Raw genomic sequence first — 72089 nt, forward strand, 5'->3', positions numbered from 1 at the left:
TAATCAAATTTCTTAAGAGTTGCACGTCTTGCAACAATGTGTAATGGTTTATGTGTTTATTGTATGGGTTGCATCACTTCATGGTAATAGCTAACAGAAAAGGCAGTAGCAATAATAAATATAGGATATCTGATATCCGAAAAAAAGTCCCCATTGTGCCCACCCATTGAAAATAAATGCCCCCCTGCTGAGCGCAGTCTGAAGCCGGCTCTGCAGACAGGACAAGTACTCAGTGGACTTATTAAAGGCCGAGACCATCCGTGAAGAAGTAAACGGAGTGCATCGGTACGCTACACCCCTTCTACGAGTCCCAAACATGCCCAAGCTGAAAGTTTCAAAGGAAGTTGTGATGAAGAACCTGCGAAACACAGAGAAGAGGTTAGTACAAGACCCACTGCGTGCATCTACCTACCAGGAGGAGATCAAGAAACTGGAGATTGCTGGGTACGCCACCAAGATTGACTCCTGCGAGGCGGACTCATCCGAGGAGTCGTGGTTTCTGCCCCACCACATGGTCAGACACAATGGCAAGGAACGGATTGTTTTCAACTGCAGCTTCCAGCTTGGCAGACAAAGTCTGAATAACTACCTCCTTCCTGGTCCAGCCTTAGGACCCTCATTCCTTGGAGTCCTCCTGCGCTTCAGGGAGCATTGAGTCGCAGTAAGTGGAGACATTAAAGGGATGTTTCACCAGGTCCGTTTGCTGGACAGAGACAAGCCCTTGCTGAGGTTCCTTTGGAGGGCTCTAAAAACGGACAAACAACCATCAGTGTCCCAGTGGGAGGTTCTGCCGTTCGGGACGACGTGCAGTCCCTGCTGCGCGATCTTTGCTCTTCAGAAACACGTCAATGAGTCAAGTCAACCAGGAGAAAATGTCCGCCACAGTGTAGAACAGTGTTTCTACGTCGACAACTGCCTGCAGAGTCTACCCACCGTAGTAGAAGCCAGTAACCTTGTGTCGAAGCTTAGAACCCTTCTAGCTGCAGGTGGCTTCGATATTCGTCAGTGGGCCAGTAACCAGCCAGAGGTGATTCGCAACTTGCCTAAGGAGGCCAAGTCTGACAGCAGTGAAAGATGGGTTTCTCAGACGCATGGTGAAGCTCAAGAAATGCCGCTTGGCCTCAGCTGGCACTTCATGGAGGACACACTCCATTACAGGCATCACCCGGTTGCTCCAAGTCCGCCTATGGGTCAGTTGCTTACCTACGTGGTGAGGATCCTCATGGCCAAGTCTATGTAGCCTTTGTGCTGGCACGCTCAAAAGTGGCACCGAAGAAACAACAGTCAATGCCACGCCTTGAGCTCTGTGCTGCCCTTACCGGAGCTCAACTTGCCCAGATGATCCAGAGAGAGCTCACCCTTCAGTTTAGGGACACAGTGCTGTGGTCTGACTCCACCACAGTACTTACCTGGATACAGTCAGAGTCCTGCAGATACAAGGTGTTTGTAGGGACTCGTGTATCTGAGATTCAGGAGCTGACGGATCACCGGTCATGGAGGTATGTGGACACACAGAATAACCCCGCGGATGCTATCACCAGAGGGATGACACTATCCAACCTAGCCAAGCCAAACCAATTCAGCCAAGGTCTTGCCTTCCTTTGGCTACCACGTGAGAGTTGGCCAGCCACAACTTCTTTCGTGGAAGTCCCAGACGAGACAGAGATGAAGAGGTCTGCGTTCTGTGGCAGTATGTCTTTATTCCACTATTCATTTCCTTCTCTCTGGGCCTCGAGTTTTTTCACGTAGTGTTTTTGCGCAGCGCGTCTGTGTTGCACGTCACACGTAGGCTCACTATTGGCCGACGCTGGTCATGTGTGTGATGCGTGGTGACGTACAACACAGAAGCGCTGCACAGTTATCCTACGTGAAAAAACTCGAGGCCCAGAGAGAAGGAAATGAATAGTGGAATAAAGTCGTTATTTTTATTTATTTTTTTCGCACAAAAAGTATTCTCGTCGCTTTATAAACTTAAGATTGAGCCACTGTAGTCACTTGGACTATATTAACGATGTCTTTTATGCATTTTCTGGGCCAGCAAGTTATAACGTCTTTAGAAGCCTATGAGGAGTGATCCAGCTCTATAAATATCTTAATTTGTGTTCCGAAGATGAACGAAGGTCTTACGGGGTTGGAACAACATGAGGGTGAGTAATTACTGACAGAATTTTCATTTTTGGGTGAACTAACCCTTTAAGCAAAACGCCAGGGAACACCTTAAAGTCTGCAAAAGCCAGGAGAGAGGGCTGGCAAAAAGTAGCAGACAATTTAATTTAGCAGATGTTTTTATCACTTATTAGCCTATATTTTTGTATTTTAATAATTGCATAATTACTTTGTTCATTGTAATGTCAGAGTCACCACACTAGAACACAAAAGTGAAGTACAAAAATATTCTACATAATGGTAATTTTTTGTTATATTATAGTCTCTTTTATAAAAGGCACCGTTAAATAAATGGTTGCCTGTTTATAAAAGCAACCAAGAAAAAGGCTGAGAAAAAAAAAAGAAAAGATCTTAGTAGCCTACACTGTAAAATAATTTTTGCTGCATTAAATTAAGGCCGTATAGTAATTTCAACTGTTAAATCTTGAGTAATGATGAATGGCTTTGACTTGTGAAAGTGATAACTGATAAACTTATGTTAATGTAAAAAAAAAGTTATTGATCACATTTTTCCCAAGTGTAGTTCATTGTAATGACATTGTGTTTTCGTCTTTTGTGCACTTTTACATAATACACCAACACTTGTATCTGTTCCCAAGAAAGTGGTGGCTGAAATATGTGCAGTAAGTGGACATTTTCTAACTTTCCAAAGGAAAGAAAGTATAAGACTTTCTAATGTCCATTTGTTTCCATTGCACTGGACAGTGAGTAAATCCTCTCAGATAACTGTCATATGGAGGAACTAGCCTACCAGCAAGTGCATAAATAACTTTACTTAATTTATACTTGTATGCTTTATGGTTGCAATATAAGTTGCAGGATTCCACATCTACAGAAAGGCCTACAGAAGAGTCTGCACAGACAGAGGAGACATAGGCCTACAGGTGGGCAGTGTATAGCCAACTTTTACTTTTTATTTGTTCCATGAGGCATGTGTCTAATATCTCTTGTTGCGGGCACTTGACCACTGGCTTTTCTTTACAAACAACAATTGAAATAAAACTCAAGGAACTAAGCATATTTGTCTTTTATTAAACATTTAATGAAAAGTTTCTTTTTTTTGTTTTTTTTTTGGCAATGTTGTGTAATATGGCACATGCAACAATGTCACAGGCCCTGTCAGGTGTGCAACCCTCAGACTTATCAGACACTGAAATCTTCCCTTTAGTTAGCCAAAGTTCATTTCATTGTGTGCCCTTGTCCTGGCTAGAGCTGCATTGTAACTGGTTTGGGTCAGGGAATGGGGTCATAAAACACCTGTCATGTCATAATCACCTATGAAAAAATGCAGTTCTGTTAGGATCAGCATAAGTGTATGTAATACAGTGAGCTTGATATTTAATTGTGGAACTTTCCTTACCACTTTCAAATAATGTGCATAAATGTGAATGTCTGAAAAGTCATGCACAGATCCTGGCCATTTTGCTTTCACATTTGTGATATGGAAGATTTTAGTCATCTGCCTTTTTTTTTATTTGATATAATATTACTAATCTGGAATATTAAGAATCACAATAGTAACTGGGCTGCACATTTACATTGTGAACCCCCTTTCTGTTCACATAATCCCCTTCATTGAGGCCTTGATGGCAGTCTATGGTCTAGCCTATAGTCTATGGTACCAATCACGTTAGTGAAGCCTGAGTGACATATACTGTAATCGGCATGGTCATGATTGCATAATCTTCATAAAAAATTATGATAGCAAAAAAAAAAAAAAAAAAAAAAAGCTTTAAAAAAACTGCTTTACAACATTGGGTCTTAAGTGGCTTGGAATTGCCACTAAAAAACCTAAAACTGTTTTTTAAACCTAAAAGTGCCAGGTAAACTCCGAATGACACGACAGACAGCACTTTCCATCAAGTTCTCCGCATCTCCAATAGTGTAAAGGAAAGAGCCACTCGCAAATAATCTTAGGACAATGCAAACAGTTTGTGCTGTAGTTAAAGCCCGACTCCAACAAGTCGAAAATAAATGTGCGTTTCCAACAAATGAATAATGTAAACGACAATCTCACGAATATATATCTCAGAAAGTGCACTATCGCGCTGCGCTGGACTTCCCGTATCAGCTCCGCTTATGAAGCCGCAGTCTAATCCTGTTAACATGAAATAAGCCTGCTCGTGAGCAGATTTAAGCTTGCACACCTGTTGCTATGACAGCAAGTCCAGGATGAGCGTCGAAGAACCAAACAATCCAAGATCCTGCCAAATCGCCAACAATCAAATCCAGCTAACTGAGTTAGCGACGTACAAAGAACGGGCCCCAGGCCCACATCTGTGTCATGTTTAGACCACAACTGTATTGGTACCTTTTGTTCCATTTCCAATATCAGCTCCTCCATTTTTGACTTCAATTGATGTTTCTTGTCTGTCTCTACTATTAATTTAGGGATCCCTATCGTGGTGGTTGCGCATTAAATTTTAAGATGTGTCATATCTGGTGTTTGAAAAATGAAAGGGTTTTCAGTGGCTTCCCATTGTTTTTCTGTGGCTTTGGGCCTAAGTCTTTCGCTTGACACCCTTCATTCAGGTATAGAGTAACATGTGGGATTGAATCATCTACCCTAAACCATGTTTTAGTAAAGTCACATTCTTCTATTTGCAATGCTGCCCCTGCTGCTCCTACAATTCTATAATTTGAGTAAAAATATACATCCTGTCACTTGTTTTTTTCTAACCAGTCCTTTTCCAATCTTGAGTTTCTAAGGGGGTCATATTGACAACTCAAGCCAGCTAACATACTTAAGCTTGTCTGTCTGCTTCCTGATCTGAGCCCCAGTTAGTCAACTACGAACATTGTGAAGACTTTGAGACAGATTTTGAGAAAAGGAGAGTGGCACCTTTTTCTGAGGGATGGAGACATCTTTCTTTAGCAGGTCAGGTCTACAACAACTTAGGCAACTAGCCATTCATTGACAATAACTTACTTTGATATGAAGAGAAGGGCCAGAGCAGCATCTGACATTGTTTTTGTGAGTTCACACACCATTTTAAAACAATCTTTAGTTGTAGTTATTGATGAAGATTTAAAGTTTATTTTTTTTTGGAAATTACGATTAGTTAATTAAAATGAATGAATGAACGAAAAATGAAATGTCAATTCAAAAGATTCATTTTTGAATTGTTAAGGGCTTGTTTTTATTAAATTGTAATAAAGGGCATTGGATCCAGATGATGTCATAATGGCCTGTATGCTTCAACTGGTCCTTCAGCTTATTTGTCTCTCGTTGCTTTCTTCTTTTTCTGCATTTTTAAAACATACCTAATGTGCCAAACCTTTATTTTTTTTAATTGATTTTACTGTACATCACTGCTACCTTGAATTACTTATGTATGCAAATAGAAAATAGGCTTCACAGCTGTTTATAAAATTATTAAAAAAATGACATGCACCACAATATTATGAGATTTTTAATTCCCACTTTAAGTTGTCGACACATTTATTTAGTTTAGTATGAGGCTATAATATTCAGCACATTACATTAATAGTTGCATACCGAGGATGATGCTATCTTAAATGATATTAGAAAAACCTAAATCTAAAAGAAAAACTAACAGTGGGCTCCAAACCTATATTTCTACAGAAAATATCCATGGCACGAAACTGTTTTACACATTAGTAATGCAAGAAAATGTTGAAGCTGTTCTTCAAATGACTAACAACTGCAGAGCCTCAGATTAGAAGGAAACAGAGTTGAAACATTTTAATTAAAGGGACAGTTCATCCCAACTTATTTACTCACTCTTATGTCTGCTAGTCTTCTTAAGTCTTAGTTTTGTGTGGAAAACAGACTGGAACTTAAAGGGATAGTTCACCCAAAAATGAAAATTTCAGTAAGCTGTTTTCTTCTTTTTTTTTTTAAAGACAATTATTTTTAATAAACCATATGGTTTGGTTTACAAATCAGACTGATCTAGTTCTCAACTGAATGACTGAACAGCTCAGAAGAAGGGGAATATTATCATTGAATAAACAACCTGAATTTCAATTTGTTACTCACAGAAAGGAATCATTTGTTTTAAGACTTGGAACATAATGCATAAACTGTATGGATTATAATGATACTCTCCAGACTTTTCGCCATTTTTAGAGCTTGAAAGATGTGATCAATTATGATCTGTCAATTGGAAAAGAGCTGTAGAGAGATTCTTTAAAAAATTCTGATCCACAGAAAAAAAACACAACAGTGTAAACAGGTTTGGACATGGACATTAGTCATGAGGGTGAGTAAATAATGACAGGATTTTAATTTTTGATTGAACCATTACTTTAAAGATCATAGTTGTTTTCAACCTACACAAGGCACTCAGGATGACAAAATGATTTAAGTCAAACACTGTGGCTCTTCATGTGCCTGTTCAAGTGTGTACGGCACGTATACGCCTTTGGGCACAGAGGACATGGGAACGGCCTCTTCCCAATATGAGTGTACATGTGCTTGCTCAAGTCATAGCGCCGAATGAATCGTTTCCCACACTGTAAGCAGCAGTGTGGACGCTCTCCGGTGTGAAAGCACATGTGAGCCGTCAGGTGACTCGAAACCACAAATTTCTTGCCGCAGATTTTACACTGATACGGCTTCTCTCCCGTGTGAGAACGCAGATGCACCTGCAGGCATCCGGCAGAGACAAAACCCTTTCCGCACTGATGACAAACATATGGCTTCTCCCCAGTGTGAATTCTGATGTGGATTTTCAAATTCCCAGAGAGTGAAAACTGCTTCTCGCAGTACGGACAAATGTGCGGCCGCTCGCCAGAATGACATCTCATGTGGGATTTTAATTGGATTTTGCTGTAAAACCGCTTTCCGCATTGCGAACAAAGGAGAGGTTTCTCGCCCGTGTGGTTTGAGAGGTGGGCGAGTAGGCTGCTGTTTGCCGAAAAGCACTTCCCACACTGGTCGCATATATATGGCCTGAACTCTGCATGTGTCTTCAGGTGGCTTCTTAATTCGCTGTCGACGCTAAATGTCAAATCACAAAAACGACACTTTCCTGGCTGCCGTTCCGGTTTAGATTGGTGGATGTCTTTAACTTTATGAGTCTTCTGGTGGATTAAACTGGCTCGGTACGACCCGAAAGTCTCGTTGCATTGTTTACAGGTATAGTTCCTTTTAACACTGGGAGTTCGGTGAGCTCGCCGGTGACTGACTAATCTTGACAGACTTGTGAACAGCCGTCCACATTCAGGGCATTTGTGTGTGGTTTTCTCTTTGTGCAGCCTGTTGTGTCTGTATAGGGTCCTGAGGGATCTAAAGTGGGCAGTGCATTTGATGCACTTAAAAACTCTGGTATTGCAGCTGGTGCTCTTATGCGCCGCCAGCTGCGTCAAATCGTCAAAAACTTGCCCACACTGATGACACTCATGTGTCCCCGCCTGGGTGTGAATTTCCTGGTGCTTGACAAGATCAGAGCGATAGATGAAGTATTTTGTGCACTGCTGACATTTGTGTACGGTCCTGCCTGCATAGTGGAAGCCTTTAGAAGGTGTGTTAGGGAAGTTGTCGACAGCAGGCCGTTGTGCCACAGCGGTCTGAAAAATTAAATCACCTAAAGGAAAACATGGGACAAACAGAGTGGTTCAGTCTAAAGATGATGAAAAGGTATAATGACAATCTTGACAGATATTCGGAAGGGCTGTACCTCTATGAGCATCATTGGTGGATGACGGTACACTTGGCTCTTCTGAGTTACTCCTACAAAAAGAATAAACAGGATATTTTACAATGAAACATTTTATATCTTAATTCAGGAACACTACAGAGCAAATTTCATAGTAATGTGTTCAGTCCTCAAAAATAGACACTCAGAGATTTTCAATCACAAATAGACTAATAATGGGGAATATTACTCAAAGCAGACATTTTGACAACAGTCTGACAGTAATCATCTTTATTATCGAATTTTGGGAATTTGTTGCACAAGATGCACTCAGAAATTGCATATCAGAAAATGATCACCTACACCATTAGCACCAACACTGAAAAATGACTTCATTTGAGTGTGACAAACAACTTAAATTTCACTGTGTTCATCATACAAAATGGCCATATTGCTGATTTTGGAGCTTGAACCGTGGACCCCATTGACTTTTTATTGTATGGACAAAAACAGCTGAAATATTCTTCAAATATCTTTCTTTGTGTCATACAGAAAAAAATTATTACAAATCTCAAGACATGAGGGTGATAGAAATTATTTTTGCACTATTCCTTCAATAAATAAATAAATAATTCATCTAGTTAACTTCAGTAATAGCTGGTTGTTATATAACTAGCTGACCATTCTGCCCACACCTAGTAATATGGTAACATACCGTTGCAATTCATCAGCATTTGAGTTTAACTTTTCTCCATCACTGTCTCTGGAGAACTCTGATGATTCACAGCTGGAGCTGGATCCCACATCCTGGACATTTGGATCACCTGTCACAGTCTCCTTGTCCATACCATGTTGTTGGTTTGGCAGGTTTTTAGAATCAAGTGACAGTAACTTTCCATCATCATTCTGCTGGTTTATGACTGAGTCGCCAACAGGCGGCAGTGACAATGATGAAACTATTCGATCCTCAACTATTGATGGAAGAACTTTCAAAATACAAATATGAAAACAAAATTAGCCATTGACCAATTGTGCTTAATTACTGTATTTTTCTAGTAATAGAATTGGGTCTTAATCTTTATCTGGGGCTTCCTTGGTTAGCCAGATAAGTTTTGGTATATCTCAACATAAATTTGTGATTTTCCATTTTTATCTAGAAAGCTTTATACAGCTATATTAAAGAAGCAGTGAATTAGAATTCTCAAACCTGCTTGCTGGGCGAAGTAGATATCTCAGGTTTGTGTCAAACAATTCTCTAACATATCTGATTAACCAAGCAAGCCAAGTTCAACCTAAAGCATATGGAATAACACTAATATTCAAGGACTAGATTTTACCATTTTTTTCCAAAGTCCCACAAACATCTGTTTGCAGCAAGGATAGCAAATTGTGTGATTTACAAACAGAGTCCACACATGCATCTAGCTCCCCAGGGAGACAGCTGAGCAACAGTGAAAGCTGAAATGAAAGAAAGTCAAGTTTCACACATTACAAACACAAACAAATTCTGTATAACCAAGTAGCTCATTCAGATATGATAAGCGTGTATCATCAGACCTGTTTGAAGTTTGGTACAGGCAGAAGTTGCTCCAATCTGGAGAGGAAAAAGCCAACAAGGACTTGCAGTGCTTTATCAAAGTCAGGACCATATTCGACTGGAAATACTTCCTGAAATACAAAAACAATTTCACCTGAAGATTTCATGCAAACCTATCTGAAAAACAGCCATTATTTTTTTGCAACTTCCACTGCAGTTCATAGCACATATGCTGCATATCAGCTTAATATTGTCCAATCAATAACATTCATTTTCTTTAGCACGTTCACAAGCCTTTGAAATTAATCGTGCTTGAGAAGACTTAAATTAATCCTATGGAGGTATTCATATTGGGAACGAACATTCATTCATTGACAAAGTTACACATTATACACTTGCAATGACAAGGTCATTTTTTTACTGTATGAATTAAATATACCCAGATTTTTAAAGCTGCAAAAGTTATTCCGTCAAGAACAGTGAGTGATTTTCTGTTTGTCTATTGTTGTTTGATTAACATTAAGCACACAGACGGAAGCAGGTTTATTAGGCTGCTATCAATTTAAGAGCTGCACGGATCCAATATATTAAATCACAAGCACGCTTTCTTTCTAAACTGTTTACTCCACCTAAGACATAGCTGACTGCGTATACATGAATACTCAACAAGACAGGCATTTTGACATAATTTTGTGCATGTATTTGGCCATTTAAGCTGTGGAACAGAACTGAAATCGGGATTACACGCTGTCCGAGAGGCAGTTTCTTGTAGGCCTGAGTAGGCCCTACTTCACTTATTGCGCCTAATAACATTAATCATGTCACTCATATTATACACTTGCAATGCCAAGGTCATGGGTTTGATTCCCAATTTATGTGTGGAGACAGTGAGGTTATTAGTTAAGAAGGGTAGTTACAGTACAGGGTTTCTTTTAATGGCACAAATCGAGCACAAAGGAGCACTAGGACTGCACGATATTGAAGAATATGCGATAACTTGTTAAAACATTTGATATTCGATCAGATATTTTAAGTGTGTAAAATAAATGTAAATTATATTTAAAAACTGAAAATGATACATGTTTCACGTTCTTTTTGTGAGAAGAAAGCAACCCTATACCTCCTGAAAGTGAACACCAGTGTCTTACTGTAGCATTAGCTACATAAAAAGTGTCATTTGAACGCCAAGTTTAAACCAAGTTTAGGGTTTCAGGTTGCCCTACATTAGGTTTATTTCACAACAATTATTTGACTGAAAGAATTCAGTGTTTGTCTATAGATAATTATATTTCTACTCATTTAATAGTGAAGACAGGTGTTCCTCAAGCATCAATTTTAGGACCAATTTTATTTTCTATCTATATAAATAACCTTGGCATAGGATTAGAGACAGTAAATGTACACTTATGCAGATCAGGGCTCGACATTAGAGACGTTATTACAGTTCTTCTGGATTTAGTCGGTCTCAGTCTTTTCTGTTTCTTCGTGTAATCATAGACAGACTCGATGATGGTGAGATCAGATCATACCGGCTATTGTCAGACTACAGAGATTCTAATTATTGGACAAAAAACTTCCTCATGTAATAACCTAGAATACTGTCTAACACTTGATGGCTGCTCTGTCAAGTCTTCGTCGTCGGTTAGGAACCTGGGTGTGCTCTTTGATACCAATCTTTCATTTGAAAGTCACGTGTCTAGTATCTGTAAAACCGCATTTTTCTATCTTAAAAATATATCCAAGTTACGTCATATGCTCTCATTGACAAATGCGGAACAATTAGTCCATGCGTTCATGACATCAAGGCTAGATTATTGTAATGCTATTATGGGTGGTTGCCCTGCACGCTTAATGAACAAATTACAGCTGGTCCAAAATGCAGCAGCTAGAGTTCTTACCAGAACCAGGAAGTATGACCATATTAGTTCTGTCAACACTGCATTGGCTCCCTATTAAACATTGTATACATTTTTAAATATAGCTGATTACTTACAAAGCATAAAATGGTTTAGCTCCACAGTACTTGAGCGAGCTCTTAACGCATTATAGTCCTTCACGTCTATTGCGATCTCAAAATTCCGGCCAGTTGATAATACCTAGAATATCAAAATCTTCCTAACATTGTCCAGGAAGCAGACACACTCAGTTCAAATCTAGACTAAAAACACATATCTTTGGCCTAGTATACACATAACACATTATAGACTTCTATAATTCAATGTTAGGCTGCATAGATTAGGTCAGACGGAACCGGGAACACTTCCCATAAATCCTGATGTACTTGTTACATCATAAGAAGGATGGCGTCTACGTTAATATTAGTCTCTCTGTTTATCCCGAGGTTTACTGCAGTCCGCCGGATTCAGGCCGTATGCAGATCTGATGAAGGACCTGTGCCTGGACACGACAACAATGCAGTCCTGAAATGTCAACTAGTCTCTCCCCTGTGAAGGCCTCCTTCCCTTTACTTCTGTACAGATAAAACGTTGTCGTTTTATCTGTACGGAGTCACCACGTGGCTACGCGGACACAATAAATAATTCTGTATTATGCATTTTTAAGGCCAGACAAGTAGTTTGTTGAGGGTTGATTTGTAAAAAAGGACTACATGCCTGCACACATATATTAAAACGCGCATACCTATGGACTGAACACGTGATGCGCTTGTGCGCGACGTCTGGGTTTGCACAGAGGTTGCGTAGGTTTGCGCAGAGATAACTGATAATCGTTTGCACCTTGGAATCTATTTCCGGGAGTGTGTTCTCGAGCCACCAGGCACTGTTTTGTGTAGATGAGCGTCCAGAGCGCGTTGAGGATTTTCTGTTAGAACGGTGTCGTGTTAGTGGCCCCTACGTTAATAACTAATGATCTTCGCAACGGAAGTGAATCAATCAATCAAAGCTAACTTTAGCTGGACAATAACTTTTTCCTAGAGCTGCTGTAAAGCCAAAACAATCTCTGTTACTGTAATTTCCTATTATCACTGTAAAGCTGCTTTGAAACAATTCATATTGTTAAATATATAAATAAATGAAGGTGACTTGACTTGAATAACTTTTGTAACTATATTTGTAATGTATATTTTATTTATAAAGTGCAGTGTTATTTTACATTTGATTAGTTTGTGTACCTGAATTCCTGAATATCTGAAAACAATTTATTTCAAACGTATCTTTGTTCATTTGTAATTATTTGCTGCAATTGATAATCTTTTATTTGTTCTTTTTTAATTACTAAGTATTAACTTTTTTAGTCTTTAATAATGCTTGAAATTGATATTAGTTAGGCTAGTTGCTTTTGCTGTGGTATTTTTAAACCATAGGTTTATTCTTCTGTTCTTTAGCTTTAGCATGTTGATTTTTGTTCATGGTATTCAGGTTTGTTCATGGTATTCAAATGTTTTGCAATAAGACTGTGAAGTGTGAATATGTAAGTTTTTTTTCCCACCTTGTTGGAATCGAAATTAGGAATCGATAAGAATCGGAATCGATAAGTAGAATCAGAATCGTTAAAATTCAAACGATACCCAGCCCTACACAAGACTAACCCCGGAACATGTTAATATGCTGATCTTTTTGAACAAAACCCAGTGATGTGCACCTCAGGTATGCTGTGCTGTATGTTGTGTGTGCTGTCTCCTGAACTTTGTGTAAACACGAAGTTTGTATCATAATACAATGATACAATGAGTTAGATGAAAGTAAACATTCATATTAATGTTATACATTTCATAAAATTGTTAAAAGAATTCAAATGCAAATATCTTTTAAAATATTTAAAGCTAAAAGTGTTGCACAGTTAACGTGCAAAATTTTTGAAATCAAGAATTTTTTATATATATATATATATATATATATATATATATATATATATATATATATATATATATATATATATATATATATATATTTTAAGCAAAAGTGTTGCAGAGTTGCACAAATGTGTAGGAATTTTAAATGTCAAAGGTCAAAATAGATGTTGCACGTTGAACTTTTTATAAGGATTCATAAGGAACTGCCTCATTCTTGAATGATCAGTCATTTTAACGAATCGTTTGAATGAAGACGGCTCATTAAGACGGTCGCCTGCCGCCTCCTACTGGTGGTTTAGTGTTATTTGTAAAAGTATCATTCTTTCCAACATTTCTTATTTGTATATTCAAAAATATTTAAAACAATCTCATAACATTATTTAATGCAACTGTAATTTTTCCGTGTAAATGATTTAATTTGATCAGCCCTAACAGCCCTAAATTCCTAAATTTGAACAATAAATTCAATTAGAATAATAAGGCACTATTATTATTCTAATTTAATTTATTGATCAAATGTAGGGATTTAAAATGAAAGATGAAGCATACATTTAATAAGATTAGGGGGGAAATGCCCTTTAAAGGTGCAGATATGACAATATGCTGATTTAAATACATCAAAGCTGATTGAACACTGATGAGCATATTGCTTTAGAATAAATTATATTTACAACACAAAAAATTAAAAAAGAAAATCTGGACAAGCAACTTTATTACTTGGAAAAGTGAATGACAGATTTACTTGTCCAAAGGACAAGCATGTGAAAAGGCTTAATGTCGAGCCCTGAGAATGTTATCCATGTGAGGTACGTAAATCTCAACTTAAAGACCGCTGAAGTGGGCTAATAACTATAAATGGCATAGGCCTTTAACACGTAACAGACATTCATGAGTGGCTCTTTCCTCCAGATTTTCCTTAATATGCACAATATCCTAAGCACATTTTGGGGAAAAAAATAGGACGCTTACAGTAAGAAAAACTATTTGCAGACATGGACGCACACATGCACCAGTTGCCAGAGTGTGCATCTGAGACGGCGTTATATTAGTCATCATATTTGATTATTAAATAATTCTATTAAAATGATCAATCATTGATTCATTTTAAAATCCTACTAGCCTTTTATTTACAGTAAAAACCCTTTCTTTTGGTTGAGGATGCTTGCGTTTTGAGTGTCATTGCACATCCTGTCATGCCAGTGACTATATACTGCAGTAGTTCCCGCAGTAGCCTGTTAAGGTTAACGATTAATTGATCATTAATTTAAACTACGATCGATCATGCGAATTTGTGGAAATTGACATCCTGCATCAAATTTAGAGAGAAAGTGCATTAAGTTGGTTAACTATCAATGCATTTCCTTTCACTCTGAATATTACATCATCCTCAGCAAATTCCTATTCTGATAGCAAATATACATCATGTAGACATCTATATGCATGTTTTTTCATCTGGAAAATTACATACTTAAGGTGTTTGTTCATCTGCAGTATGTCTTTTAAAAAATGCAGTATGATTTTTTTTAATGGATCTTGAAGGCACTGACCTGAAAGAAGTATTCTCTTTTCATGGAGTCCTCTAGCAAGCTCAGTACGAGTTGAAGTACGCTGTCTTGTAAGCTCTCCATGTCTGTGTCACTCACCTGTGGACAGGTAAATATATGTAATTATGCTAATATATATAAAGTTTAATGATGGGATGATAAATGATAAATGGGATGTACACCAACTTGTGTAAAACAAGTTTTTAATGCATATACTCAAATCATTAAAAAACATGAAAACAGAAAGTCAACTCAAACCAAATTTGTAACACCAGTACTAACTAGTAAATTATGTGTGAAAAGCTTAGGTGTGTAGTCCAGACATTAGAGCTGTACATATACACATACTGTGCAGAGAGTGAACCAACCTGTGCAGCATCACCCACAAGAGCTTTCTTTGTGAGGGTGGCATTGTTCTTAATGTTATTGAGAGCAAAGAAGGTGCTGAGCTCATCCAGAGGAGAGACAGCAGTGTTCACAGCAAAGTTCACAGTCTATGATGTTGCTGATTCCCTGCTAGAAGCTTCAAGTGTCGGTGGAGTTGACCTGCAATTTCACTTTGTCTCTGTACTAGGGCTGTCCCCTAATAGCCCTAGTATTGCCGCTAGAAGTGGCAAACTGTGTAGGTAAACATTCATCTATAATTTATCGACTCCAAAATTGGCTTTTGAAACATGTAAGTAGTAGACTAACATTAGCCTCTTTACATAGCCACTCACTTTAATATTAACCAAGGTAAATGTGCGCTATCATTCGGTGCATAACCAAGTGTTCATGTGAAAGCTAAATTAGTATAGCACTTACTGCATGACATGTTCAATTTAACATGCATTTCTCTCTATAGGCGCATCCACTGTACTGCGGAGATGACTAGTAGAGAAAAATAGTAGAAAAATCTTTGGTCAGGGGCAACCCTACTCTGTACCGATGCTTGGCTGCTCTGATAAATTTACAGAGGAAGTAACTGGAATGTTTTTGCTCCTCCGTATTCCTCCTGTTACTCCTAGTTTTTCAGTTGGGGAACATCCATATTGTTTTGGCCGGCACTGTCTTCAATCCACTTCCTGATTAAACATGTCACGGTACTGGTATGTGCAAAAAGTTCAATGTCTTCATCAGAGGTGGACCGGAACCAGGACTGGATGTAGGGCTGGTGGTACTGACTCAGATCAAAAATCGATTGGATTCTGATTCACAAGATCTTGATTTAATTTATCATCGATTAATTTGGATATACACTCACCTAAAGGATTATTAGGAACACCTGTTCAATTTCTCATTAACCCTTTAAAACCGGATGTGTCGTCGACGACACAGCCAACCAAGCTGTATTCATGTCACTGTAACTCTTCAACCGTTTGCACTATCAAAATAATTTAAATAGTTCCTGAAAGTAGACATCATGCGCTTTTCGCCAATATACGGATTATTACGGTAATGTCATGCTTTCCGTCTGCAAATGACAGCAGCGCGGGATGGAAGGATTTGAACAGAGAGATTCGACGCGCGGCAGGTTAGAGTGTTTTGGATTGCATAAAATAATAAAAGAAACGAACAAATACATGGCGAAAGAAGTGTTAGACAGCAGAAGAGGGGATTGGGATGATTTTTAATGAAATTTGGGAGGCGGATGGCCGTTACTCTTTCACGTATTTAGTGCGTGCGTGTGCATGCCTATGAATGGGTGCATTTGTATGTGTGTGTATGAAAAAAAGTATCCTAAATGAAAACTGTGCAACTCAATGTCACAAACACTTGTATATATGCATTATAGTTCATTTTTCAACTTTAAAGTGTTAGTTTCTTTCGTAAGAAACTACATGTAAGCATGTAATGAGTGCGTGTGCATGCCTATGAATGCGTGCATTTGTATGTGTGTGAAAAAAAGTGTCCTACATGAAAACAAAAAAATCTAAAAAAGACTTGTATATATGTATTATAGTTCATTTTTCAACTTTAAAGTGCTAGATTCTTTCGTTCATGATTTTTTCTGCTTTTTTTCTAAATAAAAATCAGTAAATTTATTCTAGTTTTTTTTATTTTTGTCTATTTAAATTCTATTTACAAACTCACCACACACAATAATGGTCAATAACTGTAATTTGTTGAAAGCTTATATTTTTCTGAAAAAGATGACACCTTGCACATGAAGATAGCACATTGTTTTAGAATTTTACAGTCAAAAAATCTAATTATGTGAAAAACACCTATTTTAGCTTCAGGTTCTAAAGGGTTAATGCAATTATCTAATCAACCAATCACATGGCAGTTGCTTCAATGCATTTAGGGGTGTGGCCCTGGTCAAGACAATCTCCTGAACTCTAAACTGAATGTCAGAATGGGAAAGAAAGGTGATATAAGCAATTTTGAGCGTGGCATGGTTGTTGGTGCCAGACGGGCCGGTCTGAGTATTTCACAATCTGCCCAGTTACTGGGATTTTCACGCACAACCATTTCTAGGGTTTACAAAGAATGGTGTGAAAAGGGAAAAACATCCAGTCTGCGGCAGTCCTGTGGGCGAAAATGCCTTGTTGATGCTAGAGGTCAGAGGAGAATGGGCCGACTGATTCAAGCTGATAGAAGAGCAACTTTGACTGAAATAACCACTCGTTACAACCGAGGTATGCAGCAAAGCATTTGTGAAGCCACAACACGCACAACCTTGAGGCGGATGGGCTACAACAGCAGAAGACCCCACCGGGTACCACTCATCTCCACTACAAATAGGAAAAAGAGGCTACAATTTGCACGAGCTCACCAAAATTGGACAGTTGTAGTTGAGACGCCTGGGTAATTGAGGTCTGGTTGAGGTAATTGAGGTCTGATTGAGGTAATATGACATACAAATTTACATAGGCTATAGGCATATATGCACAATTAATCATTAAAAGACCGCAATCTCGATTCAAACACACACGTGATTTTATTCCTAAATGACAATGATTCCGCTATGTCTATTAAGTCTTTGAAATTACGATCGCACCAGAATATTTAAACCTGATTTTGCGCAGCCACTTACCCAGAGAGAGAAGTGGTCATGTAAGCCAGAGGTTCTCAAGCCTGTCCTGGAGTACCACCAGCTCTGCACATTTTGTATGTCTCCCTATATTTGACACACCCATTTCAGATCTTGCAATCTCTACTAATGAGCTCATGAGTTGAATCAGGTGTGATAGATGTGCAGGGCTGCAGGGCTCTACCGTGCGACCATTTTACTTCATGCGACTGTGAAAAAGTATTTAGGAGCACCAGTGCAACTGACCCGATCAGGCCCGGTTCTAGTTGAAACTAACACCACCATATTGTCCAAACAAATTTTGCAAACGTGCCAGTGCGTATTTGTGTTTGCACTCTGGAGAGCGTGATGAGAGAACGTGTTTTTGCAGCATTGAGCAATAGAGCCAATCACAGACATATCTGGTGATTTCTTGAGACACAATGGCCAATCAGAGGCGTTTAAGTTAAAACCCACTCACTTCATAAAAACCTGGGCCCGTATTCATAAAGATTCTAAGAATCCTCTAAGAAAACTCTTAATTTAGCTTAAAAACTTTTACGTAGGAGTCTTAGCTTAAAAGCGATTCGGGACCGATCTGAGAGCAACTCTGAGTAAGGAAAAGACAAAAACTTTCATCTTAGTAAGGAGGCGGGGTTGACCCCGTTGCTATGTATGACACAATCTTTTGAAGACTGTGATTGGTTGGTTGTCCAAGAAGGAAAAAAAAGAAAAGTGATTTTAAGTATAGGGTCTATTCTAAGCCTTCACTTTGAAATTACATGCGTCATTTTTCCTATTTGACCGTTCTCACACACACACACACACACACATTATATATGTGTATATACATCCTTTTTTTTTTTTTTTTCATGCTGTTAATTTCCTATAAGGTATTTGATTGGCTTAGAATGATAAAAATTGTTCCACTCTTTCCAATTACACTGATTGCTGGCATGTCTATTTAAGTGGTGGTTTGAATGTTGGTTTTAATGTATCAAACATGGAATTTTCCCAGTTGTCAAATATCGTAATGTAGTGATTACTTTCATTTCTGGCGCTATGGCATTTCTGCGCTGTGTCGGAGATGTTAGCGCGTCTCTAATAAGATCAGTCACAAACATGATCCCTGCACGATCTAATCTATAGCGTCTTATTAACTCACTGTCATCCATTGTCTGCAACACATTTCTTCTCCCTCTTCGTCTTTCTGACATTTTCTCCTCTGCTAAAGAAACTCTTAAGCCTCTTAAAAGTCCTCGTCCGTGCTCCTAACAATTTTGACCTTAAGATCTCTTTTAAGGGTTAAGATGCTTTCTGAATTACTTTTTTCTTTACTAGGATTTTTTCTTTAATTTTAAGAGTAAACGCCCACATTTCTATGAATTTTCTTAGAATTTTGTCACTAGGAGCTACTCTTTGCATTAAGATTCTTTATGAATACGGGCCCTGGAGTTTGTTCAGTGCTTAGTCATGCAAGCTTGTGAATCCTCTCATTATAACTAAGTACAGACACAATGTAAATAAAGAGATTCATTGTGCAGTCTAGACAACTTTATTGATTGTAAGGGAAGTTTGTGAGATTGCAATGAACTGAGACAAGTGACAGCTTTTTAATGATTATTAGGGAGTTTGCAAATGTAATATTGATTTTATACAACAATTCAATAAACATTGACACCAGTGTTAACAAATACAACTTTTGATTTCAATAATGTAGGCTATTAGTATTAGTAGCCTAAATGTTAAAATTAACATTAACAATGCTGTAGAAGTGCAGTTTATTAATAGTAAATGTTAACTAATGTAGTTAACTAGAGTTAATAAATGGAAATTACCGATTTGTTATACACCGATTAAGACGTCTCGTGAGTTCGTTGTTGGACAGATGGACAGTTGTTTTAACCATTCATTAAAGTGAATCGGTTCAAAGGAGTCATTAGTTCGCGAATCGGACGTGTCATTAATGGACGTGTAGCCTACGGCACGCGTTGTGTGATTATCTCATCAGTTTAGGACATGACATCGCACAAGATTTGTGTCAACACAGAAAACATTTCATCACTGGATAGGTTTTTTCATTTATTGAAACTGTGGTTAATGTCAGCTGAATGTGCGGAACACTTCTCAGAGAAGATAAGGGAAAGGTATTTTTTTTTTTTTTTCACAATTCACACCCCGCAGTAATTCAGGAGAAAAAAAATCTCTTAATGCTCCATGTGAAATTTCGGTCTTCCGACCTTTTACTATCGTGTCAATTAATTTTGATTAATATGCGCAAGGGAGAGGGAGCAAGACAGCGCTCGTGTTGTTTGAAGACGGTGAGAGTGTGAAAGCCAGGGCTTTCTCTCTGCTCGTAATTATATGCGGGAAAAAAAGAGATCCCGGCCGGTCTTGGGCCCTGTCCCAAATGGCACACTTCATATGCACTTTCAGTCTTGTGGACTTACAATGTCTGCCGCGTGCGCGTGTCCGTTAAGTCCGTGAGACCGTAGGGTGTCCCATTTGTCATTTTAGGCCTCATAAGGGTGCTCGTGAGCGCCCCCTTTGCGGTCGATATGCGCCCTCGATGCACACTTTTGCCGAGCCCGCACTGATGCAGACTCCGCAGCAGACCTCTTCCCGACAGTCAAAGCGGCATTACGTCACGAAAGTGCAGACTCGTAGGAAGAGCACGAGTGCTTAGGGTGCCATTTGGGACAGGGCCTTGGAGCCCGAAACAGGAAAAGTGTAACATCTTATATCAAATTTTAAAACCTATTTAGTCAGAAACTTCATACCACGTCATTCATTTGATGAATGCTCAAGTCCGATTTTATATATCCTCGAGTCCGAGTCCAAGTACGAGTCATCAGTCCGCGAGTCCAAGGCCCTGTCCCAAATGGCACACTTCATATGCACTTTCGGTCTTGTGGACTTACAATGGCTGCCGTGTGCGCGTGTCCGTTTAGTCCGTGAGACCGTAGGGTGTCCCATTTGTCATTTTAGGCCTCAGAAGGGTGCTCGCGAGCGTCCCCCTTGCAGTCGATATGCGCCCTCGATGCGCACTTTTGCCGAGCCCGCACTGATGCGGACTCCGCAGCAGACTTCTTCCCGACAGTCAAAGCGGCATTACGTCACGAAAGTGCGGACTCGTAGGAAAACTACGAGTGCTTAGGGTGCCATTTGGAACAGGGCCCAAGTCAAATCATGAGTCTAGAGCAGTGGTTCCCAAAGTGGGTGCCGTGACAACTAGCTAGGGGTGCCGCAGAATCTCAGCTTTATTTTCCAATTTAAACAGCCTAAAATAACTATCGTACCATATAATAACCTTTTACAGCCAAGGTTATAATCGTTAACGAAAACGAACGAAAAAACGAAAACTAGGTGGGAAAAAACGCTATTTAAAACACGCAGCGTATTCGTTCAGCTGCATTTCCTTTCCCTGCTCTCTCTGTCACTCATGCGTCTCTCACATGCGCACGCACACACACACACACACACACACACACACACACACACACACACACACACACACACACACACACACACACACACACACACACACACACACACACACACACACACACACACACACACACACACACACACACACACACACACACACACACACACACAGCTCCTCCCCTCCGTGCACACCGCGTCTCCATGAGAACGAGTGTTCGTTCGACGTTGAAAGCAAGTTCGCGAAAGGTTGGTCTCTCTATCTCGTGAACACCTTTACACAATCACACATTAAAAAGTGGTATAAAAATATTTTAAATTCTGAATATAAATTTGTCAGTGTGTTATTGTCGACCCGAGAAGCGATTGCGCCTTCTTTAGAAAGTTAACTAGTCGCAAGTTTGAGGAAAAATGCACTTTTTGGTTGTGGTTGTCGATGTCAAAACACTATATAAGCTGTGATTCAAATATTAAATAATGTTATGTCATTATGTCTTTTTGAATCTTGCCCCTGACAAATAACCCAAAAAAAAAAAAAAAAAAACGAAAACTAACACTAAAACTAATAAAAACTAAACGAAAACTAAGCATTTTCAAAAAATAAAAAATAAACTAAACTAGCAAACCCACTTTAAAAACTAATTAAAACTAAACTGAATTTGAAAACAAAAAGTCAAAACGAAATAAAAATAAAAACTAATGAAAAAATGCTAAACTATAATAGGCTAACCCTGTTTACAGCATATTTTAAAATCATATCAAAACACCAACATATGCAAAAATATTTGGAGTTGTTTATTATTATTTAAAGAGTTAAGTATCTTTAAATCTGTTTTATTCCAATGATTCTCACATACAGTAGCCTTATTGGTTAAAATCAGTCTGTTGACGTGTGTCCAGTTATTAATGGACTGATGATTCATCTGAAGGGGTTGTTTCGCCTCATATTATGTCTGTTGTAATGCATTCATAATAAATTCATGCTGCTGTTTATGCTTCATTGGTTGTTTGCTCATCTGGATATAATTGTATATATGTATGCACATATGTTCGTTTAGTTTAATTGGGTTAGGGTGCCGTGGAAAAAAAAACACTACAAAGGGGTGCCATGCTTTCAAAAAGTTTGGGAACCACTGGTCTAGAGAATAGAGTCTCGAGTCGTACTCCATCACTGGAATCAGCCATTTGAACGAACCGATTGAATGAATGATAGTGACAAGATAGTGACTTGCCGCCCCCTACTGGTGGTTTTAGTTAAAAAAATAAATAAAATGTACAGTATTATTTCAGTTATTTAAATCATTTAATATTTCTATATTCAAAACCTTCTATTTAAAACACTAATCTCATAACATCGTTATTATGATGCGTTTGAATGCATTCAAGCCACTTCTGAGCCTCATTAAAAACAGTCTGTAAATATACCTAAATGCCACTTTTTGTTCTTTTGTTGATACTGATTTAATTTGTTTGGTAACTTCCTGATTGCGTCCTATTATTCTAACTCAATTTATAAATATAAATTTATGAATTTGACATTAAAGATGACATTTAATAAACTTTGAAAAAATGCCCTTACAAAGGTTAAAAACATGCCCCGGTTAAGTCATTTTAAAGAGTCAAATAACGCCTCATAATGGGAAGGTTAATTTCTGTCATTGATCAGAAGCTCCTAAATATTTGACTGTGCTCCTAGATTTTTTAAATTAGGAGCACAAGTGCTCTTAAAAAGAAATGTAAGCGTAGAGCCCTGTTCTGGTGGTACTCCAGGACAGGTTTGAGAACCACTGATGCTTCACAAACAGTTTTTAACCACACAGTATTGCTATTTCTGTGTTGCAAACATCAAATAATAATGGAAGTATTGGGATAAAAATTGTTAAGCAATCAAAATGAATAAATGACCTTTGAAACTAATGTTACACTTCAAATAAACATTGTCTCCATTACATTGTTATGCCAGTTGGTGGCATCCAGTGACTATTAAAATGTATTTGATGCATCATTGAATCATTCATTCAAGAGATTCATTCAAAAACTCTGGAAAAAATACACACAATAGACATAACATTTTAGACATTTATAAATTGACTAATTTATAACATCAAACAGAACCTCAAGTAAATTACATGTTATTTTGTTTAATTGTCTAATGTTTTGTCTTCAGAATTGTGAGAGAGCCATGATCTCTATTTAAAAAAAATAAAAATAATTTTAATGCAGATTATCCAGAATAATAAATTATGCTTTAAAGAATATATAATATATCTGGCATCTAACTTATACTATTTGCACAGTTTCTAATATTAAAATGTACAGACTAGGATGTAAAATGTACAAATTTACAAACTAGGATGAAGTCTTTATGTACATTAACACGGATCTGGGACAATTATAATGCATTATAATGCAGGATTCTAAAATGTTTGAAATCTTATTTTTAGTTTTCTTATTTGCCACCCTGGATCGCGTTTGAAACCGTTCAGAGTGACAAAGCTGACACAGTGAGTAGATAAATATTTCTGTTAATTGGCCACAGGGCTGATCATCTCAAATCGAGCAAATATCAGCTGATTAATCAGAGTAGCTATCACCAGTATAGACTACTGAAATGTAAGAAATGCAACACTATGAAAAATTTCATAATATGGACTACAGCACCACAGTTCTAAATAAAGTGAGAATCACACACAAAAAAAAAAAATTCTCTGAATAGACAACTAAACAAAATAACATGTAAATTACTAGGGGTTCCGTCAAAATGTTAATTGCTGAAGTCTAATTTAAAAAATATTTAATTAATTCCATTTTTTTTTTAATCTATTTGAAATGATTCAATGACTCCGTCATAAAGACTTCACTTGTATAATTACTAGATGAATCAATGTTTTTTAATGATCTCTTGAATTAAAGGTATAGCGGAGGATCTTTCCAAATTTTAGATAAGACCTGCCCTCTCCACTTTTTGAAAAGTTTGATTGATTCACCAGAATGATTGACAATTAGGAGGACCAATAGTTTAGACTACCCACCAGGAAGTAAAACATCCTCCGCTATACCTTTAATGATTTAATGACATACATTTTTAACAGTCACTTGTTTCCACCTACTGGTGCAATGATGTAATTGATACAATCGTTATTTGAAGCGTCAAGTTACTTTCAAAAGGTGATTTGCTCTATTTTGGTCACTATCATATACATCAGTGTTTATATCCGAACTTTAAACTTTTATCCCAGTACTTCGGTCATAAATTGAATAACTGTAACAGAAATAATGAAAAGACTGTGAAGCGTCTTCCTTTTTTAATGGCAACTGCTCTCTCTGGCTCAGCGAACGCAGATTTGAATGTTCGCTGTATCATACTTGTCAAAGGTTTAAGACATGGCCAAAACGAATAAGATTGCGTGGTTGTTTGCATCGAGATCGCTATCTTTTAACTAATAATCGTGCAGCTTTAGTATGAACAACGCTGAATGATATTTGTATCTGCAGGTATCAGCACTAACATTTTAATAATTTTTTATATAATTTTCAAGACCTTTCAAAAAACAAATTAAGACCTGCACATCACTTCCACTGGCTTCAATGTGAACAGACAAAATCACCCTGCTCAGGGATTAACATTAAAAAATGAACACTGGTCTTAATTTTTTTTTTAAATATTAATACTGGACTGAAAATATATAATAATAATATATTATATTTGATTTTTATTTGGGGATACAAATAGTTATAGCTTACATCAAAATAAAAAGTGGATTAAAGAAATGTTAATGCTAAATAATAATTTTTACATTAACACTTATTTTTACATTTTAAGACTTTAAAGGGATAGTTCACTTTGAAATTTAATTTTGGTATGTTTTAGCTTACCTCAAGGGCATCCAAGATGTAGGTGTCTTTTTTTCTGCAGTAGTTTCAATTTTGATATTTTTAGGTCAAACCGTTCTTGTCTGTTAGTCATATAATGCAGGTCTATGGTCACTATGCACCAAATTAAAACAATTCCCCATCGTCCAAATTAAACAATTCCCCATCGTAAGTACACATTGATGGCCTAAGACACGAAACGAGCGGTTTGTGTGAGAAAACGAACAGTATTTATATCGTTTTTACCTCTTGAACACAGCCACGTCCAAGTGATCTGAGGGCGCGCTGTGTGACGTGTGCGCAGACTGGTGCATAGATACAGTGAGGAAAATAAGTATTTGAACACCCTGCTATTTTGCAAGTTCTCCCACTTAGAAATCATGGAGGGGTCTGAAATTGTCATCGTAGGTGCATGTCCACTGTGAGAGACATAATCAAAAAAAATAAAAATCCAGAAATCACAATATATGATTTTTTAACTATTTATTTGTATGATACAGCTGCAAATAAGTATTTGAACACCTGTCTATCAGCTAGAATTCTGACCCTCAAAGACCTGTTAGTCTGCTTTAAAATGTCCACCTCCACTCCATTTATTATCCTAAATTAGATGCACCTGTTTGAGGTCGTGAGCTGCATAAAGACACCTGTCCACCCCATACAATCAGTAAGAATCCAACTACTAACATGGCCAAGACCAAAGAGCTGTCCAAAGACACTAGAGACAAAATTGTACACCTCCAAAAGGCTGGAAAGGGCTACGGGGAAATTGCCAAGCAGCTTGGTGAAAAAATGTCCACTGTTGGAGCAATCATTAGAAAATGGAAGAAGCTAAACATGACTGTCAATCTCCCTCGGACTGGGGCTCCATGCAAGATCTCACCTCGTGGGGTCTCAATGATCCTAAGAAAGGTGAGAAATCAGCCCAGAACTACACGGGAGGAGCTGGTCAATGACCTGAAAAGAGCTGGGACCACCGTTTCCAAGGTTACTGTTGGTAATACACTAAGACGTCATGGTTTGAAATCATGCATGACACGGAAGGTTCCCCTGCTTAAACCAGCACATGTCAAGGCCCGTCTTAAGTTTGCCAATTACCATTTGGATGATCCAGAGGAGTCATGGGAGAAAGTCATGTGGTCAGATGAGACCAAAATAGAACTTTTTGGTCATAATTCCACTAACCGTGTTTGGAGGAAGAAGAATGATGAGTACCATCCCAAGAACACCATCCCCTACTGTGAAGCATGGGGGTGGTAGCATCATGCTTTGGGGGTGTTTTTCTGCACATGGGACAGGGCGACTGCACTGTATTAAGGAGAGGATGACCGGGGCCATGTATTGCGAGATTTTGGGGAACAACCTCCTTCCCTCAGTTAGAGCATTTAAGATGGGTCGAGGCTGGGTCTTCCAACATGACAATGACCCGAAGCACACAGCCAGGATAACCAAGGAGTGGCTCTGTAAGAAGCATATCAAGGTTCTGGCGTGGCCTAGCCAGTCTCCAGACCTAAACCCAATAGAGAATCTTTGGAGGGAGCTCAAACTCCGTGTTTCTCAGCGACAGCCCAGAAACCTGACTGATCTAGAGAAGATCTGTGTGGAGGAGTGGGCCAAAATCCCTCCTGCACACTGCAAACCTGGTGAAAAACTACAGGAAACGTTTGACCTCTGTAATTGCAAACAAAGGCTACTGTACCAAATATTAACATTGATTTTCTCAGGTGTTCAAATACTTATTTGCAGCTGTATCATACAAATAAATAGTTTTTTTAAAAATCATACATTGTGATTTCTGGATTTTTTTTTTTAGATTATGTCTCTCACAGTGGACATGCACCTACGATGACAATTTCAGACCCCTCAATGATTTCTAAGAGGGAGAACTTGCAAAATAGCAGGGTGTTCAAATACTTATTTTCCTCACTGTATATACACTAGATGTCGCCTTGGCTACTGCAGTTCATTGGAAAGAAACCGTAGCCAAGGCGACATCTAGTGTATATATCTATGCATCAGTCTGCGCACACGTCACACAGCGCGCCCTCAGATCACTTGGACGTGGCTGTGTTCAAGAGGTAAAAACGATATAAATACTGTTCGTTTTCTCACACAAACCGCTCGTTTCGTGTCTTAGGCCAACAATGTGTACTTACGATGGGGAATTGTTTAATTTGGACGATGGGGAATTGTTTTAATTTGGACTCTGTGCATGCTCTTTGAGACAGTGACCACAGACCTGCATTATATGACTGACAGACAAGAACAGTTTGACCTAAAAATATCAAAATTGAAACTACTGCGGAAAAAAAGACACCTACATCTTGGATGCCCTTGAGGTAAGCTAAAACATACCAAAATTTTATTTCAAAGTGAACTATCCCTTTAAGGATCCGAGGAAACCTGAGGTAATTTACTGATGCTCTACAGGGAATCGGTTTTCTGCATAAAATGATCATAATAACAGACATCCATAATCAGAGTATTCTGATATTATTCAGAATCATCTTGTAAATGTAAATGCAGTTGCAAAGAGAAGATTGGCATTTTAAGTGCTTCAGTTGGGTTTTATTAAAATCATTAGATCAGTACTGGCCATTCTAAACATGTATAATGCATTGCCCTCAAACGTCAGCACTTGATAATTAAAATTTGAATTCACATACCTTTAATAAATCAGTAGTCTTAATTTGGTGAATGTGTGATTTGACAGTGTGAAGGTCCGCGGGGAGTTCGCCTCGACACATCTCAAGAATCATCTAAAAGATTATCCACAGTGAACAAAGCATACAATTAGTTCACAATGGACAGTATCTAATAGATTTTAAAGTTAACTCCATCTCAAAGAGTTCTTTAGGCCTCTTTGCCTAATCTTGGCAACAACAAACAAATCTTTTTTTGAAAAAAAACTTTTTCATTTTAAATTCAGCTTCACTTCTTAAATTGACAGATACACTTTACTCTTTGGGTTTTATTAACGATGAAAAAACTAAGAAAAATTAAATGCTCTTTAACAAAATTAAAGAGCATGCCTCTCCTTAAGAACTGAAAGATTTAGCCCACATTCCACTTTTTGAAAATGAAAAACACTTTTGTAACTTCAGTAGAATGCTCAACAATTAAACAATTATTAAATATTGCTTCTGCATATTGTTCTGAAAGCAAGTATGGTCTCATTTCAAAGGCTGTGAAGGTTGCATTGGTTGGCCGCATACGTTGAAGCTGCAACAATTATACAATTGACTATTAGCTCTTATGAGCCATAACTACTATCATTACTTTCTTACTTAAGAATGTGATAGTTGCTTTTGTGAAATGACACACAGGTAGTAGTCTTCTTCACGCACTCTGAATAGCCTATATTATGTCTGGGTGTCAGGAAATGTGTTGCATGTGCAAGAATAGATTATGTAACATTGGACTGACACATTTTACCACTGTAACTGGAGGAGAGCAGAACTCAATGAAAACAGTAACAAATACATAAACACATCTAACCTTGGCTCGCAGCCCTACTATCAAAGTGGCTCTCTGCCTCCTACTTAAGAGTTCTGGCACGAGGTTTGTCATCACGGAAACAAATTCTTCCAGTTTTCCAAACTGCTCCACATTCTGACTCTGGACAACTTGCCACATGAAGGCAGATGTAAGACGAAGGGGAGAAACCAGCAGGCGAAGTGAGGAGAGAGGAGGGACAGACTCTACAGAGAGACAGAGATGTGCAAACATTTGTGAAAATGTTTAACAATGTTCTGCATACACATGTATATTCATTTCTATGTAAAAATATTGTAGCAAAAACACAACTAACAACTAATAATAACGTTAAATGTCAGAAAATAACCTATCAGTCTCATCCAACATGATGTACTAGCTGTGTACTTCAAAGCTATGATCCTCTAACGTTACATCAACAGCCCAGCCATGAGAAATGATGTAGCTCTGGGCATTATCGATCTAACGGCAAATAATATAAATAATTGTAATGTAAATAATTATACACACCCATTGCTTCTTTCTTTAAAATTATCTGGACTGACAAACAGTCTTGTTCCCAACTTCGTCCGTTGACTCTTTCCTTTACACACTGCGCATGCGTATGAAATACACTGCGCATTAGAACGGAAAATAGCATAAAGATGTACTTTTAAAGGGGCGGGCTTATTGGCTTTTGGCTTTGTCTTTGATTGGTCAGGTACGACGGTCGCAAGTAATAATTATCCAATTTTTACTTTCACTTTGTATATATTTAAAAAAATATATGTTTTAACGGCCATCAATGACATTACACGGGTAAAAAATATAGTCCAAACCACTGCTGAAGTAGTACATAAACGTCTGTCACGTGATATACGTCACTTTTCTCAGCGGAGCTCAAGATGGACCAATCACAGTCGTTTGTGATTATTGGATTCGGATGTTTTTAAAAATAATTTTATACAGATTAATAGGGCTACATTACATGTGATTGTCAGGTGGCAATCTGTGCATCAATCTGATTTAAAAGATTATTCGTTTCAGTGTACAAACATCTCTAGTGAGACGAAAAACCTCTGGAGGTTTGAATGAGGTGCTATTGACTCTCCGTCTTCATGGGCCATCAGGCTCCCCCTGGAGGAAAGGACTTTACGGTCTTTGTTATAGGCTAGTGTCATTAGCCGCCCAACAGCACCATGTGTCTTTAAGCCTCCCTCACATTTTCTTTCTTTCAGTTGTGTACTGCACACAAGGAGAGTGTACTGCCATCTATCGTTCACTACAAGTGTATACTGTAAACATCTCATATCATTCACCACTGTCATAAAAAGAAAAAAAGAAATTAAACAAATTACAGAATCAATATTACATTGTTTGACGGTGATCCAGTATTACTTTAACAGTAACTATGAAGATCAATTAACCATTTGGCACATAGGCTGCATGTGAATATGCATACTATGCAGACTAGTAAGCAAAAACAGTGTGTGAAAACAATATGCCCGAATCTTCAATGATGCAATGCAACTGACCCATGTAACATGACAATGAAAACATTATGGTAAGGGTAATTTATTCAATGAAGTACACATACATTACAAGGGAATACTTAAATGTGTTAATCTCTGACATAAAGTAGACATAAGTGTACAGTAGACATAAGTGGCAAAGATACTATAATAAATTGTGTATAAGTATAGAAAATGACATTTACTCAAAATGTTTAAGTAATAAGTTTAAGTTTTAAGTAAAGTAATGGACTACATGAATTGCATAGAGTTTAATGAAGTGATCTGACCTGTAGTGAGCTAGAACTATTTAGATTTTACAGCATTTTGAGCTCGGTGTACTATGTTGTACTGCTTTAAATTAATTGACCTATTTGATGGCTAATTTTAAAGGTGGTATCAGTGATTTCAGGCCAAAAAATATTTTTTATCACATTCATCTAATCTTTCCAAACGATCCGCTAGCTGCTCGCCCCATAGGCATGCCGTCAAAAAAGCGCGTCTCTGTAGGCAGCCTAGGCTCTGAGATCTGCACACAAAAACAAATTGTTTAGCCAAACACTCAAAACCAAAACAAATAGTGTTCCAACCAATCACTGACAGGGGGAGGGTGTTGTGAGGTTTTGAGACAGCTTTTTCTTCAGCTCTGACTTCGCGTGCAGCCGTGCACGAGCACAAAACCTCACAGCACCCTCCCCCTGTCGGTGATTGGTTGGAACACTATTTGTTTTGGTTTTGAGTGTTTGGCTAAACCATTTGTTTTTGTGTGCAGATCTCAGAGCCTAGGCTGCCTACAGAGACGCGTTTTTTTGACGGCATGCTTATGGGGCAGGCAGCTAGCGGTTCATTAGGAAAGATTAGATGAATGTGATAAAAATATTTTTGGGCCTGAAATCACTGATACCACCTTTAATGCTGGGAATATATTTAAGGGATTTAACATTCAAAAATTTACACACTTCACCTTTAAAATCAATTACAAATCTCAATATCATAAGTAGAAAGAAAGAAATTGAGAGTTCACATTTTACTTGATTAAATTCTTAAGAAGCCACTGTATAATAATATTTTTTTGTTTGTTTGTTTTTTGCATAAACTGACATGCGGCCAATTAAATCACATGATTCAGAGCCTAGGCCAGAATATCCAAGCAAACCCAGGCAGGAACAGTGCTATAAGGACGGAAGAGAACAGATTCACTCCGTTGTTATCCAGGATGGGTTTCCCACATATTCGTTTAACACTTGGTGACTCGTAACTCACAACTTTCCCGATGGATTCATCGTATCCTTGATGGAGAGGGAGAAATGGTCGTCATGAATAATTTAAAAGAAATACTGAAAGAAAACTAAGCACAAAGGTCAATCATAATTAAGTTTGTCCAATATGATAAAAGAGCATGTTTTACGTGTTGGCTATGCCACACTTACCTTTTAACGCCAAACATTTTTTATTTTAAAACAAAACTGCTTCACAAATTTTCATATTTCCAAATATTTTTGTTCATTATCACAAGCAAAGTTAATATAATGCAACAACAGATGGACAGCATTTTTTCCAGATTTGGAGTTAGGAGCATATTCAAAACTGTTATCAGTACTTTCATTTTTATTATTAAAGTGCCCCTATTTTGTTTTGTTTATGGGATATCATCTTTTATGTAGCGTGTAATATAGCTGTTTGTGAATGTAAAAGGTCTGCAAAGTTTCTTAGATCAAAGTGCATGATAAATGCCCTAAACTTCTTGTCTCCCAAAAAAACGAATGATTTTGAACAGCCTGAAATGAGTCGTCAGTAATTCAAATCTTACTTCCTGCATGAACCTACTTAGGTTTGTAACAAATTTGCACAATGTGAGCCTATGGTCTTCATTGGCTGCCTGTAAACAACATATACTTAGACCTGCTCTCAAACACTGTAGTTGTAGGTCTGGAAGAGTTTGGTTCATATTGTCGACAAGAAGCTGTTTTCTGCGCTGTGACAGCAAATTCACTTTGCATGCACTTCAAAAAGGATGAGGATTCGGGCTCGAATTAATACAATAAAACCAACACGATAGTTACTATTCGTATTAGATATGGGAATCGGATTCAGATATGGAAATGTTTTTTTCCCGATGCACTGTAAGCGGTAGACCAATCAAAACAGACTGGGCCTTCTGACCAATCAAAGCAGAGCAGGATCTGGGAAAGAAGGGGTTTAGAGAGACCGGATACTTGATCAAACCGTTACGGACACTGTGAGAAAACAGCCAGGTGATGCTGCTATGTATATAGTGAGAAAATGAGAAAATGTAAGTATTATTTGACCTTGAATGCATGTAAACCTTTTGTAAGAAACCTCCAAAACAAAATAAGTAAACTTTAAAATAGCATAATAGGGGCACTTTAAATTAACAAAGTAACATTTGTTTATCTTTTATTTTGCATTATTAACATAACATCTGTCCCTTCCTCCCCTACTAAGCTTCTATGAGATGAGGAGGCTTTTTCTTATGGTAAGACGATTTGAATTGAGAGTGCATCTGTAAGATTTATCTTGGGATTTAAAAAATACATAATGGATCAGAAAACTAACACGTGATGCCCATTATATGCTACATTAGATGCTCAGTAACTTGGCATGCCCAGTTAGAGTAAAAGGAGGGTAGAAGTTTCTATTGCATAAAAAGTAAATTACCACTCTTTGTATGACTGGTACAGAAACCCTGGAATAATATTATGAGTATTTGATTTTATTTACCTTATAATATTTCTATTGATTTACCTTGATTTTATAATATTAATCAGCCAGTTTACCTGAATACTGCATGGTTGCACCAAGGAATGAGTCCAGCAAAGATCCAAACAGGCCAGCTATTGCTGCATACAAGATGATAGGCCACTGAGGAACTGTCAGATGCAAATCTTTCACCAACAGGAGCTGCATGAAGAAGTACGCTACACCCACTGTGCCTCCACCCAAAACACTGGCCACTAATCCAACAGGAGTGACTCCGCCATTGGTACCTATAAACCATTTTATTTCAGTGAGGACAAAGGCAATTTTCTGAGATATATATATATATATATATATATATATATATATATATATATATAATAACTTCAAAGAGGCCATAATCAGGGTTTAAAATGAACACCTGCCAAATGTAGGTGAAAATCCCCCATGGTGGGTAACAGTATACAAGCCAATTTGGAAGCTATGGTTAGTTCTGTCAATTTGCATGCCATCGCTATCAGAACCACCTCCAACATTAGCAAAACAAAGTTTAACACTACAGTATTCTAGCAAGGAGATATTTTCATTTCAACCCATTCTCACTCCATTCGATAAATACTCCAGATCCACTTTTGCGTGTCACTATATACCCAGCAAAAGTGCCCTCTGGCATCTTTATTCAAACACTGCCAGTAAACCCATGCTTTCAATGAGAAATATTTGCTGTAAATACACTGACACAAAGGGGCAAAGGGCATTGTCATTGTATCATCGTAAAATATAATATTGTCATTGTGATATTTTGGGGCATGATTATCACTAGCATTGTTATGCACCTTGGGAGTGAGAGTAATGTTGTTGTTTTTTACGGATGTCAATGAAAAAGTGGATTCAAAGCAGTTCAGTACACTGACTTTGGTGTGGAAACCGCTGATCACAGCTGATGAACTGATAGCCTGTCTACTAATCTTAAACATGTTTACCGTTAAACATTAATTTTGGAGCTACACTACCAGCAAAATTTTGAATAATACGATTTGTTAATGTTTTTTTCTGTATTTGAAAGTGTCTTATGCTCACCAAGGTTGTATTTATTTGATTTTAAAAAAATAGTAAAAACAGTTATGTTGAGAAATATTACAATTTCAAATAACGGTTTTCTATTTTAAGGGGGTCATAAAATGCAGTTTCAGATTTTTATATCATGTTTGTTTCTTGAGGTTATTATAAGTAATGAATTTAACTACGGATCTGTGAGACCAAAGGATGACCATCACTACGGCCTAAAGTGAGAAAGTGACAAAGATATGGCTCAAGATGACTCATACCAAAAGGGTCTTGAGGAACAGAAGAATCTGCATTATCTGAGCCTTGCTGGACAGCAGACATAAGAACTGCAGGTGCTGCATAGATGCTTCTATGCTCATGCAACTTATGACACAAAGAAAGAACAAATAGATTTGCAACGCAACAACTGTTGCTGTTGCATCCTGTGTAGACATGGTTTCAGATTAAAAATAAATGTACAGTGGGCTCCACAAAAATTGCCACCCTTGGTAAATATGAGCAAAACTGACTTAAGTCTTTCCTCTTAGTCAATATAGACGAGGTCTATCTTGGCCCCACACAGGAGGATGGATTGAGTCACCAAACAGATTGTAATGAGAACTGCAGATGCTATTTGGGTCTTGGGGTCAGAAAGTCTCCAAAACTATGATCAGACCTCACCTATATAACCACAACTTGTTTGGGAAGGTTGCAATATAAGAGCCTTTGGTGACATCAAACTGCAATCAAATACAACTACAGTTTGCCAGGCGTTACTGGAACTTTTAGTGGGACAGGGGTTTATGTTCAGGTGAGACTTTTGAAAAAACATCAGAGGTGGCTTTGGCATAGACAGAAACGTAACGTAGTGCTAGTCCATGTAGAAAAGTACCTCATCCCCACTGTGAATTATGGTGGTGGATCTTTAATATTGTGGGGCTCATTTTCTTCCAAAGACCCTGGACAATTTGTTAGGATTCACAGTATCATAAACGCCATCAAGTATCAGCAGATATTAAATTAACACCTGACTGACCCCGTCAGGAAGCTTAAGCCGGGCCGTGGTCGGATCTTCCAGCATGACAATGATCCAAATACAGATTTTTGTGAATATTTTGAATGAAAGACTAAGAGGAGAAATTGCACACGAATTTTTTTTTATAATAATAAAATCATAGTCAGTTTTGCTCATATTTATAAAGGGTGCCAATAATTCGCAAAACAGTCCGTTGAGAAATATGAAGAACAAACGAAAACTTTATTCATCAGTCACTCCAAAAAAGTCTGTTCTTAAATGGTTCTCCTCTTATCTGAGTGACAGATCATTCTGTGTGTTTGTTAACAGCATTCTGTCTGAAATGTCCCCTCTGTCATGTGGAGTTCCTCAGGGCTCGGTTTTAGGTCCTATTTTGTTTTTATTGTATATTATCCCTCTTGGTGAAATAATTAGTCATTTTAAAAGTGTGTCTTATCACTTTTATGCTTACGACTTTCAATTGTACTGTTCATTCATTCAGAGTTAATTAGAATGCCTGTCTTGCATTAAGAACTTGCTAAACAATAACTACTTACAACTGAATACAAAAAAGACTGAAACCTTAATCATTGCTCCAGACCAAAAACCACCTCAAATCAAACAACACCTCTGTTTCTTGGGCTCATCCGTCCAGTTAAGCCTTAGAAACCTTGTCGTTTTGTTCGACCAATCGATGTCTCTGGATCATCTTTCTAGACAGTTGGTCAGAAACTGTTTTTACCATTTGAGAAATATTTCTAAAGTGAGAACATTGTTGTCCAAAGCTGACATGGAGATGATTATTCATGCCTTTATTTCTTCTCGTTTAGATTATTGTAATTCTCTTTTTACTTGTTTTAACAAATCTTCTCTGAGTCGTCTTCCAAATGGTGCAGAACGCTGCAGCCAGGCCCAACAGAAGGGCACACAATACACCGGTTTTATCCACACTCCATTGGCTTCCAGACAAACACAGAATTGATTATAAAGTTTTAGCTTTGACTTTTAGAGCAGTACATGGACAGGCCCCCTAGTACATCACAGACCTTTTGACCCCTTATTCCTCCTCCCGCACTCTCCAGTCCTCAGGTCAAAACCTCCTGATGGTCCCCAAAACCTGTTTTAAAACTCGGGGTGACCTGTCCTTTCAGGCAGTTGCCCCTAAACTCTGGAATGCCCTGCCCCTGTCGCTGCGTGTGGTTGAATCTGTTGATTCTTTTAAAAAGCAGCTGAAGACACTTATTTAGACAAGCTTTTAGTTGATTGGGCTTTTATGTTTTATGTTTTGTTTATAGCTCTGATAGTGTTCTCTGTGTTTTATTGTTCTTTTATTTAAATTGTTGCACTTTGTACAGCACTTTGTCATTTCTATCAGTGATAGGTGCTATATAAATAAAATTTATTTGCTTGCTTATATTTTTTCACGCCCTGATGAAACTTACCAATTCACAAAATTAATGGAATGCATAGGTTATATAAAAAAACTGGATGACTAGTAATTTCCTACTACTTAATTCTGAAAAAACAGAGATTCTAATTATTGGACAAAAAACTTCCTCACGTAATAACCTAGAATACTTTCTAACACTTGATGGCTGTTCTGTCAAGTCTTCGTCGTCAGTTAGGAACCTGGGTGTGCTCTTTGATACCAATCTTTCATTTGAAAGTCACATTTCTAGGATCTGTAAAACCGCATTCTTCCATCTTAAAAATACCTAAATTACGACATATGCTTTCAATGATAAATGCGGAACAGTTAGTTAATGCGTTCATGACCTCAAGGCTAGATTATTGTAATGCTCTTTTGGGTGGTTGTCCTGCACGCATAATAAACAAACTACAGCTGGTCCAGACCAGAACCAGGAAGTATGACCAGTTCTGTCAACACTGCACTGGCTCCCTATTAAACATTGTATACATTTTTAAATATTGCTGATTACTTAGAAAGCACTAAATGGTTTAGCCTCCCCAGTACTTGAGCGAGCTCTTAACGCATTATAGTCCTTCACGTCTATTGCGATCTCATAATTCCGGCCAGTTGATAATACCTAGAATATCAAAATCGACTGCTGGCGGTAGATCCTTCTCCTATTTAGCACCTAAACTTTGGAACAGTCTTCCTAAAATTGTCAAGGAAGCAGACACACTCTGTTAGTTTAAATCTAGACTAAAACACATCTCTCTGACCAAGCATACACATAACACATTATAAATTTGTATAACTCAATGTTAGGCTGCATAGATTAGGTCAGCCAGAACCGGGAACACTTCCCATAAATCCTGATGTACTTGTTACATCATAAGAAGAATGGTGTCTACGCTAATTTTAGTCTCTCTGTTTATCCCGAGGTTTACCGCAGTCTGCCAGATCCAAGCCGTATCCAGATCTGATGTTGCGCCTGGACACGACAACAACGCAGTCCTGAAGTGTCAACTAGTCTCTCCCCTGTGAAGGCCTCCTTCCCTTCCCTTTACCTCTGTACAGATAAAACGTTGTCAAAATGATTCCAGTTCACATGGATATTCGTAAGCGTCAAAAAAATTCTGTATTATGATTTTTTTAAGTCCAGACAAGTCATTTGGTGAGGTCAATTTGTAAAGAAAGGCTACACGCCTGCGGACATATATATTCAAACGCGCATGATGATAACGTTTTTCAAAAAATGTCAACGCTTGCACCTTGGAAGCTATTTGGAAGCTAACATTACACTGTTGTTGTGCAAATGAGCAGGCCGGAGCGCACTAAGGGTTTTCTTTAAGAATGGTGTCGTGTAAGCGGCCCCTAAGTTAATAACTAATGATCTTTGCACCGGAAGTGAATCAATCAAAACGTACTTTAGCTGGACAATAACTTTATTCTAGAGCTGCTGTAAAGACAAAACAATCTCTGTTACTTTAATTTCCTATGATCACTGTAAAGCTGCTTTGAAACAAATCTATATTGTTAAAAGCGCTATATAAATGAAGGTGACTTGACTTGACGGTGTAGTTTCTTTACATCCCCTGACAGAACAACGTCTGAGTTTGACGGTCTTGCTCAATATCTTTAACGAACAGCAGTATCACTTTTGTGATTGATGGACAGATCTATGAGTTGTCCAGAACACACCTCCTTGATAAGGCTACATACGACGATGACGCATCGTGTCAAGACACACATGACAATCATGACATCACAATTCAAATCTGGCAGTTTTAGAAGGTTAGAAAAGAATAATTCATATTTTAAATAGGGGAGTTAGTTTTGAGTTCTGAAACTTGCAGTGTGTTTTTATTGTAGAGTAAACTCATGTGTTTCATTCAAAATACTCACAAAAATCTGACCTTTTTAATTAAAGTCAAATAGAAAAATCTTAATCTTATCATAAAATAAATATCTATGGATATAAATATATATGAAGAAGATTTTGAATCTCCATTTTTAATTACCCCTTTAATATATTTTAATATGTAATTTAATCATGTGATGATAACAGTCATTATTCCAGTCTTTAGTGCCACATTGCCCTTCAGAAATTATTCTAATATGCTGATCAAAAAACATTTCTTATCAGTGTTGAAAAAGTTTTTGATGTTACATTTTTGTGGAAACCGTGATGCATTACCATGCAGGGTATATGCAGGAATCATATAGATGAATTTACTACCTTTTACTACCTTTTTTACCACCTCCACAATATTTTTTACTACCAACACGACATCAAGCAGCAGCCCTTTTTTGGGGGGTTTGGGAGGGGTATGCAAAGCACCACTTACTACTTACTATAAGGTATAAGTGTGACACTGTCACACCCATCATACATATTAGGTACACTAATGTTTAATTCTGATCATTAAGTAGGCCTACTGTCATTGTCAATTATGTTTTTTTATAGTGTCGAGTTGAGTTTCAGTTGTCCTTATCTTAACCCTAACCCTTGAGTTATCCTAACCATAGCCCTTAGCCCTAATAAGGTGAATAATAACCTTGGCATTTTGTCATTGCTATCAACTCCGACTCACACAGGGCTCGACATCAAGCCTTTTCATGTGCTTGTCCTTTGGACAAGTAAATCTGTCATTCACTTGTCCGAGTAAAAAAGTTGCTTGTCCGGAATTTTTTTGGTGTGTGTGTGTGTGCTGTAAATATAATTTATTCTGAAGAAATATCCTCATCTGTGTTCAATCAGCTCTGATATATTTAAATATGCATATTGTCATATCTGCACCTTTAAAAACCTTGTTACCGTCAGTAATACTTATCCACTATCGATCGCAACTTACAATAAATATAATAAAATCAGAATAATTCTCTCATTTTAGTGATTCCCTATAGTTATTTTTTTTTATTTAATCAGGCTTGTCCGGTCGGGCAAGTAAAATTCTCTTTTACTTGTCCCTTCAAAAAATCCACTTGTCCCGGACAAGCGTTAATGTCGAGCCCGTCAGGTCCTGTTGTTAGCACCGTATATATTTTTAAATTATGCTAGATGAAGTTAAAATATGGAGACACAAATATTAAGCAAAAAAATGGAAACTTGAGGTGGTGATGAAAATTTTACGACCAAGTCAAATTGCTTTTGTTACCTTTTACTACCTTTCAAGGGCCTTCATTTTGGTAGATTCTTTTTACTACCTTTTACTACCGCGCGGACACCCTGCCATGATATACTTTGGGGTAAATAAGATTTTAAGAAATGAATACTTGATTCTTGGATGGATAAAAAAAGTGACTGTAAAGACATTTACAATGTTATAAAAACATTCTTTCTATTCATCAAATAATCCTGAAAAAAAATGTATCACAGCTTCCACAAAAATATTAAGCAGCATTTTCAACATTGATAATAAGAATAATTTTTAATATTTGTGCATCAATTATTATTGAGCAACTGAGCACCAAATAAACTGAAGGATTATGTGACACTGAAGACTGGAGTAATAGCTGCTGAAAATTCAGCTTTGCCATCACAGGAATAAATTACATTTTAAAATATAACAATAAAACTGTATTATATCACTGTATTTTAAAATTTCTATTTTTCCTGTATTTATTACATTTACTATATTACTCTGTTTACTGTATTTTGCCTTGGTGAGCATAAGGTAAAAAAAATTCAAAAACAAAAATACTTAATTACAAACTTTGACAGGTAGTGTACAGTAGTGGCCAAAGTGATGTCCAGAGGGAATATTTATTCGATTAAATCCGATTAATGATCGATTAAATGTTCAAAATGTAGGAAAAATATTTTATATTTTTCAAATATTTTAAATGTAAAGGAAAAACAAGGTGATTTACCTAACAAAATGATTTGGCAACAAAGGTAAACAAAAGCTACAGGCTTCTACAGCTACTGACAAAAAAATTATAAAATATAATAGAAAAAAATAGCTCATGGGAAAAAGCATTGAACACAAAATGTTCTTTTTTTGTTATGAATATTTCTCTTGTTTATGCATGGGTTCTTTTTTTTTTTTTTTATGACAGCCTAGCAAAAAAAAATTTTTTGTCTGCACAATTTGGCATGTTTCATTGTGTTATCACAAATAAAACAATTGACTCTAAGCACAACTAAGCAAAATACTTACAAAATCTTTAACAGTTTTTAAATAATATTTAAATAAAGGGTGAAGATGTCAATTTTCCAAGGCCGGACACCACTTTTGGCGAAACATTCCGTTTGTGGTACTACTATTTCATTTTTATGGTATCGACAAACAATGATTGGCAGTCATAAAAAAGAGCAATTCAATCATTCAGAATCAGATTTATAATAAATATTTTTAAATCTAAGATGTCATTTTATTGCTGTGTTGGCTAGTAGAAGTTCTGAAAGACAGGTAACTTAATTTTGTAGCCAATTTGACTGGTGAATTAAAAAGTTAGTTTCAAGCCCTGGACCATAATTATTGTCTGTGGTCATTTACAAGCATCTGAGGCATCAGTTTGTGTTTTATTTAAACATAAACTGATTCCACATATTCTGCTAATTTCCACAATTTCATTTTTTTGCTTTTTACCTGGTGGGACATCTCTCCATGAGGTGATGAGCCTGGGCGTGCTCTTACTAAGAACAGGACCCACCTCAGAAGCCCAGGTGTCCCCTGTGCTGCAAGCCAGGGCTCCTAATAGGGATAAGCACATCCATGAAGCAGAATATTGCTTCACAAAATCCACAGGTATTTCTCCAGGACCAGCTTCGATCATATATAGCAGGGCTAATTCTGTAGGAACTCCACCATTACAGAAAACTTGCAACCAGTTCCTCTGGCCACCTGCAGAGATTAAAGAAGTCAACATCTGTTATCATTTCAGTGGTGGTTTTAGAAAGGTTGGGTTAGACAGCACTGGAATGATGTGTCTATAAACAAGAACTAAAAAGCTTGATCATTTTAAGAATGTTTTGGATTTTTGAGGTCGAAAATGAGAGCCATATGGCTCGGACCAAATTAGATTTTCGGAACACAACCTGAAATGTATCTCATGATATCACCAGAGCTGATAGAAACAACTAAGCCTCTGCAGAATTCAGAAACGGTGAAGAGAATTATGAGGGCCAAGCAGAGCAGAGCAGTTTAAACCTTAATCCATTCGATAGGACATACTGTATGAACACTTGACCGGATTAAAAACGTCTGCACGTCCAATAATGTAGAAATGGCGTAATGAAGTATGACACACAGAACGAGCTGTTGATGAATATAGTGTAATAAATGACTGTTGTGACGTTCTAAAATTCTGATTCCACTTATCGTCTGTGAAGTGGAGCAGGAAAAAATCCTAGCAGTGCTTTCTTCAGACTTTCATCCACAGACGTTAAGGACGTGGGATGGGGCATTTGTACTGGTTGACTGGCATTAGGAAGTTTGATTTGATTCATTAATTTATTTAACATGTTTTAAATAGCTACATTATATGCATATATACTTTTGAGTTGAAAATATTAATTAAAAAAATATTTAGTAAAATCTTTCAGTCAAAAGCTATGCCCATGAAATAAATGTATCAGATAATGTAACATTTTGGAGTTTTGGCAATTGTTTAAGGCCATTTCACAATTTCAATCATCATACAATAACCAGCACCCCCCACTTTTCAGGATGGAAAATACGGAAATCCATATAAAAAACACAAGACAAACAACTAAATTAGAGATTTCTTTGGCTATCAAATTAAACCAAAAAAAAGAGGATAGAAATAATGACCAAATATCTGAATTAAGTAGCAACATACCTTCTTTGTAATCGGAGTCAATTTGTTTTTTGATGTTCTCCTTCCATTTAGTTAGTTTGGTGGATGTGACAAAAAAGGTGAACAAAGCTGCAAAAAAGCTCATGTTGGCCATAGTAAGAACAAAGCCAACCAGCATCGCTGCAAAGAGGAGGAAAATTTGTTTGTTTGCAATTTATTAATCTAGTCACATCATCAACAGTACAGTAAAGTCCATTGGCAGCAACATCAAGATGATCCAACTTAATGAACTCTATCTGATGATTCACAAGTTAAACCCTCATCCTTCCCTCGGGTCATTTTGATCTGGAAATTTGTTTAAAAAAAAGAAGAAAAAAAAAAAGAGGGTTCATTGGAGGGTTCCAAGACCCCATGACTTTTGTCGCACTTGAACCACGAATACACACACACACACACACACACACACACACACACACACACACACAAATTAATTAATTTGAGGAGTTTTGTGGTTGAAATTTAAAAACGTTATCCTGGAAATCCAGACCCAAATCCGAAAGATTAAAGGGTAAAGGTATTAGTTAATGATCTGTAAGACTGGGGCTTTATTAGTGCTGTTCATTGATTCAAGTAACTTTTTTGACATTTGGGTATAAAGTGTTTTAATTCTACAATATATGGTGTAAAAACGTCTAAATAACAATATAAATGCTATGCTAAATAGATGCTAAAATACGCTATCCTGATCGTTTTTAGTACTCGCAATTCCAACTCCTGACTCGCTACAGTGGTTTTGACGAAACAAGATGTTTTTATACTGCCAAGTGCGTGGTGAGCTGGAACCTGCTTACGTCACGCAGTACCGCAACATCCAATTGGAAATTTCAACTGCAGTAGCCAACGTTCAACCTGAAGAGGGCAGCACTCAGACACTTTATCCCCAAATGTCAAAAAATGTACTCGAATCAATGAACAGCACTAATAAATCCCCAGTCTAACAGATCATTAACTAAACAAAGTTGTTTTAGGGTTTAGTTACCCTTTAATGCCAGTGCAAATTCAAATTGTGCTCTCACGAGAACTCTGGATTTCCAGGGTATAAAAAAGTAACAAATTGGGTCAAATTGACCCCCATAGGAATGAATGTAATGCGAGGAATGCTTCAGAAACGCATAGAAAAACCTAAAAATGCTCAAAATTCAAACTAAAAATGCTAAAACTTCACCAAATTTTTTTTTTATAATGTCTACATGTGCATCTGAATGCATACTGAAGAAAAACTGACTTTAGGACTCAGCGGAAACAGCTCATTTGCTCCATATAGAGCTATAAGGCCATCTAGTGGCTAGGGTCATGAAATATCATGTTATATATATTTTTTTCTTCCAAAAGAGGTCAGCAAATATGTAAGATATCTTGAGCTGAATTAAAAGGTTTAGCCATGAAATTGTGAGGAATATGCTTCTAAATTACTATTTATTGATTATTTATTGATTAAATCTAGTAATTTAAAGGTAAATAAAAATAAAAATAAATTTGCATTAAAAAAATAGAAAAATATTATCAAAATGAAATAAAATAAGCTTTCTGTACAAAAAAATATTAAGTATAATTTTAGGGCTTCGGGTCATTTTGACCCACGAGGGAAGGATTGTTTACAAAGCACAAGGGAAGGATGAGGGTTAAGGTTTTTGCAACTTGCAACAGACAAACATATTCCTCATTTGTCCAAAAAATAATAATACCTGTAATTTTACAAAAAATTATAATATATATATACCTGTAAACAGCAATTGTCAGGGTTAAAGCACTTTAAGGGTACACATAAAAAGATTTTTATTATGTTTTCTTTAGCTAGCCTGTAAGCACCTTAATCAGAGATAATAATAAAAAGGCACTGCCTATTGCTATCTCCATAAAAGTTTTCATCAAAACTTAAAAAAAAATTCAGATAATTATTAACCTAGGGATTTCAGAGAATTTCTGTGATCAATAATTTATTGTGCTTTTCTTATGAACAGTTATAAGTATCTATCAGTCTATCTATCTGTCTATAGTTCTGTCTGTCTGTCTATCTATCTGTCTATAGTTACAGTATGTCTGTCTGTCTGTCTACAGTTCTGCCGGTCTGTCTAGTTCTGTTTATAGTTCTGTTTGTCTGTCTATCTATCTGTCTATAGTTCCCTTTCGTCAGCAGGGAACTCCGACGCCTCGTCGGGGGAGTTCCCCTGACGAATTGGGATCACGCTAGGGAGCCAATTGCCTTCGAGAGAGTTAACAACGAGCCAATGAAAGAGAAACTGAATTGGCATGCAATATTTGCATTCCGCGGCCCGCCTACCAGCGCGGGTATAAAAGGCGGAAGTAAACATTGCGCAATGCTTATCGCCTCGGAGCCGAACAGGATTGCATTGTCTGCTGCTGTTTCCGCCTGAGAAGTTTTCTTTGAGTTTTTTCAACGAGTCTCTCTTCAGGAAGAGTCCTCTTTGGTGCCGGTGTTACAGCCTCTTCAGCGATCGCCGCTTTCTACCAGCTGTGCTTATAAAAAAAAAAGCCGTTTTCACGGCTGGTATTGAGTGCCCACACGGGCTTGCAGTTTCCCCGTGTGTGGCCGCGGTGGGTCCCTGTGTGCTTCGGCACTTGAAAGAGAGGTTCTCTCTCTTTCCTGAAAGAGCTTTTGCGGGCGACCTGCGCCTTTGTCTACGTGACAAAGATGTCATCTCGCCCGTGTGTTTCTGGATGCGGTAGACTTCTGTCTCAGGGTGATGGTCACAGATACTGTGTCTCGTGCTTGGGCTTAGCGCACGCAGAGGCAGCATTTGTGAACGAGTCATGTTCTCATTGTGGGAACATGACTCTGGCGGCGCTCCGCTCAAGACTAAGTATCCTTCAGCGGAAAGTTGCTGAAGGTGTCCCTTCAGTCTACACCCGATCTAGTTCGTCTGCTGGTTCAGTCCAGCAGGCGACTACTTCGGCTGTGGCTGTTGGTGAGCGTATGAGGGTTACAGTGCGGAATATCTCGCCAGGTGAAAGATCCTCACGAGGTTCCCACTCCTCAGTAGCGCCGCTGCCATCGGTGCCCCCGTTGGAGCCGCTGGAGCCGCCCCGTGCGGTTCCGGTAGTCTCCTTCGGAGCGCCACCTGAAGATGCGATGTCTATCGCTGCATCGGAGGCAGAGCGGTCATCCTCTGGTGACGAATCGGCGGGTCTACCCCCTTCGGGTGTGGTGGCCGCGCCCGAGCCGGATCCTGAGATGGCCGCTATGCTTGCCCGGGCGGCCGCGAAGGTCGGGCTCGTGTGGAACCCTCCACCGTGTCCCGAGCCTTCGCGGCTCGATGATTGGTGTATCGGGGCGGGCCGCGCTGGTTCTCAGCGTCCCGCTCCGGTCCCATTCTTCCCGGAGGTGCATGAGGAGTTGACGAAGTCGTGGACGGCACCCCTGACTGCCAGACACAGACCGACTCACTCCTCCTCCCTCACCACTCTGGATGGTGGAGCGGTGAAGGGATACGAGGGAATCCCCCCAGTGGAGCGGTCGGTTGCGATGCAATTGTGTCCGAAGACCGCTTCCACTTGGCGGGGTGCCCCTTCACTCCCCTCCCGCGCCTGTAGGTTCTCCTCCGGTCTGACCGAGAAGGCCTACACGGCGTGTGGAGAAGCCGCTTCCGCCCTGCATGCCATGGCGCTGCTTCAGGTTCACCAGGCCAAAGCGCTTCATGACATGCAGCAGGGTGGTCCCGACCCAGGGGTGCTGCAGGAGCTGCGTGTGGCGACGGACTTCGCCCTCCGGGCGACGAAAGTCACCGCACGTTCTCTGGGACGGGCGATGTCCACTTTGGTGGTCCAGGAGCGCCACCTTTGGCTTACCCTCGCGGATATGCGGGATTCAGAGAAAGCTAGATTTCTGAATGCCCCCATATCCCGAGGGGGCCTTTTCGGCGACGCGGTGGGGGACTTCGCCCAAGAGTTCTCCGCCGCCCAGAAGCAGTCTGAGGCGCTTCGGCATGTCCTGCCCAGGAGACGGAATGCTGCTGGTCCGTCTTCTGCGGCCGAAGAACCTCAGTCTGCTCGTCGCCGAGGGCGCCCTCCTGCGGCCGCTTCCGCTCCTCCTCCTGGGCAGCAGTCCAACCCCAGGAGGCGGGGTTCAGGTCGCAAGAGGGCTCCCCCGCCCGCTCAGCCGCCTCCGACCCCCAAGAAGAAGACCAAAGGGAAGAGGCGTTCCTGAGACGGGCGACCCAGAGGACCGAAGAGCTGCTCTACAGGAGGGGGCCTCTGCTCCCCTCCTTCCCCCGGAGGAGGGCCGGGTGGAGAATCCTATGTTGGTTTTTTCTGTTCCGCCGCCGACCAGCCGGTCGGTGGTACCCAAAACTTCAATAAAAGAGCAATTTCTTCCTCCTCTGGGTCATTCACGGTTGGGACTGCTGAACAAGCAGTCTCTCCCGTTAGAGAGTGGGACGGCAGTGTGCGCCACCCTTGGGTCTCGCCACTCTCAGTCCCCTCTCCCCAGCTCTCAGATAGCAGTGGCGCCACCTCGGTCACGCCACTCCTGTCTGCCGCTGGGCGGGAAAGTGGCGAGACCAGCAGCCGCCCTCGGGCCTTGCTCCTTGTCTCCCCCCCTTCCCTCGCCAGGCGACAGCCCGCAGCAGAACACTCTCGGGTCTTCTCTGCCGTCTGTCCCCCGGCGGAAGCAGGTAGGTGTTGTCCAAGTACACACCCAGACCCCGCTCTCGGCCGCTACAATGCCACCGGAGCCGTGTCCCTGCCTTCCGCCTCGCTGCCCCTCCGCGGGTACGCCGGCGGTGCGGGTGGGCTCGTTGCGGCAGTTTCTCGGAGCCTGGCTAGCGCTCCCGAGGCCGTCGCACTGGCTCATTCGCACCATCCGGCTCGGCTATGCAATTCAGTTTGCACGCCGGCCTCCCAAGTTCAGGGGCATCCACTTCACCCGTGTGCGTCCAGTGGATGCTCCTGTCTTGCGGAAAGAGATCGACGCCCTGCTGGCGAAGGACGCGATCGAGCCGGTCCCTCCAGCCGATATGAGGTCAGGGTTTTACAGCCCTTACTTCATTGTACCCAAGAAAGGCGGTGGGTTACGGCCAATCCTGGACCTGCGTGTATTGAATCGGGCCCTGCACAAGCTCCCGTTCAAGATGCTCACGCAGAAACGCATTTTCGAATGCATCCGTCCCCAGGATTGGTTTGCAGCGATCGACCTGAAGGACGCGTACTTTCATGTCTCGATTCTTCCCCGACACAGACCATTTCTTCGGTTTGCTTTCGAGGGTCGAGCATATCAGTACAAGGTCCTACCCTTCGGGCTGGCCCTGTCGCCCCGTGTCTTCACGAAAGTCGCGGAGGCGGCCATTGTTCCCATGAGAGAGCAAGGCGTTCGCATTCTCAACTATCTCGACGACTGGCTCATTCTGGCGCACTCGCGGGATGTGTTGTGCGATCACAGGGACATGGTGCTCCGGCACCTCAGTCAGTTGGGGCTTCGGGTCAACTGGGACAAGAGCAAACTCTCCCCTGTGCAGAGGATCTCTTATCTCGGTATGGAACTGGACTCGGTCGCCCAGACTGCGCGCCTCACGGAGGAACGCGTCCAGTCAGTGCTCAACTGCCTCAAGTTTTTTCAAGGCAAGTCAGCGGTCCCACTGAAACAGTTTCAGAGGCTCCTGGGGCATATGGCAGCCGCAGCCGCAGTAACGCCGCTCGGTCTGTTGCATATGAGACCGCTCCAGCACTGGCTTCGCGATCGAGTCCCGAGGTGGGCGTGGCAGAGCGGCACGTTCCGGGTCAAAGTCACCCCGCACTGTCGCCAAACCTTCACCCCTTGGTCGGATCCTGGGTTTCTACGGGCCGGAGTGCCCCTAGTCCAGGTTTCCAGGCATGCTGTGGTTTTCACAGATGCTTCTGCCAAGGGCTGGGGGGCCACGTACAAAGGGCATGCAGTCTCGGGTCTGTGGACGGGGCCCCAGCTGCATTGGCACATCAACTGCCTAGAGTTGCAAGCAGTACGCTTGGCCTTGTGTCGCCTCAAGGGCCTTCTCAAACACAAGCATGTACTGGTCCGTACGGACAGCACTGCGACCGTTGCGTACATCAACCGACAAGGTGGTCTACGCTCCCGTCGTATGTCGCGACTCGCCTCCCACCTCCTCCTGTGGAGTCAGAAGCATCTGAGGTCGCTTCGTGCCGTTCATGTCCCCGGGGAGCTCAATCGTGTGGCCGACGAGCTTTCACGTCGGTCCCCCCTTCCGGGAGAATGGCGACTCCATCCCCAGGTGGTCCAGCTGATTTGGCGAATCTTCGGAGCCGCACAGGTAGACCTGTTTGCCTCTCCGGACACGACCCATTGCCAGTGGTATTACTCCCTGACCGAGGGAACTCTCGGCACGGATGCCCTGGCACACAGCTGGCCCCGGGATCTACGCAAATATGCGTTTCCCCCAGTGAGCCTTCTTGCACAGACACTGTGCAAGGTCAGGGAGGACGAGGAGCAGGTCCTTTTGGTGGCCCCGTATTGGCCAACCCGGACTTGGTTCCCAGAACTCATGCTCCTCGCGACAGCCCCTCCTTGGCCGATTCCTCTGAGGAGGGACCTACTTTCTCAGAGAAGGGGCACCCTAGTGCACCCGCGTCCAGACCTTTGGAAACTCCATGTCTGGTCCCTGGACGGGACGCGGAGGTTCTAGATGGCCTGCCACAGGCAGTGGTAGATACCATCTCTTCAGCTAGAGCCCCCTCTACGAGGCGCCTCTATGCTCTGAAGTGGAACCTGTTCGTCGGCTGGTGTTCTTCCCACGGGGAGAACCCACGAACTTGCCCGATCAGAGTTGTGCTCTCCTTCCTACAAGAGGGCTTGGAGCGAAGGCTGTCTCCCTCCACCCTCAAAGTGTATGTTGCTGCAATATCCGCACATCACGATGTAGTTGATGATAAGTCCGTGGGGAAGCACGACCTGGTCATCAGATTCCTCAAGGGTGCTAGGAGGTTAAATCCACCTCGCGATTTGCACCCTGTACCCTCTTGGGACTTGACTTTAGTGCTTAGAGCGCTTCAAAGTCCTCCCTTTGAGCCTTTGCTGACAGTCGAGCTTAATATCCTGTCCATTAAGACAGCGCTCCTGTTAGCATTGGCTTCCTTCAAGAGGGTAGGAGATCTGCAGGCTTTTTCGGTCGACGAATCGTGCCTAGAGTTCGGGCCTGGCCTGTCTCATGTTATATTGAGACCCCGGTTCGGATATGTGCCCAAGGTTCCTACCACTCCCTTCGCGGACCAGGTGGTGAACCTGCAAGCGCTGCCCCAGGAGGAGGCAGACCCAGCCCTAGCTTTTCTCTGTCCCGTCCGGGCCCTCCGGGTTTATATAGACAGAACGCAAAGCTTCAGGACCTCAGATCAGCTCTTTGTTTGTTATGGAGGCCAGCAGAAGGGGAAGGCTGTCTCCAAGCAGAGGTTAGCCCACTGGCTAGTGGATGCTATCACCAGGGCTTATAAGTCCCAGGGTGAGCCCTGCCCACCCAGGTTGCGGGCTCACTCCACTAGGAGTGTTGCCGCTTCCTGGGCTCTGGCACAAGGCGCCTCGCTAACAGACATTTGTAGAGCTGCGGGCTGGGCGACACCGAACACGTTCGCTAGGTTTTATAGCCTACGTGTGGAACCTGTTTCCTCCCGAGTACTTGCTACGGCCAGTAATTAGAGGGAATAGGTGTGTCGGCTTGCGACGCCATTCCATGAGCGGATACGTGCGTCTTTTTGCTCCGTTGGTTACCCAACAAACGGCTAACCTCGGGAGATCCTCCTCCACCCCCTCCGGTGTCAGGCGTTGCGGACCGCCGGCACCAGGTCTGCTACCTTCAGTAAGGAGTTGCTAGTAGACTGGGTGCCTTTTTCTAGTGGTCCCTGCGGCGACCCATGATTGCCACGTGCAGTTCAGCCGTGTCTTCCCCTTGACAGACTCATTCTGTCGTCCCTGTTGAGTACGCTTCTCACTCCTCCGGACTGGGACTACCTTCAAGGACTGCCATATGTTTCACTACCCTGCGTGGTTAGTACATGTGTGTATTTGAGGGCCTTCCTCTAGGCTGCCTCAGCTTCCGCAGCGTTCCCCCCCAATTATTATTTTCCTTGGGGACGGGCACGCTTTCCCAGTGTTATCCAATATCCACTGATTGGGTCTTGCGGAACAGCAGTGTGATTCCCTAGCTAGCTCCCGCAAAAATTCTGGAAACTGCTGCAGGGTAGCTTAGCTGGGCGCTGGAAGGGGCCAGCACCATGGCGTTTTGGTAGGGATCCCAATTCGTCAGGGGAACTCCCCCGACGAGGCGTCGGAGTTCCCTGCTGACGAAAGGGAACGTCTCGGTTACGTATGGTAACCCTCGTTCCCTGAGTCCAGGGAACGGAGACGCCTCGTCCCGTCGCCATGTTGCTGTACCTTCGCGGAGGACTGGACACTGTTCGGCTCCTCAGCGAAAAGCATTGCGCAATGTTTACTTCCGCCTTTTATACCCGCGCTGGTAGGCGGGCCGCGGAATGCAAATATTGCATGCCAATTCAGTTTCTCTTTCATTGGCTCGTTGTTAACTCTCTCGAAGGCAATTGGCTCCCTACCGTGATCCCAATTCGTCAGGGGAACTCCCCCGACGAGGCGTCTCCGTTCCCTGGACTCAGGGAACGAGGGTTACCATACGTAACCGAGACGTTATGTCTGTCTGTCTGTCTGTCTATCTATCAATCTATCTATAGTTATGTCTGTCTATCTATCTGTCTATCTATCTGTCTATCTATCTATCTATCTATCTATAGTCCTGTCTGCCTGTATCTATCTATCTATCTATCTATCTATCTATCTATCTATCTATAGTCCTGTCTGCCTGTATCTATCTATCTATCTATCTATCTATCTATCTATCTATAGTCCTGTCTGCCTGTATCTATCTATCTATCTATCTATCTATAGTCCTGTCTGCCTGTATCTATCTATCTATCTATCTATCTATCTATCTATCTATCTATCTATCTATCTATCTATCTATCTATCTATCTATCTATCTATAGTCCTGTCTGCCTGTATCTATCTATCTATCTATCTATCTATCTATCTATAGTTCTGTCTGTCTATCTTTCTATCATCTATTTATCTGTCTATAGTTATGTCTGTCTGTCTGTCTGTATATATATATATCTATCTAGCATCTATCTGTCTGTCTATCTGTCTGTCTGTCTGTCTGTCTGTCTGTCTGACTGTCTATCTATCTATCTATCTATCTATCTATCTATCTATCTATCTATCTATCTATCTATCTATCTATTTGTCTGTCTGTCTATAGTTCTGTCTGTCTGTCTATAGTTCTGTCTGTATGTCTATCTATCTATTTGTCTGTCTGTCTATCTATCTATTTGTCTGTCTATAGTTCTGTCTGTCTGTCTATGTATCTATCTGTCTGTCTGTCTATCCATCTATTTGTCTATCTATCTATTTATCTGTCTGTCTGTCTGTCTATAGTTCTGTCTATCTATCTATCTATCTATCTATCTATCTGTCTGTCTGTCTGTCTGTCTGTAGTTCTGTCTGCCTATCCATCTGTCTGTCTGTCTATCTATCTATTTGTCTGTCTGTATATCTCTGTCTATCTATCTATCTATCTATCTATCTATCTATCTATCTATCTATCTATCTATCTATCTATCTATCTGTCTGTCTGTATATCTATCTATTTGTCTATCTATTTGTCTGTCTGTCTGTCTATCTATCTATCTATCTTTCTGTCAGTCTATCTGTCTGTAGTTCTGTCTGTCTATCCATATGTCTGTCTGTCTGTCTGTCTGTCTGTCTATCTATCTATCTGTCTGTGTCTATCTGGTCTAGATACCTTAAATCCCTTCTTTTTTTAAATTGGTGCACCTGCCTTAACTGAACCTCTAACATATATTTTAAATTTTATCGATTTCTACAGCGGAGATACCTAAAACCTGGAAAACTGCCATTGCATCCCCTGTTTATAAGAATGGTGATAAAAATGGATCCAAATTCATAAAGGCCAATTTCCGTTTTGCTTTGTGTTGCAAATGTAATGGAGAAATGTATAAATAAGCAATTAATAGGGTTTCTTAATAAATTTAACGTCATATCTGATACTCAATCTGGTTTTCGTTCATCATTTAGTTGCATTACAGCAGCTGTAAAAGTTATAAACGAGTATAACTTTTGTGTGTGTGTGTTGTAATATGTTAGTATGTCTTTCAGGAGATTTTAGCTCTCCTGCCAGGCTGTTGTTGAAAATAAGAGCTTGTTCTTAAGTGACTTGCCTGGTTAAATAAATAAAATATCTATCTATCTATCTATCTATCTATCTATCTATCTATCTATCTGTACTTATTTATTGTGTCATTTAATTATTTCAGTTTATTATGAAGTTTATAATAATTACCTTCCAATTTCCTATAATTTATTATTTTTTGTGTTACACTTTGAATTATTTGATTTGATGATTTGTGCCGTACTGCTGCATAGGAATGCGATTTTGCCCTTTTTGAAACTGAGCCAGACAATGTTTACTTCTTTGTTAATGGAATAATACACTCATTTCAACTATTTAACCCAGTCTTTAAACTAATTGCTGGAGGTTTGTCATTTTTTAAATGTATTAACACCATAGACCTAGACTCCCTGTGTTCTACTACCAGTCAATTGTGACCGGACATAAAACCCATTTTTCATGGACTTTTCAATATATCTTTTTACATAATTGACACTGATTGTTTAATTTCATTACAAATACCATACAAAGTCATCTCTGGGCAAAAATTTGGGATTAAATGGGTTAACTCATTAATTAATGTAAATCAAGAATTGTCAATCGGCTTGGATCGTGAGGTGCCTAAAAGATATTTCCAACCCTACTTTAAAGGGACAACTTTGTACCCCTATTATGTGCATATAGAGTAGTAATATGTTCCCTTGAAGTACTACTATGAAACTTTTAAGGGTAAATAAGGTACAAAGATGTCCATACTGCCCCAGTAAAATGCTGGGCAAGGATTTACGCACTCATTTTTTGCAAAAACTTAAAGTTGCTTGTTATGACACCACCTTCTGGATGAATTTGGTGCACACACTCATTTACACACAATGTGAGAATTTTTCCATTATTGTAACAGTAGCCCATTCAGTTGATATCGGGTGAAATTTGATTGGCTGCTGGAAGCCATTTTTAGGGTAGAAAAAGAATAATTAGCAAAAAAATTGCAAATACACCAAGGCTCAGCACCTTTGGTGCTTGGACCCCAAATTACAATAATGTTTCAGCGCTTCACGCATGAATTCCAAATAACAGGAAACCACTTTGCGTTCACAATGCATGTTTAAGCCTCGTATTTTGCATTGAAGCAGGCACACAGCAGGGCCTCAATTCATTTGTTATTTCAAATACTGCTGACACAAAGAAATAATGATTCCATGTCATTTCTATATTTGGAATATATGTTTAGAATCTGCACAATGATTGTGGTTATCCCAAATAATCATAATTTGATCAAACAATCATGATCAGGCGATTATGTAATAATCATGACAGGCCTACAGTACTACTTCCTCAAAGCCAAAGATTAAGAACAGATGGACTCTACTATGGACATTTCCTGCTGAATGTGGATTTGACTGAAAAGAAAGGAAAGATAACATTAAAATATACTATTATAATAAACATGGGCTGACAATAATAATGCTGAGGACTAACTTCCTTTCATTAGATACATTTATTTCAGAAATCCAAGCATGAACGTAAAGTAGCTTGGAGTGGATCTTTACACAGTGTGTAACATTTTTGGAGGTGTAACATTACAACTGATTAATAGTTAAGTAATTAAAAAGAGGCACTGCATATATAAAAAAAAAAATAATAAAATAATCCACAGTATGGTTCTCTTACATTACATGCACTGCATGCTAAGTGCTTAAAGTTCATATTCGCATAATTCCACGCATTTTTAACCACTACAAAATATTATAAGAGTATAAAATACACCTTAGCTCTCTTTGGCACATTCATGAGAGAATGAATTTGAATGAATCAATGTTTTGAGCCAGATCTTTTCAGTGAATCAGCTGCCCCAATCATGTCACAGTTAAAACTGCAATCTGGAATGTTTCTAAATATTTGATATATGACATTTTGGCCAAATAATGTGGCCTTGAGTCAAGAATATTACGTTTTTTATATTTTAGAATTTGTTCTTATAATAATATAATATGTAAGATAATTACTATATAGTAAGTTGTCTTTTAAAGGTTCAGTTAAAAAAGCTGCTTTGGCACTTAGTGACGCCAGGGAGGATAACAACAGAGTCAAAATCTCAAACGACTTTTGGGAAGAGGGAGTGAAACTAATTCATATCTAAATGTCTGGCTACAACTCATACAACTTAAAATAGTACATAGGTTACATTATTTGAAAGTTAACAACTTAACAAAACATACTCTTCATTATACCCTTATGTGATCGATGCAGGAGCTCAGAAGGAACTCATGCTCACATATTCATGTGGTATTCACACGCTTTTGAAAAGGATATCGGTCCTGATGTTGAATTAGTTCTGTTTAGACGATCTGATCTTATATTGGCATTGCTGCATTTTCAACAGTTGTCTTTTACGTTTCGTGTGGTGGTGGCTGAGGGTAACTCTTGATCCAGTGCTTCTAAAAATGTTTACAGGTATCATCCTCATGTTTCTTATGAAGATGGATTGTGCATTTGTCATTTTGTCTTAAATTTACCTTCAAGGATTTAAGTGGCTAAAGCATTTTTGCCTAGGACAATTCTGTTAAGGGTGTATAATTAATATCTTGGTGTGTGTTGCGATAGGATGGGTTAGTTTAGATTGTTTAGGGCAGGGTTTCTCAAACGCGGTCCTGGAGGGCCACTGTCCTGCACAGTTTATCTCCAACCCTGATCAAACACACCTAGCTGTGAGTTTCTAGTGATCCTGAAGACATTGATTAGCTTGCTCAGGTGTGTTTGATCAGGGTTGGAGCTAAACTGTGCAGAAAAGTGGCCCTCCAGGACCGAGTTTGAGAAACCCTGGTTTAGGGATTTTGTGTGTGTGTGTGTGTGTGTGTGTGTGTGTGTGTGTGTGTGTGTGTGTGTGTGTGTGTGTGTGTGTGTGTGTGTGTGTGTGTGTGACTGTGTGTGACTGTGTTCTTTTTGTACATATGTGAAATTCCAAGCATGTCTGTTTTATGGGTTGTATAAAAAAATTGTTAGAAATGTCTGGGAGTTATTTTTTTAAAGAAAGAGCTGCTTTGGGACATATTCTAGTGAACTATCTCTTTACAATCTGTAACAAGTGTTGAAACATTAAAATGTGTCATTAAAATGAACCCATAAAGCCATCTGAACTTTTAAATATATTCCTCACCTCCTATGGCACCACCATGATCAAGACTCCTACGTTTAAAGGCTCGAAATGTGATGAAAAGAGGGACCAGCACTGAGAACAGCCACCGCCATGGTGAGACTGGCTGCAGAGTACCTGCAAAACAGTATTTTATATACACTGAATTGTAATTGAAAAGTCAGAATCCTCTGACTTTAACATTACTTTTCGAAATTTAGTTAACTATCGCGCCATTTCTAGGCCTGGAAATGACACTTTTTATATTCCCTAATATTTCCAGGAAAGTGGGACCCCTGCTGAGCAGACAATTTCAATTTGCTTTCAAATCCAATCATTTAATGACAAAAAGCACACTTTGCACTTTGTTGAAATGCACACTGTAATCATTACGTTTATCTTTTCATTGTCATACTGTTGTCACACTTTGTTGTCAATTGTCACAATAAATTTTACTCCAGTTTTAAGTAACACAGTAACAGAATTAATGATAAACAGCCAAATTGTTCTGTGATGGAAAATTTTAGCTAAGTCTGATTGCTGCAAAAGCTTCAAAAATCCCAAGCATAAGGACACACAATCCTGTGTGTAGATGGTGGAAAGAATGATGTATAAATGTCCATTTTAACCAATTTAAGTCACAATTTCTAGTGAGAAATAAGAATTGTAATTTCGAAAGGTGTCCTTGACTATCCATAAAGTTTAATTATATATTAAGTTGAATACATTTTTAGATCACTAGTTGTGAGGCTAAGGTGTCTGTTTCCATAGGAGGCCCTTTCATACACTGACAGACTGGGCAACGAGGCTGGTTTCACACACAGCCCTTATGGATTCAGATCCGACTAAGTAACTCTAAAGCATGAGAAAGTGAGCTCTCACCGTAGTAAGTGCTGGCAGTTATAGACAGGACCCAGAACGATAATGAAATTGCCAGTGTGAAACACAACACGATCATATACGTCATCATCTTGATGTAATCTTTGATGAATATACCATCCTCAAAATGAATGTTCATTGAGGAGCGCACAGCTATGGAGAAAATCAAACAGAATAGAGTGAAATGTCAACCAAATGTTGCTTATTATTTTCTCAGGATTATTAAAATTGATTGGTAATCCTAATGCTACCTTCCCTTTCAAAAATCTGTCATGCTAATTTTCTGTACAGCTACAGCTCCTCTGTGACAGTATGTACTGTAGCTAGTTTCTGTCAAAATATTATGATTACTACACTCATTTTGACACATTTGTAATAAATTATTAAATATCACAGTCAATATCACCCAAAATAAGAAAACTATCAAACTGACAGATATTTTGAGAACTCTGTTGGAATTTTATAATACAATATGGGACCCTAATATCGTATAATTATTAAGATATAATTTATTATAAGTTTATTGTTTTAAATATACCAGTAGTAACTATGATAAGTTAGACATTATGATTGTAACCTTAAAGAATTTTTGTAAGGTTAGTACTAGCTTCTAACACCATGCTTTACCACTAACATGAATATTAAACTATGACCAACAACACCTGAAATAATCCTGCCACAAATACTTGTTCCCCACTTGCTCCATGTTTCCTGAAGTAAAGCCACGTTTGGAAGTTTGTAATAGTAATGAGCATTGCAAAGACCAAAGGTCTATTCGCTGTGAAAGTGTGAACTAGTAGACTGATTTCCGGTCAACTCAAACAAACAGCGAAGTCTGACCTATCAGGATAAAGTACACATATACACAGATGACGCACAGCGATTGGCGGAGGGCAAAGCGGGGCTTTACCTTGATTGGTGAAAATCTGTTGCTCCATGTCAGTAATTGGATAGCAAGCCGTCTATCAAGCGGGGATCTGATCTTCTTCTTCTTTTGCTTTTATAGGGCTTCGCAAACGTCACTAGAGCACCTGCTTGTGTACTGTGGCGAGACCAGAGAAAGTATGACTCTGTGCCGTTTAACTCTGTGGACTTATAAAGACTCTTAAAACACACTTTTCAGTTTTCACACAGTATCTGTAATATGTCCTGAAAAAGCATGCAACAGAAACATTCTGTAATTTGTCATGTTTTTAAACATTTTGATCATGTCTCAATTGATTGTGTTTAGTAATATTTTAAATATGTTTATAATAAAATAGCTGCCTTCCTTGACTTGATATGGCTAATTCCATAGGTAGCCTAGTGTTTTAATTATCCTAAGTGCACTGACTGCACACAATACCTTTTAAAATGTTTTTTTATTTTTATTTATTTTTTTATTTATAAAAGTATCTTATATCCAGTGTTGGGTGTAGTAATTACTCATTACTAAGTAATTCATTACTGTAAGTTTATTACTTTTCCCTTGAAAAATTAAAGTAAGGGATTACTCTTATTTTTCTGTAATTTAATTACAGTTACTTATGACATATAATTGTGTTGAATACTGTATATACTATGATGCAATTATATGCTAAATATAGCCATGCCATTTTATATTATTTATTTAAAACTCGCTTATTTTAGTCCTAATTTGTAAGTCACTTTGGACAAAGGTGTCTGCTACATGACTAAATGTAAATGTAAATGTTAAAAGAGCAGTTTCATATTGTTTAACTGGTCGAGGTTGATATGGGATTAAGAAAGTAATAATAATGCAATACTTTTTAGAGCGAGTAAATAGTACAGTTATCTAAATACACTGAATATGTAGGCTAATTAGTAGCTAGTAATTAATTACTTTATTAGAGTAAATTACCCAACACTGCTTATATCTTACAAAAATAATACATTTAATCTCAACTGATCTCAAAATTTTGTCTCATTGGTACACAAATACATAAACATTTGAAAAACCTTTGGTGCAGTGTTTGTTTTGGTAGAAATTAACTGTAGGACAGCCATAATTGAAAAAAAATTGCACATAATTTTCACACATTAATTGTATTTTTTAAAAACTACAAAAAAACAACAAAAAAAACCACAAAGATATTTTAAACATGTAATGATAATTCCATAATTGATTTTTATAATTTAAGATTGAAAGTCTGTCTATACATTAAATCTACACATTCAATGTTATATACAGTTGCAATCAAAAATATTCAACCCCCTGGAGACTGTACAGTAATAATTTGCAAATGTAAGCTTTTCTAAAGATACAGATTTTTTTTAAAATTGCATCTATAATAGTTTAGTAGCAAATTAAACGTGATAATGTCAATATATATATATATATATATATATATATATATATATATATATATATATATATATATATATATATATATATATATATATATAAAATACTTTTGAGTTATAGACTATGTCATAAGTCAGTTATTTGTATGGTATGGTACAAAATTGTGTTAAAACACAATTAAGCCTTTGGAAACTCTATAACAAGACTGAATTAGCTTGTGCTGTTAAACATTTAACCGCACGTGCTAAAGTTGTAACGAATAAAAGATTCTGCACAAAATTTGACTTTTGGGGGTTGAATAATATTCAATTTTGTCAGTTAAATATTTGTATAATTTTTTTTCATTTTCTTTCATTTTTCATCAACTTTACATTCTCAGAATCCCTCAGATGTGTATTAATAAACTTTCTATAATAGTTTAGGCTACTGTTGCCTTTGCTGAATTGTTTTCATAAAAGCAGCAATATGTCTTGCAGGTCAAGGGTGTTGAATAATTTTGATTGCAACTGTATTACAAACTTTTTAAAAGCAAATATTAATAAAGGCATTATAAAAAGGTGACCGTGTTAATGAGATATTCATTTAATAAAAAAAAATGATATTAAATCTATAACACCAGACATATTTTTAAACATCCCTTTATAATGACACAATGACCATGTTTCTCATCTATTTAATAAGCAATTTAATAAAGAACTACATATTGAAGTAGACAATGACACATTTCACAAATATTACAGGTATTAAATATACAATTATGATAGAAAGTAATTAATCAAATAATCAAAGAACAGCACTTACCCAGTGCACTTACCCAGAAGAAGAAATGTATGATTTTTGTATCTCAATGTGACTCTCTGCATGAAAAAGCATGATAATGCATTTCAAGACAGCGATCACATGATATTAAAAGGGCCCTGTGTTCTGGGACACCTTTGATGGCAGACATAACCGCAGCTCAACATGGTTGCCAAGTCTACTATTGGGCTATACTTTTAAACTGTTGCCATAGGTTGATTTTTTTCTGAGGGTTGAAGGTTTGATGTATTGCATAAATTATATTTGACTGAAATGCTAAAACTGATATTTCACTCCACTTACAATATACCAGTGATGTAACTGTGCTAGAGTAAGGGGAAGGGACTACTTTTTGTCAGGAAGGGACACTGACTGGGAGCCTTTGCTTGCTCCTGCTAGCTCTATCTTTCATAAGCTTTATGAAAACAGACTGTGTTTAGAGAACAACTTTTCAAGTTGAAAATCATTCAGATATACATTTTAGGTTTGGGAGTGGCATGTCATTTTAGAATTTGGGGTTAGTTTTGATTAGTCAACTTTTTTGTTTTTGTTTTGCATTTTTTGTTTTGCAGGTTTGGCAACCCTGCACCTCAATGAATGACCATAATCATCTGCATGACCCATCAAATCATTTCTGAGAAACAGAGTTCATCACAATATGCAGTAAAATAACAATTGTTCTCTGTTGATGAAAGTATAGAAAATGGCCATCAATAGCACCAGAATTGGGTTTTTGTCTTGTAACCCCTTATAAAACAAAAATGTATGGAATATACTGGAAAATATGATGCAATATTACATTACATAATACATTTCCATATATGGGAAACTACAGTGCTCAAATTTTTCAAAATACTGCTGTATATGCATGGGTCATGTATGGTGATATATTGATACATATAAAAAAAATATAGAGCAATGAGGACAAAAACTTTTATATTAAATAGCTTTATTGAAAAACGTATGGCCTTTCTTTTTCATGAGGTAATGCGTGGGTTTACATAAAGCTACATAAAGCTTACACTTTATTTTGTGCATAGTTACACATTTCATACTTAAAAAATCTGTCTAGTCACCAATCTGGAAACTCAGACTGCTGTTCCACCTCATTCACCTGGACACCAAAAAAAGATGTTTACTAAATACTGAATAGGAATTCATTATACAAATTATAATTATAACAATTATACAGTATGTAAAATGGTAATTATTACAATAATACCCTAAAACAATAAGGGTTGTGTGTTGAAGGATAACAAATTTTAAGAATATGTTTTAGATCTGCTGATCCTACTTACATAACATCACATAAAAACTAAGGTGAACTATACTGTATTGGGCATTCAAGGTGAACACGAGGGCATCCATTTACTGATTAGATTTAACATAGTTTCCTTTGAAGGGGTTTGTTTGTCTTTGATCTTCCTACTAAGTGTGAATGTTACATAGTCTTAGTTCTCGTGACCATTTGTTGTTTATACCATTTGGGGAAGTCAGTTGGGGGTAATTGCCTCTGTCTTTAGATGATTAGATTTAGTGGTCATACTTAAGGCTGTGTGTAAGGCCAGCACATTTAAGGACAGCCCACTGAATTGCCTATAAGATTGCCATGTTTACTCCTCGGAGTTACAAATTAAGTTCGTTAACGGGACCCTTCTTGAGAAGGTTGATTCATTTAAATATCTCGGACTCTGGATTGACCCTGAACTCTCATTTAAACTACATATTGACTATTACTAAAAGATCATATGGCAGTCTTAACTCACTCTATCGTTCGGTTAATTGTTTCACTCTTAATCAAAAATAATCATTTCTCAGATGATACTGCCTATTATTGATTATGCTGACATTGTTTATCAGAATACCACTGACACCAATCTTATGCCCCTTAATGTTGTAATGAACTCACTTTGTAGATTTGTTTTGAGGTGTCCTTATAGAACTCATCATTGTTTAACCCTTGTGCATTGTTTAAATGTACTACCTTTCGTTATGTTTCGTGGCTGAAAACAGCCACTACTTTAAACTGCTGTAAAAATGTATCAGATAAATATTTTTTTCTTTTTTTTTTGCATGAATCTATTAATCAACCTCAGTCCTGCTCAAAAATATTAAATGTTTAAAAAAAATTCAGGATTTTAACTCTTTAATTGCCAAATTCGTAAATGATGTCACTGATTTGGGAAAAAAAACACACACAAAATTACTAATTTTCAATATAAAATGTGAATGTGGACTGGATTTTTTTTTTACCTTTTATCACAGTCTTGGACATGTCAAAGATTAGAAACAACATTGGTTTTGATGCATTGTTAGTTTTTGTGCAGCATCAGATTTTAACTTTTTCTCCCTCATTTACTGTTCGTGGCTGTTTTTGCCCCATTGACTTCCATTATAACCACATTTTTTGATTGCAAAGCCATGACACCATATAATCATGCATTTTTGATTGTTGGTGGTTTTCCCTGTTGGGAAGAGGTAAAATTTGTAATTTTTACTGTTGATAACCAGGTGGAACCATTAACCCTTTAGATAGGCCTGGGCAAAAAAAAAGCTATAGTTTCTGGCTTTTACATGGAGTTATATGGAGTTTATAAGGAGTATAATAGCATAATAAAGTGTGTGTGTGTGTGTGTGTGTGTGTGTGTGTGTGTGTGTGTGTGTGTGTGTGTGTGTGTGTGTGTGTGTGTGTGTGTGTGTGTGTGTGTGTGTGTGTGTGTGTGTGTGTGTGTGTGTGTGTGTGTGCTCACCTTGATGCGTCTGAGAAAATCAAAATATGCACCTCAGCTCTCAGAACTACATGGAGTAAACAAAAACAAAGTAAGTGTATTTATGCATCTGCTGCCTTTTGATGGTGAGAAATGCAGACTAAACAAAAACAAAGCAAGTGGATTTAAACACTTGCATGCAAGCCTGCTGGTCATTTGATGGTGAGAAGAGCAGCAAGCAACATGAGAAAGGGCTTGACTTGTAGTGAAGTTTTAGAGATGATTATGCAGCCTGACCCCTCCAGCAAGCTGCAGGATGTATCGTCTTCTCCCTCTGACACCACAGACTCAGGAGAGTCAGATCCTGGATCTGGATGGATTGGGAGAAACGGCGAAGTGTGGTTTTCCACTAACGCGGAGACAACTCCCTTTCTTCATCCTGCCAGAGGCGTGACTCCAGGGCCGACGCGCTCACATTTTATATTGAAAATGAGTAATTTTGTGTGTTTTTTTCCCCCAAATCAGTGACATCATTTACAAATTTGGCAATTAAAGAGTTAAAATCCTGAATTTTTTTTAAACATTTAATATTTTTGAGCAGGACTGAGGTTGATTAATAGATTCATGCAAAAAAAATTGAAAAAAATATTTATCTGATACATTTTTACAGCAGGTTAAAGTAGTGGCTGTTTTCAGCCACGAAACATAACGAAAGGGTAGTAAATTTGCCCACAGTGTACTGTTGAGTTTTTTAAAAATTTCAAAGCATTTTCCCAAAATATGTGTCAAAATAAGATTTGTCACCAAAAATCATTCCATTTGCTGAAACAGACTCAAATAGACTCAAAAATACCCCATAGTGGATGAAAACATCCCCAACAGCACATAAGGGTTAATGTATGAATCACTTAACTGGTTGCAGCTTAAATCAAGAAGGCAACTCCACTGGATGCAGATTATTTTCAAATGTGTTTATTTGAACTGTCCCTCCTATTTAAAACAGTATTTAATTCCAGGCAGGTCTGCATATTCACTCAGACACATGCAATACCCCTTTTTCGTTGTACCCAGAATATATAAAGAAGTTGCACGTAGAACGTTCCAATATAAAGCACCATGGGACTGGAATAATCTTCCTCTTTCTTTGAGATCTATAACTTCTTTCAATTTTTTCAGATCATCCCTACTTTTATATTTTAAAACAACCTGCTTATGTTTTTAAATTTTAAGTTAACCCCAATATTTTGGTGAGTGGGATTGGTAGGTGTATGTTGGTGAGAGAATCTGTTTATGAATGTGTTGTGTATGAATGAATTTATATGTGTATTTGTAATGTTGTTATTTATTATTTTTTGTTTATGATTTGTTTTTTGTATTCTGTATTTGTGTTTATAGGACCCTCTTGAAAATGAGATGTTGCATCTCAAGAGGCTATCCTTCAATAAATTCAATTCAATACCATGTAAAGTTACATTATTGTTGGATGACTGCAGCCACGTACAGCGAAGTTCTCAATAAAGAATAACTTCTGTTTGAACGTGATCCCAACGTCTCCTGGTCTGCTTTGAAGAAGGAAAAAGTTCCCAACAGTGTGGAAAAAATAGGCTATATTGAAAATTCATGAGATTAATCATGATTAAATGAGCTGGGTAGATTACTTACAAATTGTAATCTGTAACTGATTTACATTTACAAAAATTGTAGTTAATGTAATCTAGATTACGCATTTTAGGTAATGTATTCTGACTACTTTTTGATTACTGACTACTTTTCTGACTTTTTAGATTACTTTTTACCTAACCCATTTATCATATTGATTTGAATAGGATAATCTAGTACCAATCCTCTGTACCATTGATATAAAATATACAAAGAGAAAAAAAAAATCATTCTTTACATGAAGTGCATTAAATATTACACATACACTGTAAAAATGAATACGCTATATCTAATCAATAAAATTGTGGCAACAGATTACAAGCAATATTATTAATTAAATTGAACAAATTAGAATTGAGTAATAATTAATCAAATTAATTCCTTAAAAGTTAACCATTTAAAATGAGTAAAATTTACAAACATTTTAATTTAAAAAAAAAAATGTTTATTGCCAACATTGAAGACACCTGATGTTAACAAGCAGAATCAGTAGCCGCGTTTCCACTATCGGGCCAGGGCCGGGCTAGGGCTAACAGCAAGCCGAGCCGGGCCAGTGGCCTCGGGCCTCAAGCACCGGGCTTGCGTTTCCACTGCCGGGCCATTAGCCCTGCAGCGCTGCCCTAAACCCCGCCCTTAACACGCCTTCCTGGATCAAACGTCATACAACCCCACTCATTACAGCGGGAATTATGATGTTCATACAGGCAGGACACTAGCTTGCTAAAATTACAGAACGATCAAGATGGAGAGGACCGAAGCGTCTAGGCCGCTGTACGTGTATCGTTCAGTTTCGTTCCGACAAACGGGGCACTAATTTTTCTTTTGCTCAATATGTTCAACGTTAATAAAAGGTATCCAAGCAAAAAGTTTTCTCCACGCATTATCCTGCAGTTAATGAGAAATTGTAATTTATTGGCGCACTTTATTGACTGCGTATTGAGACATGTAAAACTGTTGAGCTAGATTTTCAACCAATCAGCATCGAAAATGTAAGTAGGTCACAACTGAAATCAAGCCAATATCACTACGCACATGTAAACATGGAGGAGGACGTAAGCAGCGCATCTTCATCTGATAGCGGCGATCGAGCTCGATGAACACCCGTAAAGTGTATTCTTCATGTCGGAAAAGATGGTGGGAAAGGTCCGCAGCCCTTTACTGAAGTCCGATGGGAAAAAATCAAGCATAGGAATGGCTCAAAACGTCGGACACTACGGAGCTAACGTTAGCTATTGCTAATAAACATGTTGCCCTCCTGGACAAACCGGTCTCTGATGTCCTAACAACTACGGGTTTCATCTATAATGTGTTTAATAATTGTATTTTCATACTTTATTAATGATCAATTTATCATTTCTAAATGAAGTATAGCATCATTTACAAAGCAGTTATTTAGGAGTTGTCAGTGGTTCATAAGATCCCTTAGAAAGTGTGAGTAAATTATTAAACTATTTCAATGTACATTCATACATCATACGCTTATTATTCAGACATATAGTAATAGTTACTTAGTGTGTTAATAAATGCTTTATTAACATGTATTTCTACTGTTTTCAGGAAGTTATAAAGCATTTAGTAGAGGTCAGTTCACAATTTTTTGTGAGCTCATCTAAAGTGAGGACTAGTTATGCTAGTTATGTAGGAGATTTAAAGGCTGTTAATATTTCTATGTTCTCTATCACTGTGTTGTGTTGTGTTTGTTTCCTTTTTCTGTTTTGAAGATAAATGAGTCTTTAAATCTCCTTTATAAATGCTTTACTAGGCATAACTAGTCCTCACTTTTGCTCACAAAATAGTGAACTGACCACTACTAAATGCTTTATAACTCCCTGAATCTACTACATTTACTCACACTTTCTAAGTGATCTTATTAATCACTGACAACTCCTAAATAACTGCTTAGTAAATAATGCTATACTTCATTTAGAAATGATAAATTGATAATTAATAAAGTATGAAAATACAATTATTAAACACATTATAGATATCCTTCTAAATCAATAATACAGCATTTAAAGCCGTATTTATAAACGGCTTATTAATGTCTGCTTTATGAATTATGATTTAACTGTTTACTAATGCTTAACTAATGATTAATTAAATGCAGTTATTATAAAGGGTTACCATATATATATTATATAATATTTTTCATAATATAACTTCAAATATGCATTTTTTTTATAAAAAATAAAATAAAAAAAAACATGCCAAGAGGGGATCTACAACTCAATGTTATAATTATAATGTAATTATTATTATATTATAAAGGTATTAATAATGCGACAGATAGTATTGGCTGCCTATTAATTAAAACATCATTTCTACAAAAAAAACAACAACAAAAAATCAATAGACATTACCAAACATATGTCGTTCGTTACCATCCAACAGTGGACCTTTCTTTAAGATCTAATTCATAACTTTTGAGTTGACTTGCTGCATCTGGTCATTTTGAAGAAACAAAAATGAAATCATTTTTTTCATAATATAACTTTAAAAAAATTTTTTTTTTTTTAAAATTAAACAAATTAAACATGCCAAGATTGAATCTCAACTCTGAACGATCTCTACCTATACAACAGTGGACTCACAATAGCCTGCAATGGAACTGTGTGTGTGTGTGTGTGTGAACAGTTAAGTATGTCTTTATTTTGTAACTATAAGTTATATATATTTATATATAGGCCTTCATAGATACTTTCTATGCTTGGTTATGCAGTCCCTAACAATTTACTTGCCATTGTTATGTGCCATTGCACTCACACATACATGTCTATATTACTAACAGACCAATGTCGCTCTACACTGGCCAAGTGAGGACTCAATGAACGATGTCTATCTATACAAGTGAGGACTTGAACAGTGTGTGTGTGTGTGTGTGTGTGTGTGTGTGTGTGTGTGTGTGTGTGTGTGTGTGTGAGTGTGTGTGTGTGTGAACAGTGAAGTGAACTGGCAGTGAAGTCTGTCTTCATTATGTATATATAGTATATTATATATTATGCCTTTTATCATTCATAATATTTGTTTATTTTATTTAACACTTATTTTCTCTCTTCATAGATACTTTCTATGTTTGGTTATGCAGTCCCTTTAGGGTTTATAGGATTAATCAAACAGAAATAGCTCTTTAAGGTAACGATTTCAGGTCACTATAGTGACCTATATTTAGTATTGCGTAAAGCATACTTTATACAGTGAATAATGATTTTATTAATCAAAATGAACTTCGCGTCCCCAGTTGGATGGTAAAGAACGATACGTGTTTGGCTGCTTTGTACATTTCTTGCCATCACAAACACACTGTAAAGATTTTGGAGGTCAATCTCAAAATGTTATGTCGAAAAACTAAAGTGCAATAAATAATACACGCTTTAGGGTCTGTTTACACGACATCATTTTCAACTGAAAACTGACAACGTTTTGGCCGTTCATTTCAACGGAAATGCCATTTTGGGGGCCTGACAATGAAAGCTTTTGAAAACGAGTTTTTGTGAGCTCATCTAAAGTGAGGACTAGTTATGCCTTGTAAAGCATTTATAAAGGAGATTTAAAGGCTGTTAATATTTCTATGTTCTCTATCGTGTTGTGTTTTGTTTCCTTTTTCTGTTTAGAAGATAACTGAGTCTTTAAATCTCCTTTATAAATTATTTACAAAGCATAACTAGTCCTCACTTTAGATGAGCTCGCAAAATAGTGAACTGACCACTACTAAATGCTTTATAACTGCCTGAATCTACTACATTTACTCACACTTTCTAAGTGATCTTATTAATCACTGTAAACACCTAAATAACTGATTTGTAAATAATGCTATACTTCATTTAGAAATGATAAATTGATAATTAATAAAGTATGAAAATGCAATTATTAAACACATTATAGATATGCTTCTAACTCAATAATACAGCGTTTAAATGTGTATTTATAAACTGCTTACTAATGTCTGCTTTATGAATTATGATTTATCTGTTTAACAATGCTTAACTAATGATTAATAGGATGCAGTTATTATAAAGGGTTACCATATATATTATATTATATTTCTCAAAATATAACTTCAAATTTGCTTTTTTTTTATAAAAAAAAAAAGCATGCCAAGAGGGGATCTGCAACTAAATGTTATAATTATAATGTAATTATTATTATATTAAGATATTAATAATGCGACTGATAGTATTGGCTGCCTATTAATTAAAACATAATTTCTACTCTTAAAAAAAATCAATAGACATGTCCTTATTTTTCTGTTTCCTTTGTTTCTAGGATGTTGATGTACAGAGAAAGTCAGTGTTTGAAATATTGCTCAATTTAAATGCAACCAAACATATGTCGGTCGTTACCATCCAACAGTGGACCTTTCTTTAAGATCTAATTCAAAACTTTTGAGTTGACTTGCTGCATCTGGTCATTTTGAAGAAACAAAAATGAAATAATTTTTTTTCATAATATAACTTTAAAAAAATAACAATTAAATTTTTTTTTTAAATTAAACATGCCAAGATTGAATCTCAACTCTGAACGATCTCTACCTATACAACAGTGGACTCACATGGAACTGTGTGTGTGTGTGTGTGAACAGTTAAGTATGTCTTTATTTTGTAACTATAAGTTATATATATTTATATGTAGGCCTTCATAGATACTTTCTATGCTTGGTTATGCAGTCCCTAACAATTTACTTGCCATTGTTATGTGCCATTGCACTCACACATACATATCTATATTACTAACAGACCAATGTCGCTCTACACTGGCCAAGTGAGGACTCACTGAACGATGTCTATCTATACAAGTGAGGACTTGAACAGTGTGTGTGTGTGTGTGTGAACAGTGAAGTGAACTGGCAGTGAAGTCTGTCTTCATTATGTATATATAGTATATTATATAGTATATTATATATTATGCCTTTTATCACTCGTTTTGAAAACGATGCCTTTACCATCTGCATGTAAACAACATAAACGTGAATTTGTGAAATTGTTACGTCATTCCAACTCGGTCACAGTAAATGCGTCTCTATAGCACACATTGTGTTTATTGTGCAATTTATACGTGCATATGATAGGCATGGGTGGGTTTAGGGTAGGTTTAGTAGTGGTGTGTAATATGTAATATGTATTATATGTTTGGTTAGGATTAGTTTTGTAGGATGTGTGTGTATTACACTCAATAAAGTGCGTATTATATGCATGTAAAAAAATATATTTCCGCGTAAAAATTGCACGATAAACACAATGCGTGCCATAGAGATGCATTTTCATGAGATCAGGCAGGTCATGCACAAGTATATAACATGGTCACATGCGTACTTATCATCACGTGTTCACATGTTCATGAGTATTTGATGTTTTTTTTTTTGTTTGTTTTTTTTTTGACAAAGTAAGAAAGGTTTGGGGGTGTGCTTTTAGATGGGCCTTTAAAATTTGACAAACAAATATCTTCAGTAATTGGATCTAGTTTCTATCAACTCCATCTTTTGTCTAAAATTAAACACTTCCTAACTGACAAAACACTAGAGATGGCTGTTCATGCTTTTATTACTTCCCATTTAGACTACAGCAACTCATTGTATTGCGGTATTTCCAAGTCACAAATCGCTCGCCTTCAACTGGTCCAAAATGCTGCAGCAAGATTTATTCACAAAAGTAGTAAATATAATCACATGATGATGATGATACATTTTATTTATATTGCGCTTTTCTGCTTTACATATAGCCTCACATTCAAGCTGGGGGCAAGCTGGGGCCAGTTGTACTGTTAGAGGGGCCAGTTTAGACCTTATTGTTGTCATATCATTTTCTGCACTGCACTATAGGCATTAACAGGCAAAATACCATGATTACCAATCATTCAACAATGTATTTGCATTGCCATTATATTTTTAAAATTTGCATTACATATTCAGAATCAGTCACATTAATTGCATTCTACGATTTTTGTGTTTTTTTGCAAAAAGATCAGCAAATTCATCTAGATTTAAGGCCTTTGCCCTCCTTGACTCAATACTTAGAACACCTAAATTGCTTAATCTGTCATCTGACATTGTGGACCTGAGATAGGTTTTCACCAGCTTTAGTGCATACAATATAATATACAATTAAATTATGCTTATTTTAAATGTATTGTGCAGGCTAGGTATAAAAAATATAGGAAAAACCATGATAATATGAAACGCTTCAAAACAGAGCGCACAAAGCGCGTATGCGCATCGCGGGTGCAGAATGATGTGCTCAAAGCAACATTGAGTCACAGTGTTCAGCGCTGCACAAGTGCGCATTTAAAAGTTCACGGCACAAAGCGAAGAAATTTCGAGCGCACAAATCCTAGTGTAGCCTATATCTGTCCAACAGTTTATTGATCATTTGTTTCTTCACATAGTGAAGTTTTAAATTCCAGTTATTGTGCGTTTGATGCCGATTCATAGTCCTTGTGGTGTGGACAGGCACACGGTAGTCGTTTTAAAACAGCAACAAACATAAAATACAAATACACAAAATAAAGTCATTTTATGCAAATCCACAGCCTTTTATCTACAGATCAAGCATTATAATGTGTATATATCATATTGGAGAGAGTTTTACCGTGCATATATATAACATAATATAAATTAACATTACAAAAGTTAATGATAGTACATTTCAAATACCTAAAAATTGACAATTAAGTGATTTTGTTCGAGTCAAAAATATTACTTAACATTAATGAACCAACGGTACACATTTTTTACTTTAGCAATCTTATGGGTTGTGGTCTCTCAGACATTGGCAGTAATAAAAATACAATAAAAACTTAGTTTCCCTTTGGACTTAAATTACATATCTTTGTGGTATACGGTAGAAATATTGCACATTTCAGTCTAGCTTAGGTTTTTAAAATAAATAACACAGTCTTGGAAATAATATGTAAGCATGTGCAAATAAGCCTGTATAGTAAATCATGTTCTGTTGGTCTTTGTGTTTAAGTGAGAAATTAATTCATTTAAATTGAAAGATCTCAATGTTTATAAGATCTTTCAATTATGTTTAACAGTTTTGAGCGTATAAAAGAGTGTATAAAAATGGGCTCTGAGTTTTGGCAGTGGTTGTGTCTAAGTGAAATATGTAGTTTGGAAGATGTAGTCACTGAATGCATTAATACAACATTGAATGACACAGACATTTGCAACACTTCCACAGTAATACCGTAGTAAAATATTTTCAGAATCTAAAAAATTAAATACTATCAAAACAATTAGATGTAGCTGAACACATACAGGTATTAATCTTTCAGTTTCATCACCATCTATAAAAAGGGGAAACTTGGGGGAAATGTGTACTGTACTGTAAACAATGACCATGTGACATAAAATGCTGTGAATTCTGAACAACAGAAAACCGCAGAAATATGTTAGAATTCTACCCGTTATTTGTGTGTTTTTTTATTTAACGTGTGTTTTTGGGGGGTAAAACCTTTTCTAGTGTTCTGGAAGAATGAGTTGATCTGAGAATGAAGTTTCAGTGAATGTGAAATGAACTGCTGTCAAGCTGTAAGTTGGTTTGGAGAAGATATCATGGTCTTTTAACCTGATATCATTTAAGACATCATTTAAGACTGTGGTATAAATGATTGAATGATTTAACCATAACTCATTACTATCCTTGATATTCTAAAATAGGTATTTTTCATGTGTATGTAGACTAGGGTGTGTGATATTGAGTTGTTGCACTTCCCCCCCACACGCAATTTACATATCAATGCAGGAAGGCCTTAAAGGCCAGTGTTTTTCTTAGGTGAGAAAACTGGCCAACAACCCCCAGAGTACTGTTACCAATATCTGTGCAACTTCTCAAATACACTAGAATAAACTAGAGAAAACGCTGGGATTTACCCTGCCAAATTTATTTTGTAAAGTTTTCTTTTGTAAAAATGTATTTAAAAAATAAATAAAACAAGAATTACACTATCTACTGTTCACTGCAGTTAATGTTACATTATCCACATTTACAATACTGTACAAAAATATGAAACTGAGATTAACACTTGTATAGGTGTTTAGTTAAATATAATTTTTTTGTTTTTGTTTTTTTTAGATTCAGAATTTAAATATTAGGTTTTGAACATCAGTTTTGATTAGAGAATGTAAACATCTGCAAATTGGCCTGTATAGAACATAAATGTCTGTTGGTGTTTGTGTTAAGTGAGAAATACTTTTTTTTTTTTTTTTGCCAAAGCAATAATAAATTATCCACAGTTTGGCTCACATAAGCTCCGTTCACACAGAGATTCCGGAAAATACACCTTGCACAATTCTGAAATCAGTATTATATATTATAATATAATATTTAAATATAAAATCTTGTTTACTTGTTTAGCACTATGTTTACAATGAAACTAAATTAATGATTATTCCAAACACAAATAAAATGTAAGTTTCCCAATTCTAAAGTCACTTTTTCAAAA

The 72089-nt window shown here is 38.0% G+C and overlaps 2 protein-coding genes and 1 long non-coding RNA gene across 3 annotated transcripts; 1 reads left to right on the forward strand and 2 right to left on the reverse strand.

Moving 5' to 3' along the window:
• Positions 1–5566: 5566 nt before the first annotated feature.
• LOC309497167 (uncharacterized protein) lies at positions 5567–29860 on the reverse strand. Its single transcript, XM_082167392.1, has 9 exons — positions 28979–29860; positions 28472–28674; positions 27640–27732; positions 14665–14760; positions 9327–9437; positions 9107–9227; positions 8485–8755; positions 7812–7864; positions 5567–7718 (listed from the first exon to the last, which is right to left on the reverse strand). Exons 1-9 carry the CDS (start codon positions 29106–29108, stop codon positions 6499–6501), a joined length of 2298 nt encoding a protein of 765 aa, XP_082023518.1. The 5' UTR covers positions 29109–29860; the 3' UTR covers positions 5567–6498.
• Positions 14756–27646, forward strand: LOC309497222. The gene is made up of 3 exons (XR_014205446.1): positions 14756–20862; positions 22250–26973; positions 27243–27646. It is a non-coding gene; the product is annotated as an uncharacterized lncRNA (long non-coding RNA).
• Positions 29861–30006: 146 nt separating the features above from the next.
• tmem19 (transmembrane protein 19) lies at positions 30007–57010 on the reverse strand. Its single transcript, XM_082167452.1, has 7 exons — positions 56843–57010; positions 56184–56333; positions 55326–55439; positions 41955–42092; positions 40742–40996; positions 32757–32966; positions 30007–31247 (listed from the first exon to the last, which is right to left on the reverse strand). Exons 2-7 carry the CDS (start codon positions 56317–56319, stop codon positions 31084–31086), a joined length of 1017 nt encoding a protein of 338 aa, XP_082023578.1. The 5' UTR covers positions 56320–56333; positions 56843–57010; the 3' UTR covers positions 30007–31083.
• Positions 57011–72089: the final 15079 nt, after the last annotated feature.

This window comes from Leuciscus leuciscus (genome assembly GCF_965113295.1).
Source record: "Leuciscus leuciscus genome assembly, chromosome: 4".
Taxonomy (NCBI): domain Eukaryota; kingdom Metazoa; phylum Chordata; class Actinopteri; order Cypriniformes; family Leuciscidae; genus Leuciscus; species Leuciscus leuciscus.

Excerpts from the sequence above, each read along its gene's own strand:
- LOC309497167 (XM_082167392.1), bottom strand. The coding sequence starts at position 29,108 with ATGCTATTTTCCGTTCTAATGCGCAGTGTATTTCATACGCATGCGCAG. Across the intron at positions 27,733-28,471 it reads TAGTAGGGCTGCGAGCCAAG|ATGATTCTTGAGATGTGTCG; the intron begins GTTAGATGTGTT and ends ATAATCTTTTAG. Across the intron at positions 9,228-9,326 it reads CTGTACCAAACTTCAAACAG|CTTTCACTGTTGCTCAGCTG; the intron begins GTCTGATGATAC and ends CTTTCATTTCAG.
- tmem19 (XM_082167452.1), bottom strand. The coding sequence starts at position 56,319 with ATGAACATTCATTTTGAGGATGGTATATTCATCAAAGATTACATCAAG. Across the intron at positions 55,440-56,183 it reads AACTGCCAGCACTTACTACG|GTACTCTGCAGCCAGTCTCA; the intron begins GTGAGAGCTCAC and ends ACTGTTTTGCAG. Across the intron at positions 32,967-40,741 it reads ATGGAGAGATGTCCCACCAG|GTACCAATGGCGGAGTCACT; the intron begins GTAAAAAGCAAA and ends AATGGTTTATAG.